Raw genomic sequence first — 70596 nt, 5'->3', positions numbered from 1 at the left:
GCTCAGCGTAGGGAACGGAGCCGCCGATATTTTTCTTTGTTGGTGTTGCCACTGTCGATTCATTTATTTTTTAACTTTCGATGTTACTTTGTCTTGGTTTCAGGTGCACAGCATAGTGGTTAGGCAATCGGAGACTTTACAAAGTGTCCCCCCAATATTTCCAGTGCCCCCCTGGCACCACACATAGTCATGGCAATACCACTGATTCTATGCCACGCCCCAGCCTCTCGTTCGTGACTGTTTTGTAATTGCCAATCTGTACTTCTTCACCCCTTCCCCTTTCACCCAGGCCCCCGCCCGGAGCTGCGCTATGAAGCAAAAAAGGAAAAAGCTTGTATGTGAAGCGCCAGCATGTCTCCGAATAGAGAGGGAAGATGAGAGCGCCCCCGGCAATACTGTTACAGAGAACCGGAGGAGAACCAAGCAATGCTTAGAGAGATGGAGTTACACTTATTATTATTGTTATTACCTGCGGGCCCAGAGGAAAATGTCTCTCAAGTCCTGGATCCCAACATGGAGGAACTTTCCCTATTTATCTGTTTTTACCTTCTTTGTCTCCCAAATATGGGGTGTTTCCGGTCCCCTTTGCGAGTTCTTAAAGAGCCCGTATGTGCTGGGGCTTTGAGACCTCAACCAAAGGCCTGGCCTGGCACCAGCACTGATAACCTTGTCTGGGGAAGGTTTACTGGCCTCTCTGAAGTGGGAGTAGTCTCATTTTCACTATTATTTAGGCAAGCAAGCATTTACAGAAGCCAAATAGCAGGGTTAAAATTTCAAACAGCAGGTTTTATATAAGATGGATGCTTCAGTACAATAGGTGGACTTTGAACACGCGCGGTGACTTAGAACGTTCCCACCTGACCGTAAGGAACCCCGTGTAAGAAAGAGGCCCCAAGGGCGCGCACACACGCTTGGGGGGAGGCGGGGAGCCAGGGGACAAGTTCCCACTGTTCCCGTAGCCACGCCGTCTAACGACTCCCCTCAGTTCTGCAGTGAGCGAACCCAGGTTGTGCGAGAGCAGCAGTGGGTGTAGGTCACATGCGCCGATGTTAAGGTTTCCTGCAATGCCTCCAGGGTCTCGTTGCATAGGAGGGGTCACTCATTCGCAACAGGTCCTTCCGTGGCTTACAAAACGCCGCAGGAAGCGTCCTCTCTGGGTCTCTAGGCTGGCCGTGACCTCCCCGCGTCTCTTCCCACGGAGTCCTGGAACGCAGGGTAGGGAGCGGGTGCGTGGCTCGTTGGGAGTGTCCTGCCGCTGCAGGACGGACTGGCTGGCTGGGGCTGTTCCCGGGGCAGGGCAGCAAGACAAAGGCAGCTGGGCCCACAGCTCAGCCAGCCCTGCGAGGGCGGCACCCCGAGGAGAGCGGGAGGGTTCCCACATGTCAAGGGGGGGAGGGGGGGTCCAGATCCAGATGAAATGGAGCGAATGTGGCCCACCCTGTCCCTCCCACTGAATGGGACCTGAGCAGGGACGGCTGCAGGGCTCTGACAAGGAAGTGGTGGCAGGGGGACTGGGGAGGACACCAGAGCTCAAAGTGCCACTGACCGGCCGTGACTTTCCCGGGTGTCCTCTGTGTCCCCCGGGCTGGGTTTGGGGCAGCCCCAGAATTTGAAAATGAGCACGGGGTTTGGATGAAGAGAGCTCCTCTCCTTCTGGTGCAATGAACACTCAGCAAGTGGGCGGGGGGAGGGGGGGGGGGCGGGAGGGGGTGAGGGGAACCCCAACGTCTGTGAAAGGCAATTAGGTAGCATCTATCAAAAATTGAAATCTGTAACCCTCAGTTCCACTTTTGGAAATTTAACCCACTGAAATATTTGTAATGTGCTCAGGGGTGTTTGCTGTGGTCTTAGGTGTAATGGCAAATGAATATAATAATTACTAGAACATGATAAATGACTATAGATGAACTTACATGTAAAGGATACATAAAAAATGAAGTCTAGAATATCACACTGTGGAAATAATGACCATTTTAGAACAGTTATATTGGAGCCAGGTCTACTGGCATGGGAATAAGCTGTGATATATGGTTAAATGACAAAGACATTTGTTAAATAGTGTACACATACACCCACAATCCGGGTTTTATAATTGTGTGTGTGTGTGTGTGTGTGTGTGTGTGTGTGTGTGTGAGAGACAGAGAGAGAGAGAGGATAATTGGATAATTGACTGGAAAAGGAGCCAGAAAGATAAAAACCACACTGATACCAGCAGTTATTTCTGAGGAGTAAGATAAGATAGATAGAAAAGGCACTTGCACTTTTTGACTAGCTGTGTGTGTGTGTTAACAAAGAACAAGTATTTTTTTTTAATAAGTTTTATTGATTTTGGAGAGAGAGAAGGGGAGAGGGGGAGAGGGATATGGATATGTTGCCTCCTGCACATACCCCGACCGGGAATTGAACCCGAAACCCTGGCACGTGCCCTGACTGGGATGGAGCCGGTGACCTTCTGGTGCCCGGGATGATGCTCAGCCAGCGGAGCCACACTGGCCAGGGCAAGAACAAGTATTTCTCTTGACATTTTTCTGAAAGTGGAAAAAGACCTACTTAGGCAAGTTTGATACCCGTATCCTCCAGTGTTCTCATTTAGAAATTCACTGGCTAGTCTTCCACCGTTTCTGAAAATTTAGCATTTTGTTCATTTTCCTTAAGAAAGGTCTGTTATCTCATTCAGTATCTCCCAGTGCAGCGATTTCCAACCTTTTTCATCTCCTGGTACACAAACAAATTACGAAAATTCTGCGGCACAAGGCAGGACAGTGGCCGATCTGACAAAAAAATCGATGTCATTTTGATTCATTCCCACCGGATGGCTATTGTGGTGCTGGCCGCTGTCATGTTGTTATCTGACAATCTACAGGAAAGGTGGCCTGTGCCCTGACTGACCCGTCAGGTACTTCATGTTGGGAAAACCCTCGCGGCACACCGATTTAAAAATCGCCGTCCTGGCGTGTAAGTTTTCTGTTGTGGCATAACAAATGACCTCTGAATTTACCAGCTCAGAACAACCAAAATTATTGTTTTAAGTGTTTTTATTGATTCGTTTATTTGAGAGAGAGAGAGAGAGAGAGAGAGAAGCATCCATTTGTAAAACAACCAAAATCATTCTCTCGTATAGTCTCTGAGGGCCAGGCAGCCAGGGGTGTCTTGGCTGAGCGCTTCCAGTCAGGGTCTTTCTGGAGGTTCAGCCAAGTTGTCGGCCGGGGCTGCAGTCCTCTGAAGGTCTGAGCAGGCCTGGAGGGTCCCCGCGCAAGCACCTCACCCAGCTGCTGGCGAGAGAGCTGGGCTCCTCGCCGGCTGGGGCCAGAGGCCTCCGTTCCTCATCACACAGGACTCTTCCAGGGCTGCTCACAGCGTGGCAGCTGGCTTCCCCTCCAAGGAGGAGCCAGGGAGACAGGGCGACCAAGGTGGAAGCTGGGATGACTCTTCGGCGTCATCTCAGAAGTGACGTACTATCCTTCTGCTATAGTCCAAGGCCACAGAGACCAACCTCGGTGCAGCACGGGAGGGGAATACACCAGACCGCGAAGACCAGAAGGCAGACACCACTGAGGGCTGTCTTGAAGACTGCCTACCACAGCTGCATCGTTCCCTGCTCACTTTCTCTTCTCCCGAAGTTCATAGACCTTCTAAGAACGTGTCAAGTGCAGCTCTATCCCTACAGCAGCACTGGTCCATTTAGGGGCCCTAGAACATCCATTCCTTCACCAGAGAAAAGGCTATGCACTAATAGAAAACTCTAGTTTTCAAGAAGCCCCAGCCTTTTCCTGTGAACAAAGGAATTTTGATTTCCCTAAGAATTGGGTGAAAGTGGGAAATGTAAAGAATTGATCCAGCCCTAACTGGTTTGGCTCAGTAGATAGAGCATCGGCCTGTGGACTAAAAGGTCCCAGGTTCGATTCCGGTCAAGGGCATGTACCTTGGTTGCGGGCACATCCCCAGTAGGAGGTGTGCAAGAAGCAGCTGATCGATGTTTCTCTCTCACCGATGTTTCTAGCTCTCTATCCCTCTCCCTTCCTCTCTGTAAAAAATCAATAAAATACATTATTTTTTAAAAAAGAATTGATCCAGAAGAAAACATGGAGAATAACCAGGCACCTCAATGAGAATCCGTTCCACAAGGGGTCATGTCATGCGCTCCTACCTTGCAGCCCAGTCTTTAATCCTTACAAGCCATGTCAGTCGCCTCTGTTCTCAAGTGGGAATTCCCATCAGCCGCGGAGACGAGGAAGTGGAAAGCTTGCCAGCTTGTAGATCAGCAGCAAAGGCTACTAGAATCATCTGCTACTGAGAAAATATTAGGTGGCAATCAATGAAACCTGTGGGTTAAAGGACCCCTATGGCTATGCCCAAGAACAACATGAAGTACGCCAACGCATGGCATAGCTGAGCATGTAGAAGAGAATTTCTTGACATGTGCATACACCTGACTGCAAAAGATGCATATTTATTCCTAGGAGTGAAATTGAATGGTGTTATTCTGTATAGCACAGGTTCTGCCAAGCATTTAAGTCTTTCATAATATGCCTGTAGATATGATAGAGCAAGGAAAGTAAGAGTTGATTCATCCTAAGTTGAGCAATCCCAATGCAAAGAGTGCTGACTAAATCATTGTTGTCAACTTGAAAGAAGTACCAGGCCTCAGGATTTTGAATTTGGCCTTGCCTCATTTACCATAAACTATTTGAACAAAGAAAATGTGCTGATTATATTTTCAAGTGCTATCGACTTAGACAAGCGAGCCAAGAAGTTGGATAATAAAATCTGAATTCCCCAAGGTCTCCAACAGGCTGAAATGATAGGACAGAGCCCATGGCCTGACAATGGGCAGGAAGAAGCGGCATAAAACCCTGCCCAAGTACAAAATGGGAGAGACCTGGCACAAGACCAGCTACTGCAGGAAGGCTTGAAGGGAACTACAAATTTAATATGAGTCAGCAGCTTGCCAGCTCTGCCAAGAAGGCAATGCAAAAAATTAGTCTGCATTGTCAAGGCCACAGAGCTGGGAATCAGGGAGCTCTTGATCTGATGAAATGCGGATCTCATCTGTGAAAATGTGCATTCCTGGAATGATTGACAGAGTCCTCTGTGACCGTATGTACCTCCTAACACCAAGGTTATACCGTTCTTGGTTTATAACACTTCCCTGAGTGACCCGTCCAGTAATTCTATTTAAAAAAAAAAAAAAAGGAAATACATGAATTTCATTATTTTTTATGTGTTCAAATGATATTTATTGAGAAAAAAATATTTTCCAGGTACTCTGCTAAAAGCTAGGAACACACAGTTACATCTTATCCAAGTGATTCATTCAAACACCAATATAGGCACTGTTGTGAAGAGATTTGGTCAATGTAATTAAGGTTCCAGGTTAGTAAACCTTAAGAAGAGAAATTATCTGGATGTTGCCTGACCTGATCACATGGGCACTTTAAAAGTAGAGTTTTCACTGGTGGCAGAAGAATAAGTCAGAGCTTCAAAGCATGAGAAGGACTTTATGCACCATTGTTAGCTGGACAATAGAGGAGACCACATGGTAAGGAATACTGCTGGCCTCTGGGAGCTCAGAGTTGCCCCCAACGGACAAGCCAGCAAGGACCTCAGTCCTACAACCACAAGGACTTGAATTCAACCACAGAATGAGCTTGGAGGAGGCATCTGAGCCCCAGAGGAGAAGGGCAGTCCTTGCCAACACCTTGATTTCAGCCCAGTGAGGCCCTGAGCACAGCGTTGAGCCACACCGTGCCCAGACTTGTAACCCACAGAAACTATGAGCTAACAAGTCGGTGTTGTTTACAACACTATGTTTGTGACGGTGTATTATACAACAATGGAAAACTAACACGGAATCGATAAACAATGAAGTCAGTGCAGCATCCCTGGTTGGTTGATCCATCAAAATCCATTTCCCCTTCTCTCTCCTACAAGCATGTCAGTTTTGTTCAGGTAGCCACTCCTCACCCATGCCTTCATGATCTGATTAACTGTACTCCTAGCTCCAAGGTCGGGGCTGGTCGGTCTAAAACAGGATTGCTCAACTTTAGCACTGTTGACAGTTTGGCCTGGATAATTTTGGGGGGCGCAGGGGTCCTATCATTGTAGGGTGTTTAGAAGCATCCCTGGCCTCTACCAAATGTGTGCCAGTGGCATATGTTTTCCCTGTCCCCCACAGTGACAATCAAATGTGTCTCTAGATATTGCCAAGTGTCTTTGGTCTGGGGAGAGGGAGAGGGAGCAAAATCACCCCAGTTAAGAACCACTGATCTGAAGGTAAGTTCACCCCACCTTGCTGATGATTGGCTAGAATAGGCATGTGACCACACCGGGGAAATGAGGTGCAAAGAGAGTTTTGGGAGAGGTTCTGAGAAGTCTTCCTCCCTTTTCCAGGAGGGTTTCTGGAAGTAACCCCTTCTCTCTTTCTCTAGATGTGGTTCCGGGAGCAGCTGCAGCCCTCTCGAACCCAGCAGGGCGAAGAAGCCAGTCCTGAAATCTACTCTCCCTCTTAGACTGCTCGTTATGGTGAGCCAGTTAATTTCCTTATTGTTCAAGGCAGTTAAAGATTATTCAAGAGAGCTCAAGGGGTAGCTGGTTTTTGCAGCTAAAGTTGCCTAATTTGTGCCAGTGTCCAAGGTGACAGCGAAGTCCAGAGAAAGATGCTTCTCAGAGGCTGAGTCCCAGGGGTGGGCAAACTTTTTGACTCGAGGGCCACAATGGGTTCTTAAACTGGACCGGAGGGCCGGAACAAAAGCATGGATGGAGTGTTTGTGTGAACTAATATAAATTCAAAGTAAAGGAGCGGAGGGGAGAGCAAGAGAACCCTCTGCTCTTTCGGCTCCACGGGCTGGATAGAACAGCCGAACGGGCCGGATCCGGCCCGCGGGCTATAGTTTGCCCACGGCTGGTCAAGACAGAGAGAGAAAAGAGGGTAGGCCCAGACGAGTACAGTCCACTGAGCGCTTCATGCCACACGTTTTTTAAGAAGATCTACTCTCTTAGCAGCTTTCAAATACGCAATCCAGGGCTAGGAGCCAGAGTCACCACGCTGTGCATTACAGCCCCATAAATTTTACTACTTTGTAGCTTTTGACCCCTTTGCCTATTTCACCCACCCTCCACTCCTGCCTCTGGCAACCACCAATCTGTTATCTGTATCTATGAGCTTGGTTTGGGGTTGGTTTGTTTTCCTTTGTACATTCCACAGACAAGTGAGATCATACGGCATTTGTCTTTGTCTGTCTGACTTATTTCTCTTAGCATAATGCCCTCAGTCTGCAGCCATGTTGTCACAGATGGCAAGATTTCATTCTATTTATGATTGAATGATATTCGTGTGTGTGTGTGTGTGTGTGTGTGTGTGTGTGTGTGTTTCACATTTTCTTTATCCACTCATCAATCGATGGACACTTAGGTTGCTTCCATATCTTGGTTATTATAAATAACTAGAGGCCCAGTGCACGAAATTCGTGCACGGGGTTGGGGGGCCCTCAGCCCAGCCTGCACCCTCTCCAATCTGGGACCCCTCAAGGGATGTCCGACTGCCCGTTTGGGCAGTCGGACATCCCTTTCACAATCCAGGACTGCTGGCTCCCAACTGCTCGCCTGTCTGCCTTCCTGATTGCCCCTAACCACTTTTGCCTGCCAGCCTGATCACCCCCTAACCACTCCCCTGTTAGGCTGATTGATGCCAAACTGCTCCCCTGCCAGCCTTTTTGCCCCTAACTACCTTCCCCTGCAGGCCTGGTCACCCTTAACTGCCCTCACCTGCAGGCCTGGTCCCCCCCAACTGCTCTCCCCTGCAGGCCTGGATCCCCCCCAACTGCTCTCCCCTGCAGGCCCAGTTGCCCCCAACTTCCCTCCTCTGACGGCCTGGTCACCCCTAACTGCCCTCCCCTGGAGGCTTGATCACCCCCAACTGCCCTCCCTTGCAGGCCTGGACCCTCCCAACTGCCCTCCCCTACTGGTCATCTTGTGGTGGCCATCTTGTGTCCACATGGGGGCAGCCATCTTTGACCACATGGGGGCAGCCATCTTGTGTGTTGGAGTGATTGTCAATCTGCATATTACTCTTTTATTAGATAGGATAGAGGCCTGGTCCATGGGTGGGGACCAGCTGGTTTGCCCTGAAGGGTGTCCCGGATCAGGGTGGGGGTTCCCTTGGGGTGTGGGATGGCCTGGGCGAGGGGCCTGTGATGGTTTGCCGGCCAGCCACGCCCCCGACGACCCAAGTGGAGGCCCTGGGATCTGGGATTTATTTATCTTCTATAACTGAAACTTTGTAGCCTTGAGCAGAGCCAAGCCTCCTGCTTGCTCCATGGCTGCAGCCATTTTTGTTGGGATTTATTTATCTTCTATAATTGGAACTTTGTAGCCTTGAGTGGAGGCCTGGGCCAGCCAGGGTGTGTGGAAAGCTTGGCTTCCTCCATTGCTGGGGAAGCCAAGCCTCCTCCTTGCTCCATGGCCACAGCCATCTTGGTTGGGTTAATTTGCATACTCGCTCCTGATTGGTGGGCGTGGCTTGTGGGTGTAGTGGAGGTATGGTCAATTTGCATATTACTCTTTTATTAGATAGGCTGTTGCAATGAACATAGGAGTGCATATATCTTTTCGAATTTGTGTTTTTGTTTTCCCAGAACAAAATACCCAGAAGTGGGATTGCTGAATCAAAGGGTAGATCTATTTTTTTTAATATATTTTTATTGATTTCAGAGAGGAAGGGAGATGTATAGAGAGATAGAAATGTCAATGATGAGAGAGAATCACTGATCGGCTGCCCCCTGCACACCCCCTACTGAGAATCAAGCCCCCAAACCGGGCATGTGCCCTGACCAGGAATCTAACTGTGACCTCCTGGTTCATAAGTTGAAGCTCAACTACTGAGCCACTATTTTTTGATCTGTGGGCTATTTTTTAATCTTTTGAAGAAGCTCTATATTGTTTTTCATAGTGGCTGCACCAATTTATAATCGCATCAACAGTGTACAAGGATTTCCTTTTCTCTACATCCTCGCCAACACTTGTTATTTCTAGTCTTTTTGATAATAGTCATTCCAGCAGGTGTAAGGTGATATCTCACCATGGTTTTCATTTGCATTTCCCTGATGATTAGTGATGTTGAACATCTTTTCATTATCTGTTGGCCATATGCATGTCTTTGGAAAAACATCTGTTCAGATCTTCTGCCCATTTTTTCATCAAGTTGTTTGCTTGTTTTTGCTATTGAGTTGTATGAGTTCTTGATATATTTTGTATATTAACCCCTTATCAGATTATGATTAGCAAATATTTTCTCCCATTCAGGTGATTGCTTTTTCATTTTGTTGATTGTTTCCATTTTTTTCCGTTGCTGTGCCGAAGCTTTTTAGTTTGATGTAGTCCCACTTGTTTATTTTTGCTTTTGGTACTAGATCACATCACGTATTTGATCCTAACACCACCCCGGAAGAATATACTATTATCCTCAACTTATATCTCAAGAAAGTCAATGGCTTATTCATGGTTACAAGGCAATGATGACTCAAGATTCAAACGCAGATCCTCTCCTGCCAGATATACCTTTCCCCATATTTCTTTAAACCATGACTTCTTTCTCGTCATCCTCCTGCTCAACAATATTCAACACATTCCACTGTCTCTAGAAAAAAAGCTCAAACTGAGGAGCTGAGGAGTCAACGTGTTCCACAAACTTGCCTCCACTGGTCACTCCACAATGTGTGGGTCCTCTCCAGGTGGGCCTTTCCATGGGCTCCCCGCTCTGTAGAAACAGATGATTGTTTCTTCTCCGCTCGTTTGAGTCCATTACTTCATAAAGTCCAAGTTTATTCCTGAAATTGTGCAAAATAGCCCTAGCTGTCAATGAGGGTTCTTCTTCTTACCTCTTAGAGCATTTACTAAGCTCACGTCACCCGATGTCCTCAGACTGCACCACATGGGGTCCTACTAGTGGCGTCATAAAAGCACTCACCAGTCTAGTCCCCACCTGCTTATGGAGACTTCATCACCGTGTACCTTCTCCTTCTCCTTCATCCTCACTGAGGCCTTCCTCTTGGGAAGCTTCACCCCATTTCTGCATGCCCTCTCACTGTGAGAACTCGGGCGTCTGCCTTCTGATGCTCTGCATCTCAACCCTCCCAGTCCCAGAGGGGCCTGGCGTGGTGATCCACACCCAAAAAGAAAGGTCACGTAAAGGCCAAAGCAGCTTTGATGGTGCCTTGGCTCGTGCATCTCGCACCCCAAGGACAGAGTCCTAGAAAAACAAAAACCAGCCTACGTCTTCAGCCTCCTTCTGCAGCCCCTTCCCTAATGGGGCTCCGCTGGAGCGAACACCGACCCCATGCTGTCTCCTTTCTTCTTTGTGTTTCTAGAAATGACATTAGCCACTGGGTTTTGGCTGCTTACTCTGGGCCAGGCATTCGTATGCTAAGCACCTGACAACTTACCTCATTTAATTAGCACGTGGTAGGGTAGGTCTCCTTATTTATTCGTTTTTTCAAAATAGTCTCTTACAGCTACGAGAGCTTAAGGAACTCGCCCAAGGTCACACAGTTCCTCAGTCTGGCCTCTCCTAAAGTCCTTGCTTAATCAACAATATACTGCCCGAGGTACCAAAGGCACAGCCTCCCTCTGTCCTCGCCAGTTCAAATCAAAAGCCCTTTGAAATGAGCTCATGCAAAGCTGCTCCTCGGGCACCTGCTTGCAGACGCGCTCGGACGTGCTGTATCCGCTGTTATAAATCATTGCTGACGCATACTGAGTGCTTACTATGTGCCCGGCGCTATTCTAAACACTTTGCATTATTAATGCATTGAATCCTCGTGACAACCCTGTAGGATAAGCATTATTATGATCATCCCCCATTTCACAGATGGAAGCAAAGCAGCAGCACTTGGAAGGTTGAGAAGCACACAGCTCCTGAGTGGCAGAGCTGGGCCGAGGACGCAGGCAGCCTGGTGCCTGTGCCCACCCTCTCGCCACCCTGCCACTGATCACTGAGCACCTACTATGTTCCAGGCACCGGAGCAGGTCCTCTCTTACATTTTCTCTGATTTCCCAACATTCCTGCGAAAGGGTTAGATCCTTAGTTTTACAACCAAGGAACCTGAAAGTCAGAGAGATTACATAAACCGGCCTCAGATCTTGGTTAGTAACGGTAAACATCCAGATTTCACCAGCTCGAGGCTGTCTTGTCAAATCATTTGCCTTTTCAGATGCGTGATTTTTCTAGAGCCCCAACCAGATTCTCCCGCCCGCGCCCCCTCCTCCCAGGATCTCTCTGAGAGCTCTCCCGGAGTCTGTGTTCTGGGCATAGATAGGAGGAGGAGAAAGATAAAAGAAGGTGGTGGCTGCCAGCTGCAGCTTCAAACAAAATAGAGCCACATTTACAAAGGCACCAGGGTTGGTTGCCTAGCAACAACTTTCTGCCTCCCCAACCTGCTCCGTTCCATCCTTACCCATCACGCATTACACACACCCCTTGTCCTGCAGTGCCCTCTGCGACATCTCCCTTCGAGGCCGCCTTTGTTCATTTTAACCTGATTTTCTGAGCAAATGCTTGCAGCTGGCAACTTGCAGGGAGTCCAGGAAATAAATTTGTTGCACAGATGGCCCTGGGGCAGGCAGAACAGAGCTGCCCGCCCTGCACGGCCCATACCTAGGCACTCACAGGTTGCCCAATGCTGTGGGAAGGAGAAGGCCTCATTTCAGGCTTTTTGTCATCTCCCTAAAGGTTTTTCGTCGTTTTCTTTCTTTTTTTTTTTTTTCTTAAGAGTTTTGTGTTTCCCATATGTCTGGTCCTTTAAATAGTTCCTTGAAATAAAAGTTTAACTGGAATAGAACTAAAGTAGACTGTCTGGACTTCTTTTTTCATCTTATCTCCCATGTTTGGAGTTAAGAGGCTCTTAAATTTAAACTTATCTTCAATTCAGCCAGCCCAGAAGGCCTTGGGGCTATTTTTGTCCTAGAGTCTCCAAGGGAGGTCGGGGAAGGCAGAATAGACCTCTGAGCGCTTCCTTCAAGCCCAGACGCCAAGGGGGCAGTGGTCGTGCAGCCGCGGCCAAGCCCAGGCGTCTCTGACTTCACAGCCAGCAGGTGATGCTGACCGGGAGCCAGGGCTGCCCGTCACTCCCACGGGCCCCTTTGTCCATAACAGGAAGGAAAAAACATTAACAGTTACCTTTGACAACTAAGCTGGTATGAAGACAAATGTAATCCAGGCTGGATTCACTAATAGATGCACTTATTATTTGTGTTGTTCTATGTTTATTCTTTTCTGATGTGAAAAGACATCGAAACATTCCGTGGGCCCTGAAAGGATTGCAGGTCCAGGCCACGGGCGCCGAGCGAGCCTAATGGATACGATGGCCCTGCTGCCAGCGGTCCAGCCTTATTGAGGTGTTGGTGCTCAGCCTTGTGCTCGGGGGCCCTGAGGCTGGGGAAATGGGAGGTGTGGCCTGTACTCAGCAGCTTCCAGCCTGGCTGGGGAGGAAAACAAAGGCGATGACCACAATCACCGAACCACAGGCGCTCAGCTTGGCAGCCACCGAGAAAGTCATCTAAGCCCCTTTCTTGAGCAGTTGCCTCTCACTTAAAGAAATAACGCACCTTGAAAACACAGCAGATCGAGAAAAGTCCGGAGAGGTGGGAAGTGGCTCTGGCAAGCATGGGGTGGACTGGATGTTGGGGTTAGAGAAAGTCAAGGGAGATTTCTGGGTTGGGGGCTGAAGTCACCATCTACATAGACAGCAAATAGAGAAAGAAGAGGCTTGGAGGAGGAGGCAATGAGTCTAGCGTCGGGCAGGTTAAGTTTGAGATGCTTTTGGAGGGTGAAAGGCAGAGACCAGGGCTGCCTGACTCCCCACCAGAGTCCCATTTCCCCGCAAGTGGATACAGATGGAGGAATCTAGTGCCTCGTTGCCTTTATGGGTCTGATCCCCAATTGGACACGGGGACGATAGCTAGAGTCTGGGGTGCTGTGGCAGATCCTGGCCTCGGACATCCACTCTCCCCCTGAAGGCAGCTTCCATGAGCACATGTTCTGGCCTCAGGAATAGACTTGGGAGAGTTAATGCCCTGGAAGCAGCCCTGAACCAGTCAGGGACAGGAAGTTGGTAGATCCATAACCCAGCTTCTTCGTCCTTCCGTTGGGATAACTCTGAGGCACATATTACACAGACTTCCCAGAATTCCCCAGTGAGACTAAGGTCCTAGAGTCCTGGGTGAGGCTGGAACCATCCTAGCCACACCTTTCTCAGATGAGATGGCTTCTTTGAGTGCAGGGCTGTGTAGCCAGAACCAGGACCAGGTGCATCTGGAGAGGAAGGGTTGGCATTCTTTTTTTTTTTTTTTTTTAATATATTTTTATTGGTTTTAGAGAGGAAGTGAGAGGGAGAGAGAGAGATGGAAGCATCAATGATGAGAGAGAATCATTGATTGGCTGCCCCCTGCAAGCCCCCTTCTGGGGATCGAGCCCGCAACCGGGGCATGTGCCCTTGATCAGAATCGAACCCGAGACCCTTCAGTCCGCAGGCTGGCGCTCTATCCACAGAGCCAAACCAGCCAGGGCAACATTCTTAAGTTCACTCATTTCAAGTGTGTATTTTGATGCATTTTTGTGTATTGATAGAACTGTACACCATCTAATTCCCATCACCCTGAAGAGGAAGCTAGAGCCCATTAATCGTCACTCCCACTTCCACCCCCGTCCCTAGGCAAACACTAACCTACTGTCTGTCCTTATGTTTCCCTATTTTGGACTTTTTGTGTAAATGAAATTATATAATGTGCAGTATTCTGTGTCTGGCTTCTTTCACCGAACATGTTTTTGAGGTTCATCTGTGTTGTAGCGTATACTGGTACTTCGGTCTTTCTTATTCCAAATAGTATTTCATTGTATGGATAATGCTATACTATGTATTCATTCATAAGTTTTTTAAATTCGTTTTCAGCTTTACTGAGGTATAATTGACAAAAAAGTAGTACATGTATAAAGTGTACAAGATGATTTGACATATGCATACTTTGTGAAATGATCACCACAATCAGGTTAATTAACACATCCACCACCTCACATAGTTACCTTTTTTTAAAAAGTCCATTCATCAGTTGACAGAGAATGGGACGTTTCTGTTTGTTTGTTTTTAATATTGCAAATAATATCGCTATGTGTATCTGTAAACATGTTTTTTGTGCTAACGTATGTTTTTATTTCTCTTGGATAGATACCTAGGAAGGAAATTGCTGAGTTGAGTTAGACTTTTTTTCTTATTGACTTTTAGATATAGAGGAAGGGAGAGGGAGAGAGAGAGAAACATCGATGTGAGAAACATCCATCAGCTGCCTCCTGCACACCCCCCATCAAGGATCAAGCCCACAAGCTGGGCATGATGTGTGCCCTGACCGGGAATCGAACTAGCCACCTTTCAGTGCATGGGAAAACACCCAGCCAACTGAGCCACACTGGCCAGGGCTATTGGACTTTTTAAGAAACTATCAAAATGTTTTTCCAAAGTAGCTGCACCATTTTACATTTTTATCAACAATCTATGAAGGCTTCAGTTTCTCTACATTCTCAATAACGTGTATTGTCATCCATGTTTTTTATTATAGCTCTGCTAGTGGGTGTGAAGTAGTATTTCACTATGGCTTTGATTTGCATTTTCTAATGACTAAGAGTATTAAGTATTTTCTCATATGCTTTTATTGGTCATTTGCATATACTTTTTTCAACATGTGTCATCTTTACAACAGACAAAACTATTTTAAAAACTATTTTGATCGTCAGCATTGGGCATGATGATCTGGATCACATCTGACCAGCACGGTGTGTGAGAAATCTGGTTGCCGGTGGCCCACACCCTGCACTTCTACAAATGCAGGCGAAAAGTTGGGCTGACTTTTTTAGCAGACACATTATACCATAGCCTCAAATTAAGCCTGTGGTCAACCAAATGTCCCAGATCCTGTTCTCATTGATTACTGTGGACTGGGTTGCTCCCTGTTTCTATTTGGGCCGTTGATTTTATTGAGCTTAAATGCTGGAGCGAACATTTATCCCTGTTGAATTTTATCTTGTCAGTGTAGACCCACTATTGTCACCTGTGAAAATAATCTTTTATTTAAATCTGTCATCTTCCTTTACCTTACCTGGCAACACCATTTCTGAGGCCAGGATATTCAAGAAGTGAGGTCATTTTAGGCATTATGTTTTTTTTTGTCTTTTCAGAATCAAAATGAATTCTTACTTTCCCATAAGCAATCCAAAGACTCAGTTACAACACATGAAATTTGTTTTTTAAAGAAAAACACACCTCAGAAATAAAACTAATATAAAAGACCTACAAAACTCTGGTTTTTTTTATTGTTCACAATCAATACGGGAACATGTCTTTAAAAAGTTGTTAAAAGCAAGCACTGCCAGTAAACTTGGCTGCATGGTAATGGCCAGTTGTAATGAATTTATGTTTTAAAAATGAGATTGATGAGAAGAGAAAGCATATGCAATGTCATTGAAATGCAAACATTTCATATGTAGGGTATCCTGTTAACATTTAGAGTCTTTCTAATTTCACTCTCCGTGGGAATTTTTCTGGAAATGCTGGAAGTGACTTACTGCCACTTTAAGCACGAATTATTTTACCCGTCACCCATTCACATCCCACCTCTTCCTTGAAGAGTCCTCGGGCCTTCCCAAACCACTCTGCCCTTCTCCCAGTCTCAGAGCAGAATGGAATCACTCATTCTCCCCAGTTCACAGCGTATCTTTCTTGGTTTGCACGGGGCCTGCCTTTGTTTTATTTTCTCCTGTTCACTCTCCATCCCCAAGCCCCCTTCCCTCCCTTCAGTTCAGCTTGTTGTTTAGATAAATGTGCATTTATTTACATTGAAGTGTTCACATGTCTATGTGTTTAAGTTACATAAATCCTGTTGTGCTGTGCATCTTATTTTGTTTCTTACTTTCGTCTTCCAACATGATGCTTCTAGGAGGAAGCACGTGCTCCCTCAGGCTGCATGCTGTTCCAGCAAATGCTCAGGCCAAGTGTACCTTCCTGGAACAGCACTTCCGCCTGGACCCTCAGGCTTCTCCCAAACACTCCCTGAACATCCGTGGAAATTTCCTGGACTCACACTGTTCTTTATGGGGCTCAGAGAAACCGCGCATAGAGAGAGGTGTCCTTTCTCCTTACGGACGGTTTCTCTGAGGTCCGTACCCAGGAGGCGGATTGCTGAGTCATAGGACCATGCACACACAACTGCAATAAAAACTGCCAGGCTGTTCCCTGAGGAGCTGCCGGCGTTAGCCTTTCTGCACCAGGGATGCAAATGTTCTGTGTGAACTCCTTCTCGCCAGCCATTGGTATCATCAGGTTTAGGGTGTTGCCAGGGTGATGAGGGGAAGTACGTTCTCGGTGGTGCCTCACTGGGCTCGTCTCTGATTGCTGGTCAGATTGAAATTCCATCTCCTCATATGATTAGTCACTGAGGATTCCTGTTCTGTGAAATGCCTGTGCATATCCATTGTTTGTTTTAATTGATTTCAGAGAGGAAGGGAGAGGGAAAGGTAGAGGTAGAAGCATCAATGATGAGAGAGAATCATTGATCGGCTGCCTCCTGCACGCCCCTCACTGGGGCTTGAGCTCACAACCTGGGCATGTGCCCTGACCGGGAATCGAACCATGACCTCCTGGTTCACAGGTCAACACTCAGTCACCGAGCCACGCCGGCTAGGCTCCATTGTCCTTTTTTTCTATCATTCATTTCCATCTTTTTATTGCTCTCCAGATACCAACTGTTTTCATCAGCGTTTTTTGGGTTTGGTGTTTTTTTTTAAGTTGTGGGTGAGAGGAGAGACTCCCATCCCCTGAAGACCACCCCTGGCCCTGGACATCCTAACGGAGCCCGTGAAACACGTACTCTGAGAACCTGATCTTGGTTGGTACAGGAGGAAGCTGCTGTGGCTGGTGAGATACCCTTCTTCTGCAAAGAGATAATTTGACAAGAATCCCAAATAGTACCTAGAGCTATCCGTAGTCAAATGCAAACACTGCACATTTAAAAGTCTAATTGAAACAAATTAGAATCTTCTTGCTTTGTTATTGTTTATCTTTCCCACTAAGCTAGAAGACACACAGGAACAAGGACCTGGTCTGTCTCTCTTGTTCACGTGCCTATTGGGTCCCATGCACGGGGTGGACCCTCAATGCATGTCCTTTGAATGGAGGGAGGGAGCCCAGACCTATCAGAAATGGAGCAATAGCTCCTTGTTTCCTCATATCACACATGGGCATCAGCTGACCTTCGTGGCCAGAGATGGAGCTACTGGATGGAAGAGGCTATAAAATGCTTTGATGGGGCAAACACTGCTCAGTTAAGTGGCTTCTCAATGAGCACTTTGAATTGATCTGCCCGGAATTAAGCAATAAACAGAATAAACACACATTGTTCCGGACCTGACTTCACCCCCTGGTCTCAGTGAATCCACACATGCCTGAGTTTATCTTTCTGATAAATAGTAATCTGAGAGATAGAGCCGGTGGAAATGGTCTCGAAATGAATGAGTAATGCAACTGGTTACAAAGTTCTCAAAGAAAGCGTGAGGATATCTCCTCCTCCTCCTCTTGGGCTTCTGCAGCCTCTGTTCACCAGTGGGTAGGATTGGAGGGCAGGATTTACATAAAGTAATAACCAGTTGTTCTGGTTGTTTTTCTTTGCCTCTACTCCTCTCACTTCATTTTTTAAGGGAGAGAATGAAGAAGATAGGACTGGAAAAGTTGCAGATGTCTAATGAAAGCATAATTCTTCTTTTTTTTTTTTTTCATAATAACACGAAAACTATGAGGCAAACCAGTAGGGGGTGTTAAAGATAAAATTACCACTCAGGAATCAATGGAAATGTAGTTACACGCAATTATTGCATGTTCTCTGTGTCCCCGGTAAACGAATTGACCTTTAAAGATAAAATTGCTCTTGATTGTTTTTTAAGCCTCACTTTCTGTGCTTCTGAGATTGTTCCCAACTGTTATCTGTATATTTTTTTAAAGCTCCAAATGGACCATTATAAATAATAGTAACCCAAACTTCTTGGATTACAAACTTTCCCTTATGTTTTAAAAATATTCATATCTTACTGTGAATAAACAAGTCGTGGTATTGCCCTACAAGGGAATAGTTTGCAGCCATTAAATCGTATTTTAAAGGATATTTTGAGATATGGATATGCTCATTAACCTTATATTAAAAAGCCAAGACACAAAACCACATATAGAGAACATTCTTTGTGTTTGGTGATGTTTAAAGTGATGATTGTAGGATTCTGAGTGTGATTATGGATGAGTTTTATTTTCTTCCTTATATTATGCACCTATTTCTCTGTAATTTCCAAATTCTCTTCACTAAATGTCACTTACAATCAGAAAAAAAAATTATAAAAATGCTCAGATATCTTTTCAATAGAATTTAATTTGTCTTTAAGATATCTTTTGAGGTAGGTAGGAAACAGACACTTTTTTTTTTTCCTCATTTTAAAGTGGATCTATCCCGAGGCATCGTAAAGGGTCCTGCCTCAAGTCACGTCATTTGTACCAAAGAATCGGAGTCTGAAAGAGGAACCAGGCTCCCTGACATACACCCGGGAGAAAGGCGCAGGGCCGGTCCCTTCTCAGAGCCTCTTGGTGGCTGGCTCTCAGGACTGCCTTCGCGTCTGCACCGACTACCGCCCCCACACACACACCCCGCAGAGACCCAGCGCGTGAGCCGTGAGCCGTGGCTCCCCTTCCCTGGCTCAGCTCTCTCCAGCCTTTCGCCCAAGAAAGGAAGAATCTTGACATGTATCTTCGGATTATCACTGTGGCTAAGTAACCTGCTCGATCTGTGAGGTCATTTCAGATTACCAATGCTATTGTTTGCTGGGTGACTGGAAGCCTAACTTCAGAACCATAGGACTCTTCTCTCCTTGAACATTTCTTAAGAATAGGGACTGTGTCTGTTCTTTTCCAACGATTCCCTGCCAAATTCCCAGTACAGAGTTATTCCACTTGTCAGGGAGTCGTTCTAAATACTCATTAACTCACTAACCATCAGCCTTGGGACCTTGTACCTTGAGGGCACTATGCAACATCTTTTTACCACGTGCGATGACTCATTCACCAATGTGGGACCTCTAACTTTCCATTTGGAGAATCAATAAATCTTACGATTCACTTTTTTTTTTTTTTTTTTACTTTAAATAATTTTTTTTTTGTTTTTCAATTACAGTTAACATATAATATCATATTAGTTTCAGGTGTATACCCCAGGGATTAGACATTACATAAGTTACTAAGTGATCATCCTGATAATTCTAGAACCCATCAGACACCCATCAGATAGTTATCACAATATTATTGACTATATTGCCTATGCTGTACTTTACATCCCCGTGACTGTTCTGTAACTACCAATTTGTACTTCTTAATCCCTTCACCTTTTTTACCCTTCACCTTTTTTACCCATCCCCTGAACCCCCCGCCCATCTGTCAACCATGAAAATGTTCTCTGTATCTGTAAATCTGTTTTTGTTCTGGTTGTTCATTTATTTTGATTTTTAGATTCAATTGTTCATAGATATGAATTTATTGACATTTTGTCACTCATATTTTTACCTTTTTTCTTCTTCTTAAAGAATGCCCTTTAACATTTCATGTAATACTGGTTCGGTGGTGATGAGCTCCTGTATCTTTTTCTTGTCTGGGAAGCTCTTGATATGTCCTTCAATTCTAAAGGATAGCTTTGTTGGGTAGAGTAATCTTGGTTGTTAAGTGCTTACTTTTTATCACTTGAATATTTCTTGTCAATTTCTGCTAGTCTGCAAAGTTTTTGTTGCGAAATCAGCTGACAGCCTTATGGGAGATCCTTTGTAGATAACCAACTGCTTTTCTCTTGCTGCTTTTAAGATTCTTTGTCTTTAACCTTTGGCATTTTAATTATGGTGTGTTTTGGTGTGGGCCTCTTTGAGTTTATCTTGCTTGGGACTCTCTGTGCTTCCTTCACTGGGTTAGGGAAGTTTTTCACCATATTTCAGGTGGTTCTGAATGATGGTTGTTCTGTAGTTCAGTTGTAATTTTGATGTGATTGTGGGAGGATGTGGTTGTGGGAGCACTGCATTTACCTACCCCACCATCTTGACCGGAAGCCTCTGTGATTTACTTTCAAGTGGCTCTTTTAATGTTTGGATGTGTCAAATGACAACTCTCTCTTTTTTTTAGCCATGGCTCTTGATAAACAAACCAACCAACCAACAACAACAACAAAAAATAACTACCTGGGCTCATCTATAGAGATTTGACTTTAACTGGCCCCCAGTGGGGCCCAGGCATTGGTGTGAGTTTTTAAAATCTCCTTTGATAATTCTCATGCTCCAGGGTTGAGAACTACTAAGTTAAAGTTTGAATTTTTGCCCTCTGACATATTTAGTATCTGTGATTATTTGATACCTAGTTTTTGGTCAAGAATGCAGCATCCAGTTATAACACAGATCCCACAGGGAAGATCAGGTTTAGAATTTTCCATGTGAGTTCCAGAAATGCACTGCAGTGACAATCAAGTATTGTTGGACTTTTTATATTATCCAATACCCTCGAAAGGAGCACTTAGAAGAGACCTGTTTCTTAAACCGATGCCGTAGTTTAGGAAGGATGACTTCCTTGCAATATTGAGGCTTCTAACCCATAACTATTGTGTATTCCTGCATGTATTTAGGTCTTGCATCAGTCAGGATCCAGTGAAGAGACAGAAACCAGACCTGTGCTTTCAACAGGGAGAACTTAATATAAAAACTTGTGGACTGATACAACTTAGTAAAAAGGTGGATGCCTATTTAAAAGGGTAGATGATTCTAAGGGTACAGAAGGGGAAGCTGCCAAAATCAGCTGCTACCTCTGGAGCAGAGGGATGGAGCATACGTGAAGACCCTTGGAAACTTAGAAGGGCTCCTTCTCCACTGCCAAGGCTGAGATGCAGACCTTTTGAGAGAAGGTGTGGCTGCCATAGAATCATGGGAACCACCAGTGATGGAAAACAGGAGGGTGTGGGTCTCCACTGACTACAGGAGTGGCCCACCACTGGGTAAAGGAGGATGTTGCTAGAGGACCTGGCTGACCAGCTGGTCCCAGTACCTCTGTTGTGGATAGAAAAGGTGATAAAGGGGATCAGTTGCTCATTCCCAACCTCAGAAAGAAAATTGTCAGTATTTCCCGACTTGTTTTCTTGATATTTTTAGAGGCTGTGGACAACACCCAGGGGAAAATCCCAGTATCATTCTACAAAACCCAACTTTGATTACCAGTGGGAGGCGACTTATGGTAAGAAAGGCAGCCTTAAAAAGAAAAGGAGGGTCCTAGTCAGTTTGGCTCAGTGGACAGAATGTCCGTCTGTGGACTGAAGGGTCCTGGGTTCAATTCCGGTCAAGGCCATGTACCTTGGTTACAGGCTCCTCCCCACCCTGCGCCCTGGTCAGGGTACATGCAAGAGGCAATCAATCAATGTGTTTCTCTCACATTGGTAGTTCTCTCTGTCTTCCACTCTCTCTGAAAATCAATGCAGAAATATCCTCGGGTGAGGATTAAATAAATAAGAAAAAGGAGGTTACCTGTGTGGAAAGAGGGGCAGTTTTGCTGTTAAGCCAGCAGTCCTGGCCCCCAGGGCACTGGGGCTCACTGGTCCCTCCAGCCTTCCTGCTGCTGGAACTGGAATCAGTACCCCGGGCCCCTCCCCATCACTCTGTTCTAAAGCATGGGGTCTGGTTTCCTGCACAGTAGCGTGGACCCAGACGTGTGAGAACAGAGTCTGTTCTGATTGGCGATTTCAGAGGAGCCAGGAGGAGAGGCTGTTCTCTGCAAAGGCAGCGATGCGGGTGTTGTGACAGCAGAGAGAGAAACAAGAGTGGGCGAGGGAACACGGTGATTGGAGACACTGTCCATTTGGCAAGAAAGAGGAGAGTCGGAGGCAATAACACTTCAGAGGCTGTAAGATATGAGTGACTCCAGATCAATATCCGAAGAATCCTATTAGGCAGAAGCTCGTTTTGAAGCGGAATTGGGGGGGGGGGCGGTGAATTTAACTGCTTCTGGACAGGATACTGTATATTAATCTCGTGGCACCTTTTCAAATGTAGGCGAGTGCCCTTCCTTGGCTAAGAAAGAGATCTAAGTGAACCTGCTGGGTTTGGAACAGACTCCTGAGGTGCTTTGGCGACCTGGGACCCCCAGGCTCTGACCCCCAGGCTCTGACCCCCAAGCCTCTGGCCTCCACATCCTCTCCAGAATTCTCCTTCTCCATCAGCTGCCCCGGAAGGGGAGGGAGTGGAATGTCTGAGGAGGGTGGAGCCAAGATGCCATGGCGAGGAGCTGAGCAGTGTCACCCCGAGTCTGAGCAGACCCCACACAGTGATGGGGCCCAGGGGACCCGCACTGAAGAGCGAAGAGGCTTCCCAGGAAAGAAACAGGGGGTGGGGCGCTCTTCCCGAGCCTGCAAGAGATTTTAATTTAATTTGACCTTGACACCATTTTGAAAAAGGAAAGCGTCCTTGAATTCTCTCAGATGCAGAGCAGTAGAGAGAGAGAGAGAGAGAGAGAGAGAGAGAGTGTTCAGCTACCGCTCCCTTGAGAAAAGTGTGAAAAGAGGGACTTTAAAGATGCATCTATGTGAGCACCCAGGGCATCATGGAAAATTCTATTTTAAAAGAGCTGCCGCGCCTTTACACGACATGTTTTGGATAACCCTCATGTTTTTGTTGTTTAGAAGCAAAACATTTCTGTCCTTCGCGTTGATTCTTCTCTAGCGATCCTAAAGCGCAGGAAAACCGCACGGTGACGTAGAAAGAGACAGGGCTTGGGGCTTCCTTGGCAATGAAGCAGGGGCCCCGTGGCGCGGGGAGAGCGGGGCGCCTCCCAGCCTCAGTTAACTCTGCAGAAGAGGAGGTCAGACCCGTGCCCTGCGGCGCAGCGTTCTCACTCCATGAGCTCAGGCCTGTGTAAACCCACCCCTGTCTGCGCGCACCCACACTGTCTGCGCGCACCCACCCTGTCTGCGCGCACCCACACTGTCTGCACGCAAGGCCTCGCCCAGCGCTGCGCTCCCTCCAGCTGAGACTCAGATGCTGCTCGCGCCAGGCTCCTGATCGCGTTCAGTTCTGTGGCGGGCATGGCAGATGCGAGGGAAATGCACTGACGGGAAGCTCCAGCACTTGCCTAAGACCACCCCAGTTCCCAGCAGTTCTGTTCCTTCCACATCTCCACCTGGCCACCCCTGCCCTGGCCGCCGGCTGGGTCTGTGCATGCGAAGGGGAACGCACGGGTCAGCGGCCCTGCCTGGCGGTGGCGTGCAAAGCCCCTGGCTCCTCTCGGTTCCTTTGCTCTTGTCTGCGGGGCCTCCGAGGTTGGGAACAAGGACCACAAGGTGATGGTGTCTCCCTCCGGGGGCAGGCGTGGCTGGCACCCCGGGAAGCTGCAGGGAAGGGGGAGGCGTGGCATCCAGCCCGGAGATGGATGGACCCGTGGATTCCTCCCAGGCTGCCCACCCTCCGGCCGTTGTTGGAGGAGCTGGAAACAGTCGCTCCTGAATCCTGTTGGAGAGCAAGGTGACTTCAGTCACACATATTCCATGGCATGGATGTCCAAACAGGAAGCTCGAGGGAACTGGCTTTCTGCTTCTTGTTTCGTTAACATGCGGCCGAGAGCGGACAAGTCCGACGTGACGGCTGTGGTTCTAAACGCTCTGCGGCCTGAACAATGGACCCTGCATGGAGCGGGCCTGACATAAGACAGCGTTCCTACTTGGACATCAAGAGCTCTGGCCCGCGCAGGAGCTGCGAGCCTGTGTTTAGAAGTCAAGGCCGACCTTGGCTGGCACTTCCCTACCTGCCAGGAGCCGGGGATGCGAACCAGGTGGCCAGCTCCAAGCAGAATTCAATTACCCGGATGGCAACTGTTTCTTAATTCAAAACTTTAGCATCACCCTTCTTCTTTTTTTTTTTTTTTTTTTCTTTCCCTTATGGAAAGTGAGAGGGGGAGCGAATGCACGGAGTCTGAGTGCTGCTGGGCCATGAGATTAGCCGCCTGCAGCATGGTGCCTGGCCTCCCGGCTGCTCCCAGGAGCAGGGGGTCCTGGGACCCGCACACCCACCCCCCCACCCCTCCACCCCCCCTCGCCGCCCCCCACCCCGGGCTCTGTTCTTAGGAAGCCATAGAATGGCTCCTCTCTAATTAGCCATCGCTTTAGCAGATGGTCTTTCTTTCTTCCTTTTTTTTTTTTTTTTTTTTAGCATGGATATTCAGACCTCTTGTTCTGAAGGTGAAAATCTCTGGGCTGGGCTGGCACTGTCACTTTTAGTGGCTTTATTTCCCTGGCCCTCAGCTGTGGTTTGGCCATAACCAGATCGGTGTAGACAGGTGGAGGTTTGACCGACAGACCTCTGCCCACCCAGTTTCTGCCCTCTGGTTACTGCTCACGCTCACGCTGGCTGTGTATCCGGAGCCGCACCCGCGATGGGTAAGGAGGGGGGCGGGGAGAGGAGAGCCAGCCTGAGGTAGACTCTGCTCTGCCCTCTTCTCTAGACCTGCTTCCATGCCTGCCTTCGCCCTTCCCCGGGCCTGTTTCTTCCAGGCTGAGCAGGTATTTGAAATGGAGACAAATCCTTACACTTTTTGAACAGTTACTACGTGGCAGATAATGGTTAAGTTCTTCAGTGTATCATGTCTGTTGGTCCCCATAGCAGCCGAGGGGCATAGTCACTGATAAAATAGATTCCAAAGCCCAGCCATGGTGACTCAGTGGTTGAGCGTCAACCTATGAACCAGGAGGTCACGGTTCAATTCCGGGTTGCAGGCTCGATCCCCAGTGTGGGGCGGGCAGGAGGCAGCCGATCAATGATTCTCTCTCATCACTGAGGTTTCTATCTCTCCCTCTCCCTCTTCCTTCCTCTCTGACATCAATTAAATATATATATTATCTTTAAAAAATCAGAACCAGCCAAGCAGCCTTCCCAGGTGTGCAGGCAGAGCTGACCCATCTTCTTCCATACCCCCCGGATGTGCTTCATAGATGCAGCATCTCTTGCTGGGTTACTCTTTGCATCTCTCTCTCTCTCCCTCTCTCTTTTAAATATATTTTTATTGATTTCAGAGAGGAAGGAAGGGAGAGGGAGAGACAGATAGAAACATCAATGATGAGAGAGAATCATTGATTGGCTGCCTCCTGAACACCCCCCACTGGGGATTGAGCCTGCAACCTGGGCATGTGCCCTGACTGGAATCGAACCTGGGACCCTTCAGGCCGCAGGCTGACGCTCTATCCACTGAGCCAAGCTGGCTAGGGCTGCATGTCTCTCTTTTAAGCCAGATGCCGAGCTGTTTAAGGGAAGAGAGGGTGTCTTGGTCATCTCCATATGCCAGCATCAAGCATGGTGCTAGGCCCAGAGGAGATGCCCAGTAATGGCTGCCCGGGGTGTTTGCGTGAACTTGCTCTGACTGTGGGCTAGCAGAGGCAGGGGGTCGCGGCTTCTTGCTGAGCGGGGAAAGAGGAGGGGGAACCTTTCCTATGCGCTTGTCTGGAAGGGTCCACGTGCGGAACCAGAAGGGCAGCCTCCAGGTAAAGCCTCAGCGGTGAGAGGTGAATTGCGCTGGGAACTGTTTCTGTGCCGGCCTTCTTTTCGGTCACCTGCTGCTGCTGTTACAAAAACTCCCCAACTTTGGTGAACCAAACCACTTTTTGATGGTTTCATATCCTCTTCTCTCTCTCTCTTTTTTTTTAAATGTATTTTTATTGATATCAGAGAGGAAGAGAGAGGGAGAGACAGATAGAAACATCAATGATAAGAGAGAATCATTGATCCGCTGCCTCCTGCACGCCCCACACAGGGGATCGTGCCTGCAACCGGGCACGTACCCTGACCTGAAATCAAACCATGACCTCCCGGTACTCCACCACTGAGCGACGCCAGCCGGGCCACATCCTCCCCTCTTAACGTGGCTTTCCACCTGCTGACGGGACAATAGGCACAGTCCCTGAAGCCCAGGGTCCCTGCAGAGGCAGCTGTGGGCGAGGACTGTTCTCCATAGGACCAGCTTCCACAGAACTTGCTCAGTTGTTTTGCAAGGAAGATTTCAAAGCCAAGAATAGCAAATCCATCCCCTCCAGTGGTAGCACTGGTGTCCTTAGTGCTCATGTCTGTGTCCCCGGGACCCAGACTAACGGTCAGGTGAGTCACCTCCTGCCCCTCCTCTGCGGAAGGCTCGCCCTGGGTCGTGAGCCCACCTGAAGCCGCGTCTCTACTGTTTCGATTTCCAGTCTAGATTCCTGCTCTGTTGCCATGTGAATTTTGTTTGCAATGTCCCCATGGTTGTTGACATGAAGAAAACACACGGCGAGTTTTTACATGCCAGGGTGCTGCGACATTTAAGCGTGTTTAGGATTGGGGTTGGGGGGCTAGAAGAAGTGTATGGGGAGAGAGTGTGAGAAGACCAGATCCTGGCTCTTAATTTCAGGACCTGGTGTCAAACACATGAGAAACAACGAAAGGAGCCTTTCTCATTGTTTTATTTACTAAGGCCGCTATCGATAAAGGCAAATGACTGGGGTGGCCGTTGGGTTAAGGGAGGCGGAGGAAAAGGCTGAGGACTTGGCTGTGTGGTGGGTAACAGCCCCTGGGACGGGCTCTAGGTCAAGCATGTCAAGCTGCTCCTTTAAGTAAACGAGGCATGCGGCTCCGTGGCCTCGGTTTGACCTGCTTGCTCTAGTTCAGTGGTTCTCAACCTTTCTAATGCCGCGACCCTTTAATACAGTTCCTCATGTGGTGGCGACCCCCAACCATAAAATTATTTTCGTTGCTACTTCATAACTGTAATTTTGCTACTGTTATGAATCATAATGTAAATATCTGACCATCGGAAAACACAGATATTTACATTACGATTCATAACAGTAGCAAAATTACAGTTATGAAGTAGCAACGAAAATAATTTTTTTTATATATATTATTGATATTTTACAGAGAGGAAGGGAGAGGGATAGAGAGCTAGAAACATCAGTGAGAGAGAAACATCGATCAGCTGCCTCCTGCACACCTCCCACTGGGAATGTGCCCGCAACCAAGGTACATGCCCTTGACCGGAATCGAACCTGGGACCCTTCAGTCCGCAGGCCGACGCTCTATCCACTGAGCCAAACCGGTTTCGGCACAATGAACATAATTTTATGGTTGGGGGTCGCCACCACATGAGGAACTGTATTAAAGGGTCGCGGCATTAGAAAGGTTGAGAACCACTGCTCTAGGTGAAGGCTGAGTTCTCTAACATTTCCGGAAGCAACACTTGAGGGCTTCAAGTCATTAACAAAGTATAATTAGAAGAGAACTGAAGAGCCTTAAAGGGGAATTAAGAGGTGACTAACGTGTGGAGTCTGAAGGAAATGTTACAGGGGTCAGAATTACTCAGCTGACAGATGTTTGATTGTCAGTGGTGTGCCTGGACCTGTGCCCTTGTCTGCTGGCGGACAGGAGGACACAGATCGGCGATGGTGGGATGGACATTGGCAGGGAGAACTCGGGGGAACAGCACTGGCTTTAATTCAGGGAGAATGGTGGCTGAGCGGCTTTTTGAGGTAGCTAGGAATCGTAGAATATAAAGATGCCTGCTTATGTCCAGCTGGTGTGGCTCAGTGGTTGAGCATCAACTCGTGAATCAAGAAGTCACTGTTTCGGTTCCTGGTCAGGGCACGTGCCCGGGTTTGGGGCTCGATCCCTAGTAGGGGCGTACAGGAAGCAGCTGATCGATGTTTCTCTCTCATAGGTGTTTCAATCTCTATCCCTCTCCCTTCCTTTCTCTCTAAAAAAATCAATAAAACATTAAAAAAAAAAAGATGTGTGCTTCAGATTGTTTCCATGCTAGCTCTGGGCCAGACTTCCATCCTTCCAGATTCCTAGCTCATTGATCCCCCAAAGTCTTGCCTCCCACGGAACATGCTACCTGGGTGTAGGCACCAAGCCCTTATTTTCAAGCCCTGAATTGCAATGGGGTGTTCATTCAGTTCAGCACGTACTATTCAAAGTGCTAGCATTCTTGGCTCAAAACACTGACTTGTATCATATTTTTCACACAACTGCTGACTTTCTTCGCCATGACTGGCCCAGCCCTCCACACTTGGCGGCCTTGGGGTCCCGAGATGCTAGTAAAGGTCTCTAGGCCAATCCCTTCCTGGTGCCCCAAGCTAGGAGCTTCAAGAGAGCTGATAGGAGGCAGACAGAAGAGAGAGGCAGGACTTGCCCCGCCCCCTCTTCTAGAAGCACCGTTTGTCCCTGGCACTGCTCTGGGAGGCTGAGAAGGTGCCCCGAAGTAGAGCTGACTTCCTGAAAGCCCTGCCACTGTCCTGGGACTCTCCAGTGCCTGTCACTCCCTGAACTTCAGTTTCTTCCTTATAAAAAAGAGGGGCCTGTTTGATCTTGAAGGTTCCACCCAGAAGCCTCCCCCAAGAGGGAGGAAGAAATCTTTTCCAAGAAAAGGACTTTTGCCCCTTTGGTCTTTCATGTTCCATAGGAGCTGTCTTGCCTCCACACCTCAGTCCAAGCCAGGCCATCCTGTATTGTCTTTTTATAAAATATATTTTTTTTTTATTGATTTCAGAGAGGAAGGGAGAGGGAGAGAGAGAGAGAAAATATCAATGATAAGAGAGAACCATTGATCGGATGCCCCCTACTGGGGAACCAAGCCCACAACCCCAGCGTGTGCCCTGACTGGGAATTGAACCTCCACCTCCTGAGTCATAAGTCGATGCTCAACAACTGAGCCACGCCAGCTGGGCACCATTTCCATAGGCTTGTCCATAGCTCCTCATTACAACCAGGCGGGATTTCTCTCCATCCCTCATTTCCATAAAAAAGTTGGCCAACCCCTGATTCTTTACTGTATTTTTTTCCCTTCACCTCTTAAAATTAGCCCTCAACTCCTGCCAATAGCCCTTACCATTAAAAACACCTCTGAAAATTGCCCAGAAGTGCCTAGACCAGTGGTCGGCAAACTGCGGCTCGCGAGCCACATGCGGCTCGCGATCCGTGGTTTGCCACTCTGTTGACTAATGAGTTTGCCAACCACTGGGATAGGGGCTTAATCACAAGGAACAACAACAGCCTGTAATTATTGGAATCGAGAGTCTAGGCCAGTGGTCGGCAAACTCATTAGTCAACAGAGCAGCAAACCGCAGCTCGCGAGCCGCAGTTTGCCGACCACTGGCCTAGACCACAACACGTAGGTGTCGTGTTTAGAGAAAGTATCATCGTCCAGGGAGCAATAGGAGGCTGTCTGATGTTCTGAAATGTCTGTGTTGAATCTGTTTCTGTCCATAGAACAGCTGTGGAAAACGGAGAACTTATCCAAGACCCTGGAAACGGAGCGGGCTACTCCTCCGGAGGTGGGATCAGCTGTGGCGGGGGTGTCTGTGGATCTGCGTAGAAGGGCATTTTGATAAAATACTCAGCAGACTGATGGATGGAAGCAGGAAGAAAGGGCTCTAGCCGAGGTCGTCTTGGTCGGAGAAGCGAGGCGTGTGGCAAGCCTCTGCATTTGTGAGGACGGCCATGTGGAAAGCAATCCCTATCCCCCCCACCCAAACTTCCTTGGTGCTCCGCTCAGAGACCACATTTGAGAAGTAGGAAGCTGGCTTCCATTTTGCAATTGTGAGGCCAGGCTTCCCCCATCACTCGCTGAGTGGTCTTGTGAGAAGAAAGTCCTCAATCAGAAAAAATAGAGCTAAAGCCCTTTACCTTCCAGATTTATGAGAATCCAGGGGGATTTTACATGTAAAAGTATCACGTGGCGGTAAAGGCAAAAATTCACATTTCTGTGACGGTTTCTTAACCTTTCCCCACTCCGAAATACAGCGGGTCCTGGGAGGACCTTCAATGACCGTCAGCTGCCAAGTAATTAGCTCTAGAGACAAGGGCAATCCATGCCTCGATCTACCAGGGTTATATTGCCGAAGGAAAAGGGATCGTTTTACTTATGGAGGAAACAGAGATCAGCTGGCCGGAGAAATCTACTTGTTCATGTTGCTTTCAACTTCTGGTGGTGGTTCTTGCTGTACTTTGTCATTCAGACCAGGGCCCAAGGGCTGACTCACCTCAGACAGGCTAAGAGAGCTTTAGCAAGCAAAAACCTCCAGGTCAGCAGTAATGGGGGCTGTCGGGACATGTAAAGAAAGCATCTTCTACCAGGGGTCCTCAAACTTTTTAAACAGGGGACCAGTTCACTGTCCCTCAGACCGTTGGAGGGCCGGACTATAGTTAAAAAAAAAAACTATGAACAAATTCCTATGCGCACTGCGGGCCCGGGATGAGTCGGCTGCTAAGCAGGACAGGCAGCGGCACCCGGCGGGCCGGATAAATGTCCTCGGCAGGCCGCATGTGGCCCGCGGGCCGTAGTTTGAGGACCCCTGTGACCCTTGGAGGGAGAGCCCTGCTCACACTCGGTCAATGCCTCCTGTCGAATCCGCAGTCTCGGGAACTCTCTGTTCTGGGTTGGGAGACTCTTACCCCTGAACTCATGAATTTGAGTTCAGGTTACAGTGCTTTTTGCTCTTCCTATAACCAAGCCTGAGGATCCCTGGAGGAGGCACCAGCCCTGGACATCGCATTCTTGGGCAAAGGGAAGAAACGGCTTCTTCTAAAAAGGAACAAGAATTACCCTGATGTTCTAACTGATCTCAGAATCGCTAGTTCTTCCTCCCTTTCCCACTCCTCCTTCCTTCCCCCCTCCCTTTCCTCCTCCCTCATTTCTTTCAAGCTTCCCATCTCTATTTGTTCATGTTACATGAATCCTTAGAGCTGATAAGGCCAGCTCTTACTTGCTTAGGAAGTTAATATTTTCCTTGTATCTTGTAGTATTTCCCAAAGAGGTGGAGCAACTTTCTCCTGGGCGCCTTGTGCTTTCCCAAAGTAGAGCTGACTTCCTGAAAGCATTGTTAACCATCATCGTAATACTTTGCTTTCTAAATCGTCGAGACCTGCAGCCGCTGCTAAGAAGCAGAAGCTATAATGGGAGGAAGTCCCACCACGCAGCTGGACCAGGGCCCTAGGGGGCGGGATCCTGGGGTTCACCAGGGGCCCTCAGAGCACCCAAGGCTGCGGCTGAGAGAGGCGCTGCTGTGCCGGTTGGGAGGCATGGAGAGGCGCCAGACGGGCCTTCAAACCTTGAGTCAGCCCCTTTGCTAAGGATATGCATTCCTGAAGGGCTCAGGTGTTCCTCCTCTGAAAGGCGAACCCCGAAACAGGACACGCGGGTTTCATTCACGCTGCCAGAGCCTGAATGAACTCACTGGGTGCCCTTTGGGTTGTCATTCGGGGAGAGCGCTTGGGGCCTCTGGCTAGGCCAGCTCAGACGCATTCCTCCTGGCAGAGCGGGAGGTGGGTAACGGGGATCCCAGACCAGAGGAGGCTTTGGCGGGGAGGGGGACCAAAGGCTAGGGAGGCCATCTGCAGGTGGGCGCGGGGCAGGACTCCGCAGGGAGGCGGGGTCCTTCAGGCGGGCGCTAGCTCAGCCACACCAGACCCCCCACCCCACCTTGGCGCTCCGCTTAGTCCCAGAGGAGCGCCAGAAAACACTGGAAAGGCCTCTCCGCGCGAGGTTTCTGTCCCGGTTCCCCGGAGACACGGGGAGCCCAGTTCCGACAATCTACCCGCACCCACTGCGGATCTTCCGTGCCCTACAAAGCAGGCCGGTCACGCAGGGCGGCGGGAGGAGGGGCGCGGAGCTCCATGGCCGCTGAGCCCCCGCTGGCCAGCCAGTCGGCGCGCCCCGCAGTGGCGCGGCCAGGCCTCCCGGGTTGTGGGCACGCGCGCCCCGGGCCCGGCGCCCTCCTGCCGGGAGCCCCGACTGGCTGCAGCCAGTGCGGCCCGGGCCTGGGGGTGGGGCCCGGGAGGGGCGGGGTCTGGCCGGCGGCGGGTGTCGGGTTGCTCCGGTAACGGTGACGTCCCGGCGTGGGCGGGGCCAGCACGCAGGTTGCATATTTTAGGAAGTGAGGAGGAGGCGCGGGCCGGAGCTGCGGCGGGGTCTGGGGCGCGGAGCAGTGGCGGGAGGAGCAGACACGTGGCAGCAGCAGCGGTAGCAGCCCCGGCGGCGGCGGCATTGGCCCGACCGCCGGCCGTCCTCCCTCCGTCCCGCCCCGCGGCAGCCCGAGCTCCCTCCTCGCCTCTCCCCCGGTCGCGCCTGCTCGGCCGGGAGCTGCTCTCTTCTTCCCTCTGATTCTCCAGCGGCAGGACCCGGTGCCGGGCACCGACCACCGCCACCATGGGGAAGGGGGTGAGTACCGGGCGCGGGGCGCCAGGAGGCTGGGCGGGAGGCGCAGGGGGGAGTCGGGAGGGCGCCCGCAGGCGGCCGGCGGGGAGCGGCGAGGAGGAAGCGGCGCGGGCTGGCGAGCGGCGCGGCTGAAAAGACGACGCACTTGGGAAATGGAGGGAGCGCAGCAATGGGACGCGGTTGGGCGGGGGAGGGAGGGAGCGCCGCGGGGACGGCGAGCGGACCCCCAGGCCGAGCGCGCCGTGGCCCGGCCCCAGAGGCTGCCTTCGGAGCCGCAGGGCCGGGAGGAGCAGGGCGCACGGGTGCTGGGCCGCCGGGAGGGAGCCGGCCGCCGGCGGCATCCGCGCGCCTGCTCCCTCCCCGCGCCGCCCTCACCTCGCGTCTCTCGCCTTCCTCTTTCCCTCAGCCCTGCTAGCCCGGCGCCAGCGCTCCTCCCCTTCCCCCCGGCGCTCCGCCCGGCCCCTCCCGGCTGCCGTTCCCGCCGCGGTGGGCCGCCAGGGGCTTCCGACGCGGGGGCGGCCGGGGTCCGCGCTCCCTCCCCCGGAGGCGCAGGGGCTTAGCCCGCTCCCCGCAGCGGCGGCCGTCCTCCCCCAGCGGAAAACGCTGCCTTCCTCTTGCTCGGAGCCTGCCGTGCGGGCTGGTGCCAGCAAGGGTGTGTCTGCACCGCCCTAAGATGGCCTTTAAGGTATACTTTTGAGAGCTTGACTGGAGACTTTCCATAAACACAGGATGCGCCCAAAGCATCTACACTGGGGAGGGGTGTGAGGGGTTTTTTTAAATTATTTTTTTTTAATATTGAACGTGGAAGGAAGACAGGCTGGCCCACCAGGGCCTCTGGGTACAATAAACCCTAAAAGGGCAGGAGGCGGCTGGCAGGAGGGGTGATAGGCGTGCGGAGCCGCGGAAGACCTGTTCCCAAAGGAAGGAGGGGCTCCGGGCGGGGCAGGGAGAGCGGGCCCCTCTGGTTCCTGCCTTTCTGTCACTCGGGGCAGTGATAAGGCCGGGTCCCCGACCCCCGACCCCAGCGGCGCTAAAGTCTGGTTGAGAGTTTATACAAAATAACCCCCCAAAGTATCAATTCATGGGATAAAATGGCCAGGTCATGACGTTACAGGTAGGAGAGAACCTGCCCCCTTATCTCGGGGCTTGCCCTGTACCCGCGTTTAGTAGGTCTGTGAAGGTCCTTGGGGCCCCTCCTGCGCAGTGAGTGATGGGGGAGGAGGGAGGCTGCATCCTGACTGGCCGTGGGTTATGAAGGTGATGGAACAGCCTGGATGACCCACCTGATAGGGAGATGTGGGAAGGCACAACTTGTATCTTTTAAAAGCACAAAACGTGGAGGGCTGGCCCAGGTCAAGTAGCTGAAGGCCAAGAGCCTGTTACTCCTCGCGGTGGGAACTGGGTTAGTGGCCTGTGTTTGTACCACACCATCAAACCCTAAGTCGTTCCTCTAAACAAGCTCTTGAAAGCTTCAATCGGCTATCTCTAAGCCGCTCAAATTAAAAAAAAAAAAAAAGTCTCTTTCCTGAGCCAGATATAACTGATTTGTGAGGGTTAGAGGTCATAGATATGTACCTGAGGCCTAGGAAGGTGAAATGGCTTGCTCAAGGTCAAATGGTTCATTAGTGGCACACCAGATGTCCCCAAGTCGTGAACAGCCTGCGGCCTCGCCAGCCTGAACATACACTCACTTCTTAACCATTGCCGCATATGCAGAGCTCTGCAGTCATTCTTCAAACGAAACGGGGGTATTTGTGATAGTGAATGGACCAGAGAAGATGTTCGATACATCGGTGCCTCTTTCATAACCACACGTTTGCCCAGTAGGGGTAAAGATGGCAATACACCTGGGTTGTAGAGGGTCAGTCAGGATGCCTTATGGATCCTAATAAAATGTCTAGTGGCTAGCAAACACAGAATTGAATTACAACTGGCTAACACAAGATGATCTTATTTTCTGGGCTGTATTGAGTATTTTAGATAGTCTCATCATTTGAACATTAAAGGGTGTGTGTGTGTGTGTGTGTGTGTGTGTGTGTGTGTGTTGGTGCTGATTTTCCTTGGATTAAGTTACCCTTTTTGTCCCCAGTGACTGACTGTGATAGTCCAAATGTTCAGAAGGATATTTTATGCTGAAATGTTAGGATTTTTCCACATGAGGATTAAAATGTGGGTGGAGTGGTGACTAAAGCCCTGCTGATAATTGGTTAACCAGGAAGCCGGGTGCTGGCAGCTAATTTTTAAGGTCATTGTTAATGTCTTCCCCTCCTCTTCCCACTACCGGTGGGAGCCTCGGTTTTGATGCCATTTCAGGTGCTTTTATTTCTCCTTAAAAATCCAATTCCTAAGCTTTTGATAGGAAAGCGAAAGAACAGCTGAATCATTCCTGGATGAAATAGGGTTGTGTCCCTTTTTTCATGGTGGGTGTTTTTGCCAGTGACTTGGCTTAAATCTGCAGCTAAGGCCTGCCACCCACAACTATGTAGCCAAAAGGTACACAGAAACTCTCTCTTCTCAAGTTTGCGAAAGGTTGGTGGGGGGTACGCCACCAGGCCCTTCACGGCAGCCCTCCATTGTTTGAATATTAACTCGTTCACCTAGAGAAGGAACCCTAGCCTGGGAGCAGTGATTTCCAGGGGAAAAGGTTCAGGTGAAGGTTGCTCAGGGGATACACATGTCAGCAGAAATCCTGGTCCTCTGGAAGCATTATCAGCTGCCCTTTAAGAGCTCAACCGGAAAGTGTGACTAAATCTCCTGTGGCTGCTATAAAGCTAGTACTTTAGACCGAAAACCGTCAGACAAAGCCCTCGACGTGCACGGGGGCCCAGGCCCGGCCACCCGCAAGTGCAGCCCTTGGACAGGAGGCACAGGAGGGACTAGCGCTGGGGGCAGAGAGAAGGGGTCGGGTTGCATCACACCCTTGGCCCGTGTTTGGCGAGTGGGACAGCTCCCTGCTCTGTGTTCTTTCTGTACCCTGTTCTGAGGGTGTATCCTCTTTGGGCAACTTAATGTTTAATTTGTAGTGTTCTCTGCCAGTAAGTTTGTAACACGCCAGTGACTCACCTTGGGGTGGGAGGGTAGAAAGGGGGAGGTCTGCATCATAAATCTGAGAATCTGATTGAGAGTAGGCTAAACCTGACAACCAAAAAAAGGGGGGGGGGGTTGTAAAAAAAAATCCGGTAAAATGTTTATCCAGGTGAGGGATAAACCTTAACATATGCAGACCCCTGGAAGTGTTAGTCCTAAATTGCCTTTAAAGATAAAAAGGGGGTTCAACATTGTAAAGCACAGTAGACTTGGTACGCATCCATGCTCCATCCCAGAACCCTTCTAAGTCCTTGTTTTCTGATGATTGTTAGCAACACATTGACAGGTAAGTGAGGTTCTGTTCAAATTCGGCTGTGTTCTCAGTATGTCCCAACTTAAGGGAAAAAAAAAAAAGAGAGAGGCATTGAAATTTTTGAAGGATTGTTGTATGGAGTAAGATTAGTTCTATTCGTTTAAAAACAAACGGTTTAAAGAAGAAGCCCTTAGATGGGGTCCTCACCCTCAGCCCCAAGGGAAGCCAGCTCTGTCCTGTTCAGCTGAGAGCAGGCAAGTGGGGCTGGCTGCTGTTGGGGCTTACAATGGGCACTGAGATCAGCTCGTTATAAACTGTGGGTTTTCCTGTTCGTCTTCAGCTCTTTCAAAACGAGAGGGCAGCTTTTCTTTCACCTGAAAAACCTATTAAGGAATGACAAGAGTGGGAAGCACCATTGCTCTCCAAAGGAGAGCTCCGTGGAGGTGTCATTCGACATGGCTGGCCTCCAATTTTACAGCATCTTAGCGTTGTCACCTACTTTCACTTTAAAGGATTTGACGTTTTTGAAAGTCTTTGTAAAAAAGTCTGGCAAAATAAAATGGGCTTTTCAGCCCCCCACTCCCCGTGATGAGAGCAAGGGAGCGGGAGCGGGAGCGAGAACACGGAACGCGGTGCCTCCATCTAGCTGCCCAGGGCTCTGTGCCAGCCAACAGGCCCGAGGAGAAATACGAGTGTCAGATCAGATGGGCTCACAGGAATCAGAGTGGCTCGTCTGGGCAGCAAAGCACTGGGCACAGTGTGCCCTCGTCCCTGCCAGAGCTGTCCAGGCCCGCGTTACGCCGAGAAGGCACATCACGTGAAGCAAAGAGAATTTTAAAATCCACTGGCTGTTGTGTGTTTTTTTTTAAAAAAACCGTCCTTCCTTTCTACTTTTTTTGGAAAAGGAGAGTAACCAGGCCAGGCTTGAACTTTCTCACGTTGCCATGAATTGAGTGGATGAGAGGAAATGTGTTCTTTGGCTGGGGCCAGAGAGAGACTGTTCTTTGCATATGACTCACCTCATTAGTTGTGCTGAAATCTGTTGTGAGGAATCCACAAGACGTCCTTCACATTTATGTGACTGGTGTTGGGGAGAGCAAATTCTGTCAGTGAGACTAGGGCTCCCCGCCCCCCCTTTCCTCCTCCTCCCCCCCCCCCCCCGGAGTTTTTCTCTGGTTTCATTTGAATCCTGAGCCAAGGGAATTCTGGCCAATAGACCTCATTCCTTAGCTCCTTTGTGACTTGACAATGAATTATATCTGCACGTTCATTATCTCTGTATCTGACTTTATTCAGACCCCGTTTAGTGTCAGCTGTTGGACGCCCTCCGTTGGTCGGAAACGTTGGCCCTTGGTTGCTGTGCTTTGTCTTTGGGGGCCCACTCCTCAGAGCGTGAGGTTTCCGGCCTGTGAGTCTTGGCGTTGGATGTGTCTGTCCAGTCTGTCATCTGGGTGAGGGCAGGGGGTTATGTTGTGTTCTCTCTCATCCCCTGGATGCTTCCATGGCGCCATACTTGTTTCATTGTTTCAGCTCACATGACATGTCCCCGGGGCCTGGCTGCCTTTTCTCCTCTTGAGCCTGGCAGCTAATGCATTTCCTGCCCCGCCTGCAGGCACCAGTGAGGAGTGGTCAGGCCACTTGGAACCCTGGTGCCAGCTCTCTCTCGAACCCACACTCCTGTTGGGTAGCCCTGGCCCGGGAGCCATCTGGCTGAGTGAAAAGGGGTGCGGAGGGCAGCAGAGGGAGGGGGAGCAGGCAGGAGGTTTGAACTCCTGTAGCCCAGGTGCCTAAGGTAGAGGCAGAATGCCCCACGGAAAAGAAAGCGTTGGCTTTTTTAAATGGAAAATAAAAACAAAACACATTTTCAGAAAGCGAGTACATCTGAAGTATATTGACACTTCAGCAGTTGTAGAATTCATTTTGGTCCTGGATGACATACCTCGTGGCAGGTGGGGTGGGCTGGCAGGCCGGTTAGGAAATGTACATGCAGGCGGATGGGGGAGGCCGGCGAAGCCTCTGTGACTTGGGGCTGGGGGACCCGCAGGCCGGGACCAGGGCTGTTTTCTTCGTCCGCTGTTGGCTGGTGGGCTGCAGCCGGGTTGGAGGTACTGAGCTGGGCTCAGCAGGGCGCGCTGAGTGCCTGAGTGGCCTGCGTGAGAGAAGGGCTGTGGAGGCCTGGTGGTCCCCCGACCCTTTTGTGCGGGTCCTCCCCGACCTGGGCAGTCCTCGGGGACCGGGCTAGAAGATCCCTTAGGCCAGTGGTCGGCAAACCGCGGCTCGAGAGCCACATGCGGCTCACGAGCTGCGGTTTGCCGCTCTGTTGACTAACGAGTTTGCCGACCACTGCCTTAGACATAAACTAACTACGGATTTAGTCATTTGGGTGTGATCATTTCTCATACGTTCTGTCAGTTGTTTTCTTCCATTGAATTTATTGGGGTGACGTTGGTTAATTAGGTTTAAATGTGTACAAATCTATAATACATCATCCGTATCTTGTATTGTGTTCACCACCCCAAGTCATGTCTCTCTCTATCACCATGTATCCCCCTCCCACCTTTTTCTGTAAGTTTTAATTGATGAGATGAAATAAAAATACTCAATGAGGTGGTGGTGGCTGTTTTTTTTTTTTTTAAGATTTAAAAGGCATTTTCATAGTAAGTGAGGAATAGCAGTAATCTATTTGTTAATTAAAACCAAGTTATAATAATCTTCTGTAGCTCTTTGCAGAGCACATATGCTCACATAGACAGGTGTGTTTAATGATTAATATCAGATCCCAGGAAGATTGGAGCCCCCTCCCCTAACCGCCACCACCACCACCACCTGTTACATAAAGGAGGGAGGTAGCCCACACCACTGCCTCTGGGCGCCAGCAGGGCCGAAGACCATCCCCCCAGCTTCCCTGCTAAGGCGGAATTTGCCAGATTGGATTCAGAGGTGCCTATTCTGTGACCCTCCTGGTCAGCTTTGGGGGGGGGGCTGCGTTCGGGGCAGTTACTCTTCCCGCCCTCGGGCGCATCCAGAATATTTGTGGGTTTTGGAAACGGCGGTTCCCAGGTGTTTGTTTCAGGTTTGATGGCAGCCCCTTGACAATCAGCCTTAACAGGTTCTCTAGGTTCGTTAGTGGTTACACCAAGTGTTGCTCCCATTTTAGAGATGAGGAAACCGAGGCTGACTGTTTAAGACCCTGTAGCTGGCGGAGGCAGAGTTGGAATGACTTGGGGATGAATTATAACCTACCAAAGGGCGTGGACAGCTCAGCTTCCAAGAACCCTTGAGACTTTCTCAGCTGGTGTTTCGGAAGGCTGAACTCTGAGCTCCCTCTGCCCCTGGGCACTGAGCTGACAGGTGGGGACGGAGGCCAGGGCCTCCATGATGCACGCCGTTGAGAAAGCCCCAGAAGCCTGGCCCCGGCGGAGGCTGGTAGTTGAGGCAGTGTGGAGGCTGGGGTGGCAGCTTCAGTTTATGCAGAAGTGACTTACATCCGGGATGGAAGGGTCTCTCCTGACCCCCCGCACTTTTTGTTTGTGTGCCTCTTTACAATCCTGGGCTAGTCTTCTGGACCTGTCCTACCTGCCCCCCACTCACCCCCTTTCAGCTCTTTAGTGCCCAAGAGGAGGAAGGAGTCTCCCCCAGGTCTCGGGGATGCCCCCCTCCTTGTAAGGGTCCCGTGTGTGTTTTTAGGTGAGTGGATTCACCTTCTTACAACATGTCTTCACCTCGGCTCCTCTGGCCGAGAATCTCCGCTCCCCGTCTCCGGGGCCCCCCTTCCCTCCACCCCGATCGAACGGTAGCAGCCTCAGGGTGGTGACTCGGAGAAGATGGAATCCCTGGAAGCGCAGGACGAAGTCATGACACATTGGCAGCTGTGTCACAGTGGGCAAGCCCCTGCCCTTGTTGTGACCTCCCACTTCCTAAATTAGAACGGAGGGGGAAAAAAAAAAAAACAGAACAGAACCAACTTCATTTTCACAAGTGGCCCTTTTGAGAAGGGTGTGACATTGAGCTCCCACTGTGCCCTTCCGGAGACGGCAGGGCCCAGGGAGGGCCGCGCGGGGCATGGCGGGAGCTGCCGAGTTCCTAAGGAAAAACAGGAGCTCTGTAACCCTATTATCCGTCCCCCTGGCCATGACCTTGGTTCTTCCAGAATGCTTTTAAAGGAGATAATAAACAAAGTGTTATCTCACCCGTTTTGAAGCACTGTTCCCCAGACCCACAATGTAGCCACGCTTCCACCCACCCCCCAACACACATACAACGGGATTTTTTCTGCTTTGTAACTGTAATGATGGAGACTTGATAGGGACTTAAGTCATGTGCTTCTCATCAAGATAAGCTATTAACCTGTTGTTTTACTTGTTGGGAAGAACTGAATTGTATACATTGTATACACTGCCTGGTCTTTTGGACACAGCATTTCCTAACGGGGGAAAAATGAACATCTTAAAGGGGGGGACCTCACGTGTTAATACTTCCTGTGTCTCACACTATCCTCATGTAAAACAGCGCCTGGTGTAGCAGGACTGATGGGAAGGGGTGGGCTACTAGGGGATCTCCGTTCTCAGCCGGCTTAGCCATTGATACCTGAGGCTGCAGGCAAGATTTTTAGTGTGTAAAAAAAAAAAAAATGGGGATAAAACTTTGGGCCATGTCCAAGGCCCAGCTGCTCCATCATTCTCTCCCCCCTCTTTTGGGGTGGAAAATATTGAAAGTCTGCAAAGAACCCAAGCCTCCCTCGTGAGGAGAGCGATTTTAACTCTGATTTTCATACGTTTAAATTAAACGTATTTTAACGGCACCCCGCTTGCTTAAAGACGCTCTAGGAGCCGTGTTTTAAAGATCGATACAGACTGGCCACACGCGTCTTAGAGCTCCCTGGTCAGTGGCTTTAAGATGCTTTTTTCAGGGGTTTGCTTTCCCGTTAAACCCAGGAAGGAGATGCCACTGTAGGCGGGTGGCTCCTCCGATGGGAGCCCCGTCCTCTGTGTCTGCCTGTCAGTCTGTCTGTCTGCTTTCGGCTGGCACCGGGGGCCGTGTGCCCAGAGGACGAGGCTGTGTGGTTGCTCCACAGTGGAGAGAATGTCAGGAATGCTGGCTATCTTTAGACCTGCTTCACGCTCAACAGATAAGGCAGAAACTAAAGAGCTGCGCTCTGTTGGAAGGAGCTGTGGGTCGAGGGACACTGCAGTGACCGGAGAGGTGACCGTGGGAATGCCGCACAGGTCCCCACATGTGGGCAGTGCCGACCGGTTGGGGGCGGGGCTTCTCTGTAGAGAATGAAGGGGGTATTCCCTTCAAGCGAGTATTGTATTTACTTGCGACCATATCAGCCATGACTGAAAACATACCTGTACTCCCGCGGGTTTTTTTTGTTGTTTTTTATTTCTTTAATTTTATTTTCAGCGTGATAGAATTTTAATCTGGACTCACGTTCCTCCTCCTTGTCTTAGTAGCTGGACATGTGCCTCCGAACGTCTGAAATAATAGTACTGGCACCAATAGTACTGGCACCAGAGCGCGTCCCCTTTCAGAACGTCGCCGACACCTTTCTTTGCCCTTCCTAGGTGGCAGGTGGTGGGGGAGGGGCCCTGTCCGGAGCGAGGGGCTGTTCGCCGCTGAGGGCTGCAGCACCAGGTCCAGGCTGTGTGGAGATACATGCAAGCATTTTACACGGGGGGGTGGGAGTGTGCAACAAGCTAAATTTAAACTAGGGAATCGACATTTTCTCTAGAAATTGTTCCACTTTTCAAGAGGCGTGGGTGGATCCTGTGAGTTCCCTGATGGAGCACATGCTTTCCCCACGTCCTGCTCATGTCAAAACAAAACCAGCGGCTTTCGTCTGGGGGTTTCTTTCCGGGCTGCAGGTTGGGATGGGGACCTCTTGATTTTGCTCTTTCACGTGAAGATGGGAAGGTCAGCATTCCTAGGTGAGCCCCAAAATTATTTAAGTTTGATACTTAATGACTTCTTCGCAAAGCCAGGAATTTAAATAGAAGTAACTAAGTATCTAGATGTATTCTGTCATTCAGTCCTCTCCAGAACACCAATGAGGAAAGCATATTGTCATCTCCATGCTACAGAAGGAGAACACTGAGATGTGAGCGTTAGCCACTGGCCCGAGGATACCCAGCTCGCGCCCCCTGGAAGTGACTGCAGGGCCGTTCGAGGCCTGCCACGACCTCCCCGGGTCCTCACGCCCTGGGCGCAGGTGGCGTGTCGTGAGCTTAGGAGGCGGCGTTAGTAATAGATGGCCTTGCTTAGGGTGTGGCATAAGCGCATCAGTTTCCGTGAGGATGAGCCCAGTGACTATTCAGAATGATGGCTCTCTAAAAACGGCTCAAATCCTCATAACGAACCGCATCTCTCCGCCCTCTCCTGTAGGTTGGACGTGACAAATACGAGCCTGCGGCCGTTTCAGAGCATGGCAACAAGAAAAAGGCCAAGAAAGAGAGGGATATGGATGAGCTGAAGAAAGAAGTGTCTATGGTAAGTGCCCGGAGGACATGGCTTTGTTCTCCTAAAGACTGACTGTATCTATCTTTTGAAGGTGTGATTCCCCCCACCCCCAACACACACACACACACACACAGTCAGAGACTTGCTTTATTTTATTATTTTTTAAAATACATTTTTATTGATTTCAGAGAACAAGGGAGAGGGAGAGAGAGAGAGAAACATCAGTGATGAGAGAGAATCACCGATCGGCTGCCTCCTGCATGCCCCACACTGGGGAATCAAGCCCACAACCCGGGTATGTGCCCTGACTGGGAATTGAGCCGTGACCTCCTAGTTCATAGGCTGACGCTCAGCCACTGAGCCACGCCAGCCAGGCGAGACTTGCTTTATTTTAAAAGCAGTGCGGTCCTTGCACTTGTGCAGATTTTATCGAATGAGAGGGCAGTAAGAACATTGTTCGTTTTCAAAGCTGTTAGAGGGTCGGAGAAGTTACCTAGTCCCTGTGGCATAGCCAGAGGGGCCTGCTTCTCTGCGCTTTGGTTACTGGGAACTTCCGGCCCCTCGGGGCTGTGGGGCCTCCACAGATGCAATCTGTCTAGACTAGAACCTGCCTGGTTGTCACAAGGCAGGGGTGGTTCTCTCCGCTCCAGGCGAAGGGACTCCCCGAAGGTGTGTGGCGGCTGAGCTTCAGCCCTCCTGCGGTGGGGACCCTCCGTGGGCAGTGGGGGGCTGCCGGGCCATGCGGCCGTGGGGAAGCAGACCAGCGTCTGCCCTGAAGAGCACCTTGCTTTCGGAGCCATGACAGGGATGACGCTCTTTGCAAAGCCTTTCTGATGGTAGTGCTTAATAAGGTGTTTTTTGTTTCTGCTTTTCCTTAGGATGACCACAAACTGAGCCTGGACGAGCTTCATCGCAAATACGGAACGGACTTGAGCCGAGTATGTTCTCGCTTGAAACTTTTTGTGCAAAAATCCTAATTTCCTGTCACGCTTCCCCCCCCATGTCACACGCCTGACCTTGGGGGCTCTCGGAGGAACATGAGGACAGCCACTGTCGGGGTATCTACTTCGTGACGTGCACAGCCTGTGTTTTTTTTTTTTTTAATACACTTTTTAAAAAGGATTCTTTCCCCTGAAACTTTGAAAGTGCACATGATCATTTCCCGCGTTTTACAGTGGGTGAGATCCAATAAAAGGGAGCGCCAGGATTTGAAACTGAATAGCTCCAAAGCCGTGGTCATTCCGGCCTTTTGACTACAAATCTTCCCTTTACTCTTCTACATTTGTTAACTTGAGTCGACTCTTCCAGCAATTCAGATTTTTGCACTTTACCCACTAGCTCATTGTTGTATGCCAGAACCTTGGTCATTTATTTGAAACACACACCACCCCCCCCCCTTTTTTTAAAAAAACAAAACAAAACACAATTCAGAGAAACCTTTAAATAAAGTAGGTGTTCAACTACTAGAAATTCTGGGGAGTAACTTGCATCCCAGCTATTATGTAGCCATTGTCTCAGTAAATGATCCCGATGTTCTAAGAAGGCGTGCTGGTCCCGGTGCCCTGGCCTTGACCCTGAGGCCCCGTTGGGCAGGCTCTGAGCACATCACCTGGGTCATAAAGCTAAAGTTGTATTAGGTTCCTATGAAATCTGTTCTCTGTGACCCTAAGTAGGTGGTCGGCAAACCGTGGCACGCGAGCCACATGCGGCTCTTTGGCCCCTTGAGTGTGGCTCTTCCACAAAATACCACGGCCTGGGCGAGTCTATTTTGAAGACGTGGCGTTAGAAGAAGTTTAAGTTTAAAAAATGTGGCTCTCAAAAGAAATTTCAATCGTTGTACTGTTGGTATTTGGCTCTGTTGACTAATGAGTTTGCCGACCACTGAGCTAAGTCATTTTAGTCAAACGCTGTGGATCTGTTTCTTTTCTTGTAAAACGGGATTAATAATACCAAACACAGTTATCGTGGGGACCACACGAGCTAGTTTGGAGCGCCGGGCACGGGGCCTGGCATGCACCGTGCTCAGAGGTCCGCGGGTGGGCTCTGTGCTGCCCAGATCAGCACGCCATGAACTTGAGGCCGAGGAGGGAGAGTCCTAAATTAAAGGGGAAATTCTCATTTTCCCTTAGTGTTGGATTTTCCTGGGTTAACTCAAATATTAAAAGTAACATGAACCCAAACTGCGTGTTCACACACACTTTGGGCAACGTGGTGTCTTTTTCTCTGACTTGTTATTTCGATAGTGAGAGAGTCACCACGTTTTCCCCCGAAGTAGGAGCCTTGTGGCTACTGTCTGCTGTCAGGGGATCTTGGTTTGGAGGCCCATTTAGAAAATAGAGTGGACTCCTCCGTGGAATACGTTCCAGGTGGGAAGGGTGGGAGTGTAGCTAAAACATGCATGTGGGTGGGCCCTTCCCCGCCAGACGTCTGTTTTAATATCATCCAGAGAATAGGGCTCTATACTTAAAACAGGGCTGTTGACCTAATAGGAGGTGGGATTCCTACAGTTTTTTTTTTCTTCTCTCCTTCGATGTTTATAGAGGGGTATTTTCCTCCCTGACAAATGCAATATACAGAAAATTCAAATCTCTTAATTTGCAAAACTGAACCAGTTACTGAATCAGTTACTTAAATACATTGTTGGTAAAAAGGGCAGGTTAGCAAAATCCCTTATTATCTACATCTTAGAAGAAAGCATACTGGACTTGGATTTGTCCATGGGTCAGTTTTAAAAACCATTTCCGTCCGGATGTCGTGTGGGTTCCTCGGGAAACGTGGGCTGTTGATGGGGATCCTCACCAGCACTTGCCGGGGTTTGCCTTGGCGTGGGAAATGTTTCCTTCCAGATCCTTCATGACAGCTTTCCAGCTCCCGGGTGGGTGTAGTGCCTCGTCACGGGCTGGAGCCGAGCGTCTTATCTCCGTTCCTCTACTTCTCAGGGCTTAAGCACCGCTCGAGCTGCCGAGATCCTGGCCCGCGACGGTCCCAACGCCCTCACTCCCCCTCCCACCACCCCCGAGTGGGTCAAATTCTGCCGGCAGCTGTTCGGGGGCTTCTCCATGTTACTGTGGATTGGAGCGATTCTTTGTTTCCTGGCTTACGGCATCCAAGCTGCCACGGAAGAGGAGCCGCAGAATGATAATGTGAGTCCCGCGCTCCTGCACGTTGGGCGCACGTAAGGCAGCCTCTGGGTCCTTACTGCCCAGCTGCCGTAGCTTCCGGACGGCTTTTCACGCCAGGGAAGAGCCGTGTCGGCAGTGGTTGCCTTCAGGGCCCATCCATCACTCCTTCGAGGGAGGTTTCTCTTTGCACCTCGGGTCCTGTGGAGGCTCTTGCTAGCTGCACGCTGCCCTGCGTGGTGCTGCTGTGACAGGCGGCCTGCGCGGGTCCCGGCCTGGGTCCGGCTGCCACTCGCTAGGTGACAGGCCACACTTTCAACCTTGAGTGGCACGTTACTACGCGTGTCCGGAAAGGTTTGCTAGCTATTTTTTTCAAACGTCACAAGTTCCTAGAATATCCTTAGTTTGATAAAGCGGGAGAAACTGTATCAGAACATTTCCAAAAGTCTATCCGGTTAGTGACCCAGTGTCTGTATGCCTCCATGTGGGACTCTGCTGGGCATGGATTTTCTTTCTGAAGCCTCGGTCCCCGTTAGAAATCTGGGTTTTAGTCCGTCAGAAATGGAACGTTCCCAATCCTTGGCCCGGAGCCATGGGGCGCTAACGTGCTTGTCCCCTCCCAGCTGTACCTCGGTGTGGTGCTGTCTGCTGTCGTCATCATCACCGGCTGTTTCTCCTACTACCAAGAAGCTAAGAGCTCCAAGATCATGGAATCCTTCAAAAACATGGTTCCGCAGGTACCGGCTGCTTGTCCTGTCCCCGGGGGTGACTTAGCCCAGGCATGGGAGCTGGGGTGCAGTTCAGGTTTCCCTAAGAATTCCGTGACTATCGGAGAGGGGGATGCTCCACCTCCCACCCCAGGCGCAGTGCCTGTCTTCCCCCTGGACGGAGGGAGCAGGTACATAGGCAGGAGAGGACCAGCTCTTGGCTGTTGAGCGGCTTTTGTCACTCGGACAAATAAAAAGGTTAATGTCATTATTAGTGCAAATAAAAATAATACCCGTTATGCATTCGGGTGATTAGAATTACAGATCATTGGGTAGCTTGATCTCTTTTTGATTGACACTACCTTCCTTTTGGTATCATTTTTGTCTGATTTAATGGTGTAAACTTTTCCCCTTCCAAAGCAAGCCCTGGTGATCCGCAACGGTGAGAAAATGAGCATCAACGCGGAGGAGGTGGTTGTTGGGGACCTGGTCGAAGTGAAAGGCGGGGATCGGATCCCTGCTGACCTCAGGATCATTTCTGCCAACGGCTGCAAGGTAGGTTGGCACAGACCCCCGCTGTGTGGGCATCGGGAGCGGAACGGCCCGTGGCGAGCCTGTGCACTCACAACGCTGACCCCTTTGCTCACCGACAGGTGGATAACTCCTCGCTCACTGGGGAGTCGGAGCCCCAGACCAGGTCTCCCGACTTCACACACGAAAACCCCCTGGAGACGAGGAACATCGCCTTCTTTTCCACCAACTGCGTGGAAGGTAGACCCTGGGAAGGCCCTGTTGGCGCGGCGTGGCACTGGTCTTAGTCGTTAGCAACAAAAAACGAACAAAAAAAAAACCCGGACACGATTTTCTGTTTTCACGTTATTGGCTCCGTTTCTGACCACTTCGGTCAAGCGCAGCCGGAGGGGCTCGCCCACTGGCAGGGAGCCTGCGGCCGCTCTTCCCCTCCCCGCCCCTCCTGCGGCTGCGCGCCTCCAGCTCGGTGTTCGCAGCCGCTCACTGCCCAGGGACGGAGATCCCTTTGCCAAAGTCTCTGTGGTTTCAAACAAACAGCGTGTAGCACCAAAGAGCTGGCCCTCAAAGATGTGTTTCTTCTTTTAAATTTTTAGAAATATTGATTTCAGAGAGGAAGGGAGAGAGAGAAACATGGGATTGAGCCCACAACCCGGGCATGTGCCCTGACCGGGAATTGAACCCTGACCTCCTGGTTCATAGGTCAATGCTCAGCCACTGAGCCACACCGAATGGGCAAAAATGTGTGTTTCTGTCTTCTTTAACCATCCAGGCACCTGCAAATTCTGTGGCTTCTGTGATAACCTCTGGTGCAATCCCCTCCCCCCTTCCCAGGCACTGCCCGCGGCATTGTCGTGTACACTGGAGACCGCACCGTCATGGGGAGAATCGCCACGCTGGCCTCTGGGCTGGAAGGCGGCCAGACTCCCATCGCTGCGGAAATAGAACATTTCATCCAGCTCATCACGGGGGTGGCCGTGTTCCTGGGGGTGTCCTTCTTCATCCTCTCGCTGATCCTCGAGTACACGTGGCTGGAGGCCGTCATCTTCCTCATCGGAATCATTGTAGCCAATGTGCCCGAAGGTCTGCTGGCCACTGTCACGGTACGAGGCTGTCTCTCGGGGTCGGGTCGGCTCAGATCCGCTCCCGTGAGTGTGAGGCTCAGCCACCCCCCTCCTGGGGGCCACCCGCTTAGGTTTTATTGCACCCGTGTTTGTATAGAGATTTTCTCGAGAGCCGCATGGTGGGCTTAGGCAGTGGGGGGACCTCGGCGTGTTTCATGTGGATGATAGTGAGCCAGAAGCATGAACTTGGTTCTTGTAGTGTCACGTGATCCAGAATAGCCTAGCGGAGAAAGGAAACCTGGGGTTGAGTGGGGGAACGAATGTGCTAAGTCCCGGCTGTTTTCACTTAATATCTTGCTTATTTGGGGGGGAGGGAAAGCCCTCTATATATGGCCCAATTATTATTTTTTTTATTATTGTTTTAAACATATTTTTATGATTTCAGAGAGGAAGGGAGAGGGAGAGAGAGACAGAAACATCAGTGATGAGAGAGAATCATTGATCGGCTGCCTCCTGCACGCCCCACACTGGGGATCGAGCCTGCAACCTGGGCATGTGCCCTTGACCAGAATCGAACCTGGGACCCTTCAGTCCGCAGGCCGATGCTCTATCCACTGAGCCACACCAGCGAGGGCTGGAACAATTATTATTTGTTTAGACCTCAGAGGAAGGCTGGAGAGCTAACTTTAGACACAGTTCTACGTTAGGGTGCAGCCACCATTTTAGAATCCCCACACGGTTGAGACGGAAGTAACCCGGTTCCTAACGCCCTGTAGGTGTGTCTGACCCTCACTGCCAAGCGCATGGCCCGGAAGAACTGCTTAGTGAAGAACCTGGAAGCCGTGGAGACACTGGGGTCCACGTCCACCATCTGCTCCGACAAAACCGGGACTCTGACGCAGAACCGCATGACGGTGGCCCACATGTGGTTTGACAATCAGATCCACGAAGCCGACACGACGGAGAATCAGAGCGGTAAGGCACGCCGCCGCCTCAGTGGTCCACGCTGCTTTTTTTAATAATTTTGTAAGGAGTCCAGGGTGTATATTTTCCTTTTTTTTTTTTTTTTTTTTTGCATGTCAATAGGAAAACTGAATTTGTCATATGAATATGGTTGGAAAATTCCTAAAACCTGATTTATTCCACTTTCATGGGATTTAACACAACGTCAACCCATGGTTTGCTTGTCTGATCCCGTCAGGTGTCTCCTTCGACAAGTCCTCGGCCACCTGGCTCGCCCTGTCGAGAATCGCGGGCCTCTGTAACAGGGCCGTGTTTCAGGCCAACCAGGAAAACCTGCCCATCCTGAAGGTACGCCCCGGAGTGCCTTAGCCCTCGGGCGGGGGGTGGGGGGGTGCGGGAGAGGGGGTACCACACAGGGACCGCCTGGGAGTGTTCTTCTCAGGTTGCACGTGGCCTCTGGCCTGTAAGGACCTGCTCCTTGTGGCACGCAGGGATGGTCCCGGCGATGCTTTGCCGTGTGGCACCTTTGCTGCCTGTAGACCCTGAAGCACTCGCTGTGCCCCAGGTCCATTGGGAAGAAGCGAACCTACAGTAAAAACTGGCCGAAGGCGGGTGGGCGAGGGGAGAGGCCGTCTTCCGTGCAGACCTCGGCGATAGAGAATCCCGTTGTATTATTCTGGTGTCGGGCTGTCGCCTCACCTGGCGGGCAGCGGGGGCTGCGGGGTGGCTCCGTAATCGCATTTGCATGTCCGGGTGCAGGAGGTTCCAGTACATCCCTTAAGCCATTTATGTTCTTAAAATAGCCCAGCTGTTTCTCTTATCGTCTTTGTCCTTAGCTTGCTCACTCGTGACGCAGATATAAGCTCGGCCTCATGAGGTTTTGCTGGGGTGTCCGGTGAAGACTGTCAGAAAGGCATGGGCTGCACAAGGCCCCTGGGGACATGGAGGCACGGGCTGGCTCGTCCTGGCCATGGCACGTCGCCTGTGGCAGCTCTGGGTAGAGACCCAGTGGCCAGAGAGGTGGCGGCCCAGATGGGACGGAGGTGGCTTCTGCTGGGCAGATAAAGGCTCTTTGATTTCTTAAAGGAGACTGTCCTCTCTGATGGGAGCAGGGTGTTTGTTCTCTTGGGATAAACCTTCACACATTTTCCCCTCCTGCTTCAAAGAAGAAATTCTCTAGGCTTCAAGCACAGGGGCTCGCCAGCAGCAAATCTTCTCTGGTTTAAAAGCCCCAGAAAGGTAGCTGGAGATGTATTTCCCAGCATTTCAGGGAGGGCCATGCTAATGGTATTGTAAATGTGTGTTACCTGAGGTGTGGGTTTCGGCTGGAACGTTGGCTGATTGTATTACTGTCGGGGCTGGAAGTGCCTCTCGGTTCGAGTCCGTCAGGCCCAGATATCGTCCTGCAGCTGTGTTTGGAATACAAGTCCTCTGCTTCACCCTTGACAGGGACCCAGGGCGTGTGCTTGCAGACCGTAGGGCGGTGGGAACGCTGCGGGTGTGTGCTTTCTCACTAGTATTTTCAGACTCGTAACCAGTAGTGTGTGTCTGGGAACGGTGGTGGCTTCGAGGCTTCAGCAGGGGAAGATAAAAAATAGGCTCAAGAAGGTTGCAAAGGGTGTTTTGCAGGTGACACCTTCAGACAACGATGTGGGCGTGGGCGGGTGACTGCGTCTGAGCTGCTGCTCCTTCCCCGCCCTCCCCTCCTCCTGCCCAGATGGGGACACATTCCTGGTCACTTGTCCGAGGTGGCGCCTCGGTGCAGCATTTTCGGGGAACCTAACGCGTGCCGTCTGTGTCCACAGCGGGCAGTGGCGGGCGACGCCTCCGAGTCGGCGCTCTTGAAGTGCATCGAGCTGTGCTGTGGGTCCGTGAAGGAGATGAGAGAGCGGTACCCCAAACTCGTCGAGATACCCTTCAACTCCACCAACAAGTACCAGGTCTGAAGCTGGGGGAGCGGGGGTCGAGCGATGGGGGGTCGGGGGGACAGAGAGGGGAACAAAGAGAACAATGGAAGAACTTGTCTCCCTCCGGCCGTTTGACAAGCATCAGTGCCTCCTGAAAGGGAATCGTTCACACTGTATGGAAGCCTTAGCTTTGGATCTTACCGTTGACTCCGCATAGAAAACCCTAATTTGTTTGACTTCTGTAGGATGAGTGACATGTTTCCTTCAGGGAAATGCTGTCTGTCGGCACGTGTCGTCGATGTGTGACTGTGTCGCCGTGCTGGTCTTTTCTGTAGAATTCAGAGTATGTTCCGAGGTGTGAGGCAGGTTCAGACATGAGGGTCTTGGTTTTTTGCCGTAACGAATACTAACGGGTAAGGGAGCTCCATGCGCCTCCACGGAGCGCCTCACCCTTTCACCTGAACAACCCTTTCTTTCCAGTTGTCCATTCACAAGAACGCCAATACGGCCGAACCCCGGCACCTGCTGGTGATGAAGGGGGCCCCGGAGAGGATCCTGGACCGCTGCAGCTCCATCCTGCTCCACGGCAAGGAGCAGCCGCTGGACGAGGAGCTGAAGGATGCCTTCCAGAACGCCTACCTGGAGCTGGGCGGCCTGGGCGAGCGCGTGCTGGGTGCGTGCGGGATGAGACGAGGCAGCACCCTGGCCACCCCCCCTCCACACACACACACATATACATACACACACACACACACACACACCTGTTGTTGTGGAGACAGGAAGAGCCAGGGGATGAGAACCTGTCTGACCTTGGCTGCTATGTCTGTGGCCTGTGAGCTCGGTGGCATTACAGTGAACTCCCAGGGCCTGTAGGTGAGCCAGCTCCCGACTGCCCGGGATGGCTGTGAGGTCGCAGGGGAACGTGGGCATCAGCTCATAACGTGGGCGCACAGCGAGCTGCTGGCGGGGAGCTGCCTGCCTCTCCTCCGTTGGCCGCTGCAGGTTAAGGTTAAAAGGGCTTTTGCCCACAGTGGAGTCTGTCTAACTGCGAAAGCGGCACCTGTAGGACGTCGGTCGGCAGAAATCGTTTATGTCATCTCCCTATTCCTGCAGCTTAGGGACCTTAGACCTGATGGCCTGGCCCACGCTGGCTCGCACCTGCTCCCTCTGCAGCGGGAGGCCTCTCTGTGTGTGTCCAACCGGAAGGTCACTCTCCACTGCACGTGCTCTTGGTTTCTCCACCCGCCCCCTCCCCCCCCCCCCCCCATCCCCAAGTAGGAGCGGTCTCTCCTGTGAGCCCACACGGCACCGTAGACCCCTTTCGAGTCCACTGTCACCCTCAGACACAGGAAGGAAGGGGACGTTGTGACTGGTGGTGTGAACGATAAAACCCCTTGGGCTGACCATCTGCGCTGCATTACCCCCAGCAGCCAGCAGGGCGGCCCGCTCCGCGCTCAGTGTCTGGTTTGTGTAAATGAATGGTGAGGAGGGATGTGGCCTCCTCCAGCCAGGGAAGCTGAGACACCATTCCACGACGTGCCAGGTCTGAGCCACAGAGTGGGCCGGTCGGAAACCCTGAGCCCCGTGCTCGGCCCACACCATCGGCGCCCTCTCCACACTAAACAGTGCCTCTTCCTCGGAGGCCTGGTTTTCCTTTCAGAGACTGTCATTCGTGTGCGTTCCACGAACCCTTCATGTTCTAAAACTGCGCTTTCGCAGATAGTCCCAACTAGACACGCAGGGAAAGGTGGACATGCAGGCATCACCGTTCTGCCCCGTCCCCAGTCCTCACGGCTCCCTGCCCCTCCCTGCAGGCTTCTGCCACCTCCTCCTGCCAGATGAGCAGTTCCCCGAAGGGTTCCAGTTCGACACGGATGAGGTGAATTTCCCTGTGGAAAACCTCTGCTTTGTGGGGCTCATCTCCATGATCGACCCTCCCCGGGCTGCCGTCCCCGACGCCGTGGGCAAGTGCCGGAGCGCTGGGATTAAGGTAGGCCAGTCCGCCTCCTGGGCACCCCCTCACCCCGGTGCCTGGGGCGCCCTCCAGGGACGTGGCCCCTGGGAGCCACATGGCCAGCTGGTTTTCTCACCTCAGCTATTCCCTCTCCAAAGCTTATATTCCCATTAGAAGAAAACAAATCTGTTAAGACGTTGGTATAAACAGATGAGGGACCTTTTTAGAAAACCTTTTTGGGGAAAGACGTGTAAGCAAATTGAAAAGAGCAGAAGATTTGCTAAGGTTTTAAGTGTTTTAATATTTGATTCTAAATATGCCTCGTACAGGAAATGGCATGTCTTCTGTGCTTTTCACAAACGGGGGTTTAATGAATGTTTGGAGTCTTGCTACTTTCTCCACAGCCGTGGGTTGCTGTGCCGGCGTCCTAATGCAGGGGAAGCTTTTTCATTCTCGTGAGTCGTAAATGCTGCCCTGAACGGCTCTGAAGAGTATTCCCTGTCGCTGATCACAGCCTCCTACGTGCATTCCTCTAAGTATAGCGCTTGGGTCGGAGAGAGGAGTAACAAGTTGACATTTTTGTCACGTGTCGCTCTCCCCCCAAGTTGGGCCCCTCTGAGGATGCCAGTGGCACCTCCCGCTGTGGTCCCACCCGCACCGGAGTTGCATGCTTTTTCGCTGGTTTGGGTAAATCCGAGAGGTCTTATCTGACTGTGTAAATAAAAGAATAGACGTTGTGTATCCTGGGTGATCAGTACCGAGATAAAACCTGGGTGTTGGTTTCTGTGTTTTCCCTCCGTGAACACCCAGAAATGTTAGCATTCCTTGTCTTAGGACGTGCCAAGCTGACCTGTCCCTCCGAGCACGTCTTCCTGCTCCAGAGGGCCTCGGGATGGTGCCTGCTTCGCAGCGGCACCCGCTGACCGCCCTCCCTGCTCCTTGTCACAGGTCATCATGGTCACCGGAGACCATCCCATCACCGCCAAAGCCATCGCCAAAGGTGTGGGCATCATCTCCGAGGGCAACGAGACCGTGGAGGACATTGCTGCCCGCCTCAACATCCCCGTGAGCCAGGTGAACCCCAGGTGAGCAGGAAGCGCAAAGCGGCGTCCCGCCGGGGCCGGCGCGGTTTCCTTCCAGGTCACCTGAGTAGGGAATGCCCCCCAGGGCCAAAAAGTGACCCGAGCCGGTCGTCACGGCCAGCTCGGGTGGTGCTCACTGTCCTGAGCACGTGAGAGCGTGACGTGGTCAGGTGGGTGCGAGCCCCACCTGGCAGGGTGCGCCCGGCAGTCTACCTTCCGCTGTCACGCCGCTGACCACTGGGCAGTACTACCTAGCACCTCGTCAATTTCCAGCTCCACACACACAGGGAAGACACAGTTGCCCAGGTAGTTCAGGGCAAAAAGGAACATTTTGGCAAAAGTTAAAATAGAAATAACGTGTTTTTCATGTTTTAAGGTTTAGGGCCCCTTCTCCCATCTTTGGAGGTTAAGGGAGGGGTCATCTCTCCTCGGCTCCTGTCTAAAACTCAGTCATCCGATCTCACCGTGTACTTCATGGGGAAAGGGAGGTGACAGGCCTGCCCTGGGGGAAGTATTAGAATGAAAGCGCTTTGTAACCTACGAGATACTGTGCGGAGAGGAGCTTCCGCAGGACCGGCCGGACGTTCCCCGGCTCTGCGCTGCTCACAGTGTCCTGCCTCCTCTGGGCTGAGCCACTGCCCAGGAAGTGACGGCGGACCTTTCCCCCGGTTCTGATCCAGGGACGCCAAGGCCTGCGTGGTGCACGGGACTGACCTGAAGGACATGACCCCCGAGCAGCTGGATGACATCCTCAAGTACCACACGGAGATCGTGTTCGCCAGGACCTCCCCTCAGCAGAAGCTCATCATCGTGGAAGGCTGCCAGCGGCAGGTCAGTGCGCGGCCGTGGGAGAGACACGGCCCGGCTCTCCCCAGACTCGGCACCCGCGTGCCAGGGAGAGGCACGGGCAAAGGGCAACTTGATAGCGGTTTAGTGGAGGCACGCGCTTCGCTGTGGAGCAGCCAGGCTCCTGTCCACGCCAGCTGGGGGGACCAGGAGGAATGACCTTGAAAAGGTCGGGGGGGGGGTAAAAGAACAGGGGTTCCCCGAGTCCTGGCTGGTGGCCCTTGTTAAAGGAGGGTGAGGGGTTTGCTGCCACTCCTCAGCTCGGTGGCTCGGGAGCGGGTGTGTGGGTCTGAGACTGCATCTGTGGGGAAGGAGCCGTGTCTGACGAGGAGAGGCAGGTGGAGGCGGCACCTCCCTCGTGCCCATCGACACGGTGTGACCCGCACCCCTCCTCCTCCTCGTAGGGCGCTATCGTGGCTGTGACTGGCGATGGTGTCAACGACTCTCCAGCGTTGAAGAAGGCGGATATTGGGGTTGCCATGGGGATCGCCGGCTCGGACGTGTCTAAGCAAGCTGCCGACATGATTCTCTTGGACGACAACTTTGCCTCAATTGTGACTGGAGTCGAGGAAGGTGAGGGCTACGTGTGAACTGTTCGCCACACCCGCGTCCCGACACTGCCGGTCAGGATCCGTTGCTGTGGGTGGACAGCGTGGGCATGGGCAACGCGCAGTCTACGCTGTCAGCGAGACGGTAAAAACCTTGCCTTCCTAGGTCGTCTGATCTTTGACAACTTGAAGAAATCCATTGCCTACACCCTGACCAGTAACATTCCAGAGATTACCCCCTTCCTGATATTTATTATTGCGAACATTCCGCTGCCGCTGGGCACCGTCACCATCCTCTGCATTGACCTGGGCACGGACATGGTGAGGGAGCGTCCGCGTAGCCCAGGGTTAGGGGCGATCTGTGCTCCCCGGGCCCACCATTAGGAAAAGAACTCGGGAGCAATTTCTAGCATCAGAGACTCAATGTTAGGCTTCAGGGCAACAGTCAACACCTATTTATCAGACAGGAGTCTTGCCTTTTGTATAATTTTGCTACTTTATTTGTAGGGCGGGGGCGGGGAGGTCGTGGGGACTCTAATATCTCCTGGTATGAAAAGCTGATTTTTAAAGCGGGGGTTGGGGCAGGGATTTTATTACAAAAGGTTGTTGATGCCTGGAATCCCTTCCTCCCCAGGTCCCTGCCATCTCCCTGGCCTACGAGCAGGCTGAGAGCGACATCATGAAGAGACAGCCCCGAAACCCCAAGACGGACAAGCTGGTGAACGAGCGGCTGATCAGCATGGCCTACGGGCAGATTGGTGAGCACCCAGCGGGCAGGAAGCGGGCGAAGGGACAGAGGCTGGGGTGGTGCCGCCTCAGAGCCAGGATCACCATGCCCCGGGGCAGGGCGGGGGCATTTAAAGTCCTCCTCCACGGGAGGGACTCCTAACCGGCTGCTCGGCGCCACCTGCAACTGAGGCTGCCCCTTTGGGTGTTGGACACAGGGCCCAGCACGGGCACCGCCTGGATCACCTCAAGGGGGGCTTTGCCTGGGATGCACAGTGTCCATCACTGACCTGGCTAGGGGGGTGGGCTTTGAAGTTACCTGGGTTTAAAGGCTTGGCTGGTAGGTCACCACCCAATGGTGACCCTGGGCTTGGTTTCTGTTCGCCTGCGGAGTGTGGCCAGCTCACAGGGGCTCCGGGTGGTGGGCAGTGAAAATGCCTTTGATCTAAATACTCTGCCTCGTCTCCTTCAAGGGAACCTGGTGGGGCCAGTGAGCCCCCAGTTCTGGTTCAGAGGCTGCTTCGCTGTGGGCACTCGGGGAAATGGGACAGATTAACGTAACAGCCGCTGACAGCAAAGTAATTGGCTGGTAGCCCATCCGACTCCGCCAGGAAGACCTAGTTTTGAGCAGAAGGAAGGCTAGGTCCAGGCTGTGGGGTGACATTTTGTGCTGAGGAACTTGGGGGGAGGATGGGGTCAGAAAGTGCCACGTTCATTACTTCCAAGGTGGCCGGCAAAAGGCACAGATGTTGAGGGATGGGGGGAAGTCCATTTCTCAGAGACTGAAAAGTAGGGAAGCGATTCTCAAGGTCACGCCCTGCATGGAGCTGATGCCCAGGTAATAGAGGGGTGTTGACGAGCAGGGCCCACCTGTCTTACCCTTTTAAGTTCTAAAGAGGCGATTCAGAGGAGAGAGGGCATTGGGCGTGTCCCCTGGTCCTCACTGGTGAGTAAGCAGGCAGCACTCCTGAGTCTCATCAACCAGAGCCCCCGCGGGGTGCCCCCAGGCCTGCTGCCCAGTCAGAGGAAGGGGGTGGAGACGCCCTGTCCCAGGCTCTGGCATGAAGGCTGTCTTCCCTCCTCTCAGGTATGATCCAGGCCCTGGGGGGCTTCTTCACTTACTTTGTGATTCTGGCTGAGAACGGCTTCCTCCCGATCAACCTGCTGGGCATCCGCGTGGACTGGGACGACCGCTGGGTCAACGACGTGGAGGACAGCTACGGGCAGCAGTGGGTGAGTGAGGCTCTGGCCCGCGCCTCGAGCCGCAGGACGGCGGCCGCAGCCGTGCTGAGCCGTCCGCCTGTGCCTTTCAGACCTACGAACAGAGGAAGATCGTGGAGTTCACCTGCCACACGGCCTTCTTTGTCAGCATCGTGGTGGTGCAGTGGGCCGACCTGGTCATCTGCAAGACCCGGAGGAACTCCGTCTTCCAGCAGGGGATGAAGTGAGTGGAGGACAGCAGAGTCCTGGTCATTTCTAAACCCTGTCAGCACCTGGCGGAGTCCCTGGGATCTAGCTTGGGGAGCAAAATGGGGTTTTCTGCATTTTTCCCCATGGACCTCGAGTTCCTAAGGGCAACCAATACCTGAAGGACTGATCTGCCTTTTAACGCTTCACCTCAGAAGATAAACTCGTGTTTGCCTCGCTAAGCATTCACCCCTCTTGATTTCAGGAACAAGATCCTAATATTTGGCCTCTTCGAGGAGACGGCCCTCGCTGCTTTCCTTTCCTACTGCCCTGGGATGGGAGTCGCCCTGAGGATGTATCCCCTCAAGTAAGTCCCCCTCTTCCGCGCTAACGAGTGGGAAGTAGTACGTGTGGCTGTGCCCTCGCACACGCAGCAGTCGCTCTTACCCCGAGTCCTGTGGGTGGTGTGCACAAGGACTCCTCTGGGAGGAGAATGAGGAAAGGCTGACGCATCAGCAAACCCAGAAACTCGCCTGGTCTCCCGGGTCAGGAGGGACCCACGCTAGGGGGGCGGGCTCTGGCTCCCTGCAGCGGGCACCCAGCCGGGACCCTCTCCTGCCAGCTTACAGTGCAGCCGTCAGAAGGGGGCCAGCTAGGGGTGTCCTGGAGTTTGGGGACCCAGATTCAATGACTTGCTTACCTCGTCACTGTGTGTCCCATTGTGAGCCCCACTTTTGTGGGCTCCTGAACCCCCTGCTCTCAGCGGAGAGAGGCTGGAGCTGCAGGGTGGAGGCCCCTTGCTTTAATGCCAGAATGGGTAGCGGTGAGCAGAGGAGCCACCACCAAACAGCCCGGCCTTAAAGCTGAACGTTCACATCCGGGGCTTACCACATCCTCCGGTCGCTCTTTGAAACATTGAGTGTGTGGTGGTGCCTGCAAACTGGTTGAGTTTAAGCAGCTGCCCCTTGTTCAATACACTGAGCCACAGCGTGGAGGCCCTGCAATACAAACTGGACTTCAGGCATCAGCCTCCCCCTCCTCGGGGACGCCCGGGTGGGTGTGTGCAGGTGTTGGCTGGCGCACGGGCAGCCAGGGCCTAGCTCAGCCTTGGGCAAACTACGGCCCGCGGGCCGGATCCGGCTGTCCTATCCGGTTCTCTTGCTCTCCCCTCCGCTCCTTTACTTTGAATTTATATTAGTTCACACAAACACTCCATCCATGCTTCTGTTCCGGCCCTCCAGTCCAGTTTAAGAACCCATTGTGGCCCTCGAGTCAAGAAGTTTGCCCACCCCTGGCCCTAGCTCATTATGGTCCCAGCCTGTCTTCCTCCCCAGCTGGGCTGATGGGTAAATCCACACTCTTCCTCCACCTGTGGCTCCGGCTGGTCCCTTTCCTGCTCGCCCTCCTGCGTGTGCCCGTGGCACCTCGTCTGTGGCCTCACGTATTCGTCATTTCTGCTCAGCTAGATTCTAATCTTAAGGCCTGGGCCACACTGTTTGTTTTTTTTTACTTTGTGTCCCCAGCACACAGGTGGCATACGACAGGGGCAGGCATGTCCCAGTGGAGTCTAGCATCTGGGGCCACTGTTTATCAGGAGGAGGCTAGGAGACGAGCTCTAAAAGGCTGCAAGTCCCACTGAAGTGGGGTAGGCCTCGGGACACCTTGCTCCGACTAGGAATTTGTTCGTGACACTCCACCCAGTTTGGGAGATGAATTAATTACGCTGGTGCCCGAGTCCAGTGAGGACCCCTGTCGCTACTGGGCAGGGCATGGAGGGGAGGCTGGTAGGGAAGACAGTGTGGCCTCCACGGGACACCGCTCAGGGCTCCCATGTCCGGCCCCTGACCTGTTAGGGCTCAGCTTGTTCCTTCCCCGGGCTTGGCACTCAGAACACCCAGCTGAGTGTCCCAAAGTTCACTGCCAGACCAAATGCAGGGGGTGCATGAGCTGGTTGTGACCCTCACTGGCAGTTCTTTGTCTTCAAGGCGCATCACTCCTTAAACACTTTGCAAAGGGAGGAGAAGGTCCTGTCAACAAAAAAATCCAAACTTGCCTTGTAACCCGATTCTCACGAAAACCCCGCGGAGGCTGGCTGGCCTGGGGCTCCGGGCGCAGGCGGCAGTCTTGTGTCTCAGGCCTCGGTGTGTGTTGTGTGTGAATTGTATCTGACTCTCTTTCAGACCTACCTGGTGGTTCTGTGCCTTCCCGTACTCTCTCCTCATCTTCGTGTATGACGAAGTCCGAAAACTCATCATCAGGCGAAGCCCTGGAGGTAAATTAGAAGCATTGTTAGTTTGGGGGGCGGGCTATAATAGTCTGCAAGCTTCTGTTATGTTTCCTGTGAACTGTGTGGGCTCGGCCTGATGGGCTGAGGCCCTCAGACCAGCTGAAAACTGGCTCCAGTGACAGTCCCATCCTCAGCATCGAACCTCAAGGTGTTAAACCAAACAGGGTGCAGGGGGAACGCCATCCGAAACCTAAACCGTCTTTCCCTTTCCCGCCCGCAGGCTGGGTGGAGAAGGAGAGCTACTACTAGCACCCGTCCTGCACGCCGTGAGCATCGTGCCACACTCTGCACCCTCACCCACCCTTTTGTGTACTTCAGTCTTGGAACTCAGAACTCCACCCTGGTAGGAAGCACTGAAGCATGGGGGAAGCGAGCCGTCCCGGAATGAAGCATGTAGCTATATGGGGGGAGGGGGGGGGGGCTGCCTGACAAACATCCGTCTGTGGGAATGACAGCGGGGAAGGTTTTTATGTGCCTTTTTGTTTTTGTAAAAAGGAAATCATGGAAAGACCGAAAGAATACATTTTATATCTGGATTTTTACAAATAAAGATGGCTATTATAATGGAATTTGTCTCGTGCCCTCCTCACTTCTGCGGACCGGATGTGTGTGTGAGGTCGGCCTGGTGCTGGGGGCCCCGGGCCGGCAGCTGCATCAGCATCACCCTGGGACTTAGGGCAGCAAACAGCTCTGTGGGTGACAGTCACTGACCGAGGGAACTTCCCGTCTGGAGTACCTGAGCGCCCCCACTCCTTGCCGTGGGCTCCCTCTGGTTCGGCTGGAACTCCCCCCGTTGCCCTCACAGCCATGCACGTCCCAGGAAGGATTTCCAGGTGCTCAGTGTGATCCACAGCAGAGGAGGCCGTCTCACTGAGGTCCCCACACGCGTCTGGACCAACGTTAGTCCGAGGAGCAGAAACCTCCGTCTCCAGGCCCCCGTGCTCATCACAGCCCGCCCCCTCCACGCAGCTGCTCCCACCTAATGGAGCATCCCTCCTGCAGCTCAGAAGGCGCTTAAAGGTGAGAGAGGGCTGCTGACTGCAGGATCTAGTGGAGAACACCTGCTTTCACAGAGCGCGTGCAACGGCCCCTCTGCCCCACCACTTGGCACTCGTCCTGGGTGCTTGTGGGCCCACGCCTCCGCCTGCCCTGGCTTCTAGCAGGTCCACGTCCTTCCCTCGCACCAAGCCACGGTCCTGATCTGTCTGCCAGGTGATCCGAGGTGGTTCAGGTATTTTTTTCTCTCGGAAAAGCTTTAATTCCTGCTCATGGCTCTTGAGGGATCACCTGGAAGATCTTGAGTTCTGGTCACTTCCTGGCTGAGCAGAGGGGAGGAGCACGGTAGCTCCCACATGCTAGCAGGCCACCGTCCCCCAGCCTGTCCCGCGAGTCCATGACTTCCTAGCCCTGTGGTTGGCAAACTGTGGATCGCGAGCCACATGCGGCTCTTTGGCCCCTTGAGTGTGGCTCTTCCACAAAATACCACGGCCTGGGCGAGTCTGTTTTGAAGAAGTGGCGTTAGAAGAAGTTGAAGTTTAAAAAATTGGGCTCTCAAAAGAAATTTCAATCCTTGTCCTGTTGATAGTTGGCTCTGGTGACTAATGAGTTTGCCGACCACTGACCTAGCCTAACCCACTAACTCTCCCTCTTTTCTTGGGCACCTGATTCTAGGATGATCTCTACACGCGGAGGCAAATCCTCCTTAAAAGCAGCCACTTGGTTCAGCCCAACGTGAGGAGTAGGATGAGGCTGAGGCACCCACTGAGACCTCAGGGTCAGAGGCGGGGGGACGAGGCGTCCTGGGTCCTCCCTGGGACGTCATGCAGTTCACGGGCTCACGGATGACGGGGTGAGGCCACCCCCTGCGCTCAGACTGCGGGGCCTCGTCAGGCTTGCTGCGCGTGTCCCCTCACCACCAAGCCCACGCCTGCTTTCTGGCACCCCTGTGGGTTGACCGGTGAACTGTGGTCTGATGGCCACGTGCTACTGTGACGAAGGTCCCGGGTGCTTCCTCACTTAGAGTGTAAAGCGGCCTGAGACCATGGGCTCTGGAGATGGCCCAGAGGGCCCCCCAGACACCCCTCAGCAGCCCCAAATTCCCAGGAACACCCAGAGGGAGGACAGAGGAAGGCTTGGAACTCCCATAAGAACTTCCTGCCTTTTTCTGTTTGACAGTCTCTTGAACAAACGCTCTCTAGTCAAACATTCCATCCAGAGAAAGCAGACAAGCCTTGGGTAAAACTGGCATCAAAACCAGGCCCCCCATGGGCCCATCTTCCAAGCTTTCTAAAGGCAGTGAGGGTGAGCCCGCGGCTCGTTTCCACACGTCCACACCCTCTCCTTTGGCCCCATCTGTAGCAGCAAAGTCACTCCCGCACCATCAGGACCAGCTCCCGAGGACTGGCCAGGCCACTGTCCACCCTGCAGAGGTGCTACTGAAGCCGCTGACTGCCCTCCAGTGCCCTCCTGACACTGGCCACATGCCCCTCTGCCCACCTCCACCGCTGAGCTCACGACACTGCTTTTCAAGGTCGCGACTGGCCCCTGGCCTCTGTCCAGCTCTTGCTCTCATGGACAAGCTCCTGAGAACGGCTACCATGGCCGCCCCCTGCTTGCTCGCCTCCTCCATGTACACCCGGCCTCCAAAGCGTCCTGGGCGAGGACACGCTGACCTGCCGGTTAACCCCAGTGGCACTGCCAGCCCTCGCGGGGCCTGTGTGCCTCCTCCGCCTTCCCCTCCTCCTGCTCCCCAGCTGAGCCGCTAGGTCCCTCAGGGAGGCCCCACCCCCTCCCCTGCCCGCTTCCTCGTCTCCCTGGCGCTTCCAGCGCGTTTCCACCTCCAACCCGGTCATCTGAGCCCCAGGCCCGTACGTCCAGTGTCTGCTGGGCACCAGTGATTGTACAGAAAGAGCACAGCACCCCGAGTCTCAGCCCGATGACAGACCTGAGCTTGAGGTCCCTCAGAATGAACTTGCTCTAGACCAGGGGTGGGGAACCCTTTTTCTGCCAAGGGCCATTTGGGTACTGATAACATCGTGCGCGGGCCATTCGAAATGATCAGCTTACAAATCAGCCTGCTATGGGTGGTCAAACATTTAACACCCTCAGCCAAAGGCCTTGGCAGGGCCAGACCAAATGCTTCTGTGGGCCGTCTACGGCCCGAGGACTGGGTGTCCCCACCCCTGCTCCAGGCAATGACGTCCGTTGCAGGTCAGAAACCTGGAGGGCATGTGAGGCTGGCTTCTCTTGCCCCTGCCTGGCTGGGGCCCGTCGGGTCGGTCACTGGGGATCCCAATGTGGTAGCTGAGCACACGGCCTGTGCCTAACATCCTACACACACACATGCCCTGGCCTGCCACTGACCGTGGACACAGAGTGGAGCCCCTGCTTCGTTTCCTCTGGAATCAGGGTGACGGTCAGAGTGGTTAAAGGACTGGGTGAGATCACATGTGAAGGGGTGAACAGTGGCCGGTGCTCAGTGAATCCCGTTTGGCCACCGCTGCCCTGCACATCTGGACGTGGCCGACTGGACGGCGTCCTTCCTGCCCTCTCTAATCCAGTGGTTCTCACAGCACTTGCTCAAGACCAGCGTCGCCCGGGAGCCTGTTAGAAAGGCACATTCTAACTCAGACCAATCAGAAATGGGTGGGACCCCGCAACCTGCTGGTAAGCCTTCCAGGTGACTGAGGCGTGCAGATCTGGGCACCGCTGCTCCCCACCCCCATCTTCCAAGCTGCACGTGGCCACCTCTTCACCCTCCAAGCCTTCACCCCAGACCCAGCCCATCTGCTCAGCATTCACACAGCTGGGAGCCCTCCTGTGCTGGACACGCTCCCCCTGGGCATCACCCTTCCTGCCCACCACTGTGTGCCAACTGCATTCTCCCAGCTGACCCCCGGGCCCTTCCGGACACCGTGCAGGCCGGCCCTGGGGCGTGTCTGGGCTCCGCCTGATGGGCTGAGGCCATCGGATCAACTGTAAACTGGCTCCAGTGACGGGCCCATCCTCAGAACCGAACCTCGAGGTGTTCGGCTTTCGCACGCCTGACGGTGGCCCTGAGGCCTCTTGATCGGTGTGTCCCCTGGATTCCTAAGCACAGAGACCAGGCCATCCCCTCCCCCACAGCTGGCACAGTCAGTGCTTCTGAATCAATGACAGCTTATCTATTGCCAGACTTTGCTGTTGCCCAAGCAGCCATATGTTAACATTTTGCCCCCACCTGTGTCTGCTTTTTAAATCAAGGAAATCTATGCCCAGGCTGCTAACAGTCTATAAGTTAGAGCCTCTCTCTCTCTCTCTCTCTCTCTCTCTCTCTCTCTCTCTCTCTCTCTCTCTCGACTTTGAAGTTGGAAATGAGCGTGTATTGAGAAGGGGTCATTCATGGCATTAGGATGGCAGGTGATGGTTGAAGGTAAAGATGAGGAGATCTACAAAGAGACAGACACCACCAGGGACCTGATCCCTGGGCCTGCCTGGGTTCCAGAGCCTTTGCATCCCTGTGCTGGGCCCAGATGGCCTCACAGGAAACCCTCCCCAGCTACCGCTTTGTCGGGACTATTAGCTGATTTGTGCTCTCCTTCCTCACAGAGCTCACAATTCTATTTATTACTCAGTGATGCGGTTAATGGAATGCCCACTTGCCCTGCTAACCTAAGCTCCATGAGGTCCGGCCGTCTGTCTGTCCTTTTCCACTTTATCCCTGGCGTTCAGCTCACTACTTTAAAAGGAGAAGCCAGCAGTCAGCGGCCACTGCTTCCAATTTAAAGAGAAGGGTGGCCATTCCAGTTAAAGATGGTGACGTGGGAGGATCTGAACTCACAGCTTCCTCCCACAGACCCCGAATCTACAGCTACATATGGAACAGTTTCCTCTGGAAGAAACCTAAGCGCTAGCTGAGCAACTCCTGTACACCTGGCAAATGGGGGGTTGGAGAGGGGGAACCTACTTCAAAGCGGGTAGGAAAGGCTAAGACGCAATCCTGTCATAAACCCACCAGGCGTGGCGACCCACATCTCTGAGCTCCCTAAGAAGCGAAGGGTGTGAGCCCCACATCGGCACCCCAACTTTAGACCTGCTCCAGAGAGATGAGCCCCCAAAACCTCTAACTTTGAAAACCAACGGGGTTTGGGCCCACGGGACTAGAGCCAACTGAGCACCTGCTCCCCTGGGCCCTGAGCTCAGACGAGCAGCCGAAGTGACACAGGCCTATTTGCTATCTTAGCCCAGTGGTCGGCAAACCGCGGCTCGCGAGCCACATGCGGCTCTTTGGCCCCTTGAGTGTGGCTCTTCCACAAAATACCACGAGCGGGCGCACACGTACAGTGCGATTGAAACTGCGTGGCCCATGCGCAGAAGTCGGTTTTCGGCTCTCCAAAGAAATTTCGATTGTTGTACTGTTGGTATTTGGCTCTGTGGACAAATGAGTTTGCCGACCACTGGCTTAGGGCATCGGCCTGTGGGGCAGGCACCTAACAGCACGCACCTGGGCTGCTGGGTGCTCTCCGGGTGGAGACGATGGACACCGTCCTTGCATTCCCTCTGCTTCCTGGCTGGCGGCATCACCTTTGCACTCGCCCTCCGGGTGACCCCAGGTCGCCGCTATCTCCCATACTCATCCTTCCTCTTAGCCGCAGCCCAGTGCCCGCCTCGAGATCACCTGGCTCTGGTGGCCACGGGGCTAATGCTCCAAGGTCCCACAGACCAGGAAGCCAGGGAGGAAGTTCTCAAATGGGCCGCTTACCCCCAGCGCACAGCCAGAGGCAAGAGTGAGGAGCCCAGTCCTTCTATAAAAAAGGCCTGTTTATTAGCTTCTCTGCAGAGCCATGGCCGGGGCAGGCTTCTAACTGAACGAGTCTAAGGGCCTCGAAGGCGGGTGCTATCTTCACACCCTCCCTCTGCCAGGCCCCAAGCACCAGGATCTCCCGAGGGGAACTTGCACACACACCTGTGCCTGGCTCTTGTCTGGGGCCCTGGACACAGCCCTTGATCAAGTACACATGGGACATTCTCCAGAACGGATCACATGTTAGGCCAGAAAACAGGTCTTAATTTAAGAAGATTTGATATCCTATCAAGCATCTTTTCTGACCACAATGATATGAAACTGGAAATCAATCACAAGAAGAAAACTGGGAAATAAACAAAAAGTGCAGATTAAACAGCATGCTATTGAACAACCCGTGGGACAAAGCAGAAACCAAAAGAGAAATTAAAAAAATACCTTGAGAATGATGAAAATGGACATACACATACCAAAACTTACAGATGCAGCAAAAGCAGCCCTAAAAGGGAAGTTAACAGCCACCACTACATGAAAAAACAAGAAAAATCTCAAATAAGCAACATAACTTTACATGTCAAGGAACTAGAAAAGGAATAAATGAAACCCAAAGTTAGTAGAAGGAAGGGAATAACAAAGGTTAGAGCAGAAATAAATAGAGACTAGAAAGAAATAGAAAAGATCAATGAAACTAAGAGCTGGTCCTTTGAAAAGATAAACAAAATTGGCCAAAGTTTAGCTAGAGTAAAAAAAAAAAACAGAGGCTTCAAATAAAAGCAGAAATGAAAGGTGTGCCGAGCCAGCACTGCCAAAGGTGAACCTGAGGAGGGGCGGCGAAGGATTGAAGAAAAGGCAGACAAGAGAATACAGTGGGGGCTCGGTGGATCTCCCAGGCCTGGATGAGGACAAAACAGACCCAGCCTGCAAGCCGATGCGTTATTTTACAGTCTGATTAAAACAAGGGTGGATTAACAGGTATACAGATGTTCTTGCTTTGGCAACACTTGCTGCCCCTCCCATAGCCCATTAGCTACTTAGGAAGGAATGAGGGAGGGCTACAAGGTCAGGCTTAATTGTGCTAGGAGAGCTCTGCCCTCCAGGCTGGGACCTGTTTGTGGCCCTGCCACAGGTCAGCTCGAGGCTTGGCCCTGCCACAGGTCAGCCAAGGCTTGACCCTAGAGCCGCTCCCTACAGAAAGGGGAAGCATTACACCTCACACAAGAGGAATGCAAAGGATCATGGGAGATTAGTATGAACAATTATACACCAACATATTGGACAACTGAGAGGAAATGGATACATTTCTAAAAACACACAACCTACCAAGACTGAATCATGAAGAAATAGAAAATCTGAACAAACCAGATTACCAGAAAAGATACTGAATGAGTAATTCAAAACCTCCCAGCTAAAGTCCAGGACCAGCCTGCTTCACTGGTGAATTCTACCAAACATTTAAAGAAGACTTAAAACCAATCCTTCTCAAATTCTTTCAAAAAAAAAACAGAAGAGGAGGGAACACTTCCAAACTCATTTTATGAGGCCAGGATTCTCAAGATACCAAAACTGAACAAGGACAGCACAAGAAAATGAAATGACAGGTCAGTATCCCTGATGAATATAAATGCGAAAATCCGCAACAAAATATTAGCAAACCAAATTCAGCAATACATTTAAAATATCATTGATCATGATCAAATGGGATTTATTTGGGCGGGGGGGGGGGCGACGATGGTTCGACTTCCGCAAATCAATCAACATGATACACATTAACCAAATGAGGGATTATAACCATATGACGACATCCATAAATGCAGAAAAGGCATTTGGCAAAATTTAACACCCATCTATGATTAAAAACTCCCAACAAAGTGGGTATAGAGTGACCATATTGCTACATAATAATGGCCATCTACGATAAACCCACAGATAACATCGTACTCAATGGTGAGAAACAAAGAGCTTTTCCTCTAAGATCAAGAACAAGACAAGAATGTTCACTCTTCACACTTTTATTCAACACAGTATTGGGAGCTCTAACCAGAGCAAGTAGGGAAGAAAAAAGAAATAAAAGGCACCCAAACTGAACAGGAAGAAGTAAATTGCACTATGACATGATATTATATATAGAAAAACCCTAAAGACTCCATCAAAAAAAAACCTGTTGGAACTAACACACGAATTCAGTAAAGTTATAAGATACAAAATCAATATGCAAAAACATCTGTTGTTTCTATATACTCATAACAAACTATTAGCCAGAGAAATAAAGGAACAATCCATTTACAATTGTACCAAGAATAAAATGCCTAGAAATAAATGTAACCACAGAGGTGGAAGGCCTGTACCTGAAAACTGTAAGACCCGGATGAAAGATATGGAAGAAGACAAATCAATGGAAAGATGGTCCATGCTCATGGACCGGAAAAATTAATATTGTTGACATACAACAGATTCAATGGGACCCCTATCCAAATTCCAATAGCATTTTCCACAAAACTAGAACAAAACAAAACAAAATCTTAAAATTTGTTTGGGGCACAAAAGACCTTGAAACATCAAAGCATTCTTCAGAAAGAAAAGCAAAGCTGAAGGCATCAATATCCTGATTTCAAACTACATTACAAAGCTGCCGCCATCAACATGGCGTTGTATGGTGTTGGCACAAGAACAGGACAGCCACCTGCCAAACAGTGAAGCCGGACCCCTGTTGTATACTCTACGGAAAGTTCACTCAGAATGGAGGAAAGACTGGTGGCATGATGGAGTCTGTATCTGTGACCTTGGGGGGCCTGCCCCACCTCCTGGACTTCCTTTTAAGTGAGATGACCAAAGTCCCTCTGGTCTCAACGAGATTGGACCAGGGTTTCTGCTGCTTGTAGGGAGAAGGCTTGGAGGGAGAGGTGGCCTTCCTTCCTTCCTTCCTTCCTTCCTTCCTTCCTTCCTTCCTTCCTTCCTTCCTTCTTTCCTTCTTTCCTCCCTTCCTCCTCCCTTCCTTCCTTCCTTCCTTCCTCCCTTCTCCCCTCCCTCCCTCCCTCACTCCCTTTTCCTTCCTTTCTTCCTTCCTTCCTTCCTTCCTTCCTTCCTTCCTTCCTTCCTTCCTTCCTATTAAGAATTAACTTCGTACTCCCAACTGAAACAGCATGGACCTTTGTTATGTCTCATGTACGTGGTAGTCTATTCTACTCTATTTTTTTAATGGCTGGCGTGACCCACTAAATTGATCACACAAGCTACCATTTAAAAAAAACGCTGCTCTGGGTCTCAGATCTCTGAACTGAGGCCTGAAAGAAAAACAAGCTGTGGTCACGTAAGATAGGGGGCAGGGAGAGTGTTTTTCTGCAAGGCCCTCCGCGGGAAGGGACCAATCAGAGATCTCCTTCCCCCAAGGATGACCAGAGCGAGCCCTCGATAAGCCGTGGTGATTGGCTGTGTCCCTGCCCACAGCTCTCCTTCCCCTGCAGCCTGGTTCTGTGCATAGATGAGGCTGGAGCTCTTATCTCACCTCTGCCTGGCCCTGCAGACGCTGTGGGCCCTGCCGCATGCTAATTAGAGATGGCTGGGAGGATTACAGGGCCTTGCCTGGCAGCTGTGCCCGGCTCTCAATTCAATCCCCAATGCCCCACAGCGTAAGGGCTCACCTTGATAAGCCCCCATGACAAGGCAGGGAGACAGACAGGGCTTGTTCTCAGCAGAGCACTCACCCTCTGAATACAGTTTTTGTTTAAGCCCCAAGGCTGAGAACATTCCGTGGCCTGGTGAACTCCCTGTCTCTTCAAGGTCCTTCCTCAGCATTCCTCTTTGGCCCACGGCTGGCCCTGCTCCTGCCCCCTGGCTGTTGGGCGGTTATGTAACCCGTGGGAAGCCCTAGAAATGCAAGCATACAGTGTCCTCGATTCCTGGCAGACGGGCTGCTTCGCATTTTTAGCTGGTGCCGAGAGACTGACTTCACACGCAGCCGAGCGCACACGGACACATCCCTGACTCATAACCACATTTCTGCTGCAGGTTTTTTATTTTTTTTTTAAATCCAACATCTGGAGCCACAGAAAGGTGAAAGCATAGGGCATTTTGTCCCAACAACGAAAGAGGACGTGCGTTCATTAGGACGGGTGGATGGGAAGGACTCCCTGGCAGGGCACTGCAGAAACCCCAAAACTTCCTTCTGAGGGTCTGGCTGGACAGCAGGGAAGCTGGCAGCTGAAGTCCCTAACCTAAGCCTGCTGAGGGTGGTGCTGAGCACGCAGGTTCAGCACGCATTTACGACAGACTTTCCACGAGTGAAAGGTTAGTGAAGGAAGCCTGGTTTTGGGGGTGGAGGAGAACCCAGAAAATGTCTTCTGCAACATGTTTTACTGGAGGTCCCGACAATTAAGCTACAGAAAACATTTTACTTAAAGCAGAAAAAAGTGGGCGCATACGTAGGGTAGTGTCGCTGTTAAGATCATACCGTGTAGTCAAGACCGACCACGGCGCACATTCCGCCTCGGCTGCTTTCTAGCTGTGACCGTCAACAGGTCTCCCCATCTCTGAGTCTTAGTTTCCCAACATGTCAAGTGGCCAGAACACGGTGAGGCTGTGAAGATTTAAAGAGATTGGAGAGCACTTCGGGCCATGACTGTGAAGAGGAAGTGCTCTGTAAACGTAGCTGGGACCACAGTTCACTTCAAATTCAAGCACAGAGCCTTTCATTTGGACAACGGAATGCGGAAATGCCAATTTTCTTTCTCTACTGCTCTACAAAGTCAGATTCACCCGCGAGAGGCGGAGGGACTGACCCGGCAAGCCCTTCCGTTGGCTGGAATGCCTCACTCCCCTGAGATCCCAGTGCCTTCGCCTGCTGGCTTCCAGGGATCCTCTGTCGTGTACTGCCCGTGGTCTGCTCAGTCAGAATAAGCTGTACCTGTGCTTCTTGCTTCTGAGCCCGAGTGTGAGACCTGAGGGGTGCAGCACCCGCAAACCACACACAGGGCAGATGCACGGGCAAGAGCCTGGCGCAGTCCTGCCAGGGCCCTGCTGGCTGCCTGGGCACCACTAGCGGCCCTCCGGCTCCCCGGACTCACAGCATCTGCCTTTTCCCCGCCACCTGCGCTCAGGTGCTGGGCGGCGGGAGGGGGGGGGGGTGCCATTGTGCAGCCCGCAGAGACCCTCCTAGTGAAGCCATGTCCACGTCCTAATTAAGTGCATGTTCTCTGTGTGCACTTCGCGCTTCGTTCTCACAACGCGCCTACCGATTCCAGCTTAGGAGTGCAGACACGCACCAGCCCCGGTGCTAACCCTTTAGATAAAATCTCACGTCATCCTCTCAGCCACCCAGAGGCGCCATCCTTATGCTCGATTAAAGGGATGCAGAGCCCACACTGTGCCCTGCCCGGGGCCAGGTGCAGATGTGAGGTCCCTACCGGGGCTCATCCGGACACTCCCCTCTGGGCTGCTGCCCACATCGGCACAGGGATAAGCCCTTTGTGACTGCGTGTGCGTTACCTCCGGTGCATGCTTAACTCCAGTCCTCACGCGGCCCGTGAGGTAGGAGCCCATTTTACAGGTGAGGAAGCCGAGGTCCCCAGG

General features: G+C 51.5%; 1 protein-coding gene across 1 annotated transcript; it reads left to right on the top strand.

Moving 5' to 3' along the window:
* The first annotated feature begins 31990 nt into the window (after positions 1–31990).
* ATP1A1 (ATPase Na+/K+ transporting subunit alpha 1) lies at positions 31991–59818 on the top strand. The gene is made up of 23 exons (XM_080648712.1): positions 31991–32315; positions 42037–42141; positions 42990–43049; positions 45051–45254; positions 45854–45967; positions 46358–46492; positions 46591–46708; positions 47300–47568; positions 48306–48504; positions 48731–48840; positions 50298–50432; positions 50880–51072; positions 52214–52389; positions 53302–53438; positions 54116–54266; positions 54686–54854; positions 54996–55150; positions 55464–55587; positions 56643–56788; positions 56869–56999; positions 57228–57329; positions 59143–59234; positions 59470–59818. Exons 1-23 carry the CDS (start codon positions 32304–32306, stop codon positions 59496–59498), a joined length of 3066 nt encoding a protein of 1021 aa, XP_080504838.1. The 5' UTR covers positions 31991–32303; the 3' UTR covers positions 59499–59818.
* The last annotated feature ends 10778 nt before the right edge of the window (positions 59819–70596 follow it).

Source organism: Plecotus auritus, assembly GCF_963455305.1.
Source record: "Plecotus auritus genome assembly, chromosome: 12".
NCBI lineage: Eukaryota > Metazoa > Chordata > Mammalia > Chiroptera > Vespertilionidae > Plecotus > Plecotus auritus.
Note: the sequence above shows the minus strand (reverse complement) of the source record. Positions and strands in the feature narration are given on the sequence as shown.

Bases quoted from the DNA above. Each gene is read 5' to 3' on its own strand.
- ATP1A1 (XM_080648712.1), top strand. The intron at 46,709-47,299 runs GTAGACCCTGGG...CCCCCTTCCCAG, and splicing joins TTCCACCAACTGCGTGGAAG to GCACTGCCCGCGGCATTGTC. The intron at 57,330-59,142 runs GTAAGTCCCCCT...ACTCTCTTTCAG, and splicing joins CTGAGGATGTATCCCCTCAA to ACCTACCTGGTGGTTCTGTG.